We start from the raw sequence: 65,132 nt of genomic DNA on the forward strand, positions 1-65,132 counted from the left end.
CGTGATCAGAGAAACGCAACCCAGAATCAACAATGACTCCGAGATCTTTCATTACACTTACTCGAGACAAAGTCTCTCCTTGAATATTATATGCAAAAGAGATATTGTGAGTCTTCCGAGAGAGCGTCATGACCTTGGTTTTGGACGGGTTCAAGAAAAGGTCATTTTCAGAGCACCATCGGTAGAAAGAACATGCATCTTCCTGGAGCTTAGCACAATCACGTTCAGTAACTATTTCTCGATAAATTTTTATATCGTCAGCATATTGCAGGAATGAAGAATTTAAAACAGCAAAAGAGACGTCATTTACGAAAATTGTGAACAGAAGGGGTCCTAAAACAGATCCCTGAGGAACGCCAGAGCGAGTCCTGTACAACGAAGAGTTCATGTTAATAATAATAATAATAATAATAATAATAATAATAATAATAATAATAATAATAATAATAATAATAATACATACATACATACATACATACATACATACATACATTTTATTGACTCAGTGGGACTATTAAAGACATACGTTTGCGGGCACATCAAAGCCAGCGAAGGGCTTGTGGGATGACACCCTAAAAAAAAATTTAGAGAAGTCCACTTAAGTGATAAGGTAAAGGCATTGCCTTCAAAATGAGAACTGAAAGATAATAAAACTTTCCCCACCCCCTTACCCGCCCCAACCCCCTTTCCCCCCTCCCCCCTCCCCCTTTCCCGATTGTAGCACAGAGTACTAATTACAGAAAAAAAATACAGCATACGAAAGCAATGTACAAATGAATGTAACAACGTAAATAGAATGAACACTTACAGACGCGAGTCCCAAATAAAGTGTAACACAATGCACGGAGACCAAAAATAAAATAGAAAAAAAGAGGCAACATTTCGAATCTGCGGTAGCTATAGCAGCCAGCACATCAGGATCGTCATAAACGCACACGGAGCAGGCACTAAATACTATCAAGGTTAAGACACTTGAGTTCTTTTTTTAGAGTTTTCAGTGATGTGATATCATAAATATAGTCCGGGAGGGCGTTGAAGACACGTGGCACATAAGATTCGCGCGAGCATTTGCCATACCGGGTGCAACAACGTGGCACTACAATTCGAGGAGAGCTGCGTAATGTGCGGGACGAATGTAGCGGTGTCTTGTAATCACTGCTCCAAAAATTGCGAAGGAGGACGGTCTGAATAAAAAGTGAGCGAAAATTCGGCAGTTGAAGGCTTTCAAAAATGTCGGCAGTGGCAGAAAGAGGCGTATTGTAGAGGATGTTCTTCAGTATGCCTCTTAACAAAGTGTTAACTTTTGCCTGCCAGCGACCTGAACAGATACCAAACACTGTGATTCCGTACCGTAGCACACTGTAGGCAAGCGCGTGGACTAACAAAAACGAACATTGACGGGCATAAACATCCGTGTGTTATAGAGCATACAAGATATAGTTCGTAATTTACCGCATAAGTAGGACATATGAGTATTCCAGGACATGTCGAAATCAAAATGAACACCCAAATATTTCACGTTGTTAACAGATTTGATCGGGTCACAGTTACACGGATGGCAGCATGAGGAGTGGAGAATAAACCTGAGAGTAGCTTGGTGTCTTTTAAGGGGATTGCGGAAGCAAACAAGCTTTGTTTTGGAGCTGTTGATGTCAAGAAGGTTATCCGCAAACCAGTCCATTAGATGGGTGGCATTCGTCTGGAGAATGTTGACTGCAGAAGGGAAATTAATATGACGCGAAGTAAGGAGGGTGTCATCAGCGTACTGATAGATCTTGCAGCCATTGATAGCGCGAGACATATCATTGACAAAGATATTAAAGAGTAGAGGTGAAAGAACAGATCCTTGAGGTACCCCCGCTTTTAAAGAAAGGAGAGAGCTTCTAAATTTCCCCGTTAAGACAAATTGAGAACGATTAGTTAGAAAATTCTCTAATAAAGAATAAAACGGACCCCGAAAACCTAAGCGTTGTAATTTTTTTAGAAGTAATTGATGACTGACAGTGTCGAAGGCCTTAGATACATGCAGGAAGAGCGCACAAGCGAACATATTATTATCAAACGTTGAGTAGAGGTAATCTGAGAAATCGTCAAGAGCCGGTTGGGTGCCTCTCTCAGCCACGAAACCATATTGGGTGGGTGAAATAATGTCATGTTTATCTATAAAGCCGTTCATCGACTGAAGAAGGTGTTTTTCAAGCATTTGTCCTAAGATTGGTAAAATCGAAATAGGACGATAATTTTCAATTTTTGTTCGCGCACCCCCTTTGAAGAGAGGTCGTACAATGGCAACCTTAAGACCATCAGGTATTTTACCACTCGTAATGAAGTCATTCAACATAACTAGGAGAACCTTCTTAATCTTATTGAAATTCCGTTGAAGATCATTTGTGCGAATACCATCAGCACCGGGTGACTTGTTGGCTTTGAAACTAAACAAGAGAGAGTAAAGCTCGGCATCAGTTAACGGAGGAAGGAAAGCTGACGCTAGGGATGTATCAGCCAGAGTACATTGTTTGTCAACAGCGGCTCGAGTCACACCAGTATATTTACCAAAGAAGGCATTAAATTTATCTGCTAATGACGAGGTGAGTGAACCAAAATTATTTTCAAGAGTTTGGTCGATAGATTGTTTAGCCCCAGTACCTCGAAATTGGTTAATCAGTGACCATGTTTTGGCCGAGTTAAGCTTGTATTCTTCAAACTTTGATTGAAAATATCGTCGCTTTGCAGAACGAATGACAGCGTTGACGCAATTTCTGACCTGCCGAAATTCAATTTGCAAATTTGCATTATTAGGCGACTTCCGACATCGGCTCCACAAAACGTCTTTTTCTTTAATTTTCTTAAGGATATCGTAAGTCAACCACTCGTGATGGGGTCTGCGCTTTTTTAAGGTAACAGTTCGTTTGGCAGCTTCAGTGAAGGAGTTAAAAACCTGAACAAATTCTGCATACATTTCAACGCCACTAGCGGAGCCCAAAAAGCCATCCCAGTCATAAGAGGCAACAGCTTTGTCGAAAGAGACAATGCCAATAATCTGGACCTCTCTGATAATGTTAGACTGGGGTTCAGAGGTCGAAGTGTGTGTTATCCGACAGGAAACAAAGTAGTGGTCCGCCAACTTTTCAAGAATTACAGCGCTGTCAACACGATCGCTTGCTGCCCGTATGCAAATGTGGTCAATACAAGTAGAGACGAGGTTTGTTCCTAGAAATTCTTCTCGAGTGGGGGCGTCAATAACGCATTCCAAAACAAAGTTCGATAAAATATTTAAGTAGTCACATGCGATTGGTGCCGTTGTCTTCGATACGTCTATATTAAGGTCGCCTATAATGCAGAGGTGTTGCATAGAGGATAAAGAGGAGAGAGTTAATTCTAGCTCATCTAAAAACATTCTAGCATTTTCTGAAGGTGGCCTGTAGAAACAAAGAACAGATAGCGAAAAAGCGTTATTTTCAAGTTTGAGTGGAAGAGATTCAGTATGAGAAAAAACTAAATCAAGGGGAGAAACTTGCCACCTTTGATGGATAAAAGCAGCGATGCCACCACCACTGCGCTTAGGTCGAATTGAAAATAATTGGTTGTAATCTTTGAGGTTGTAATCTTAATGTAATTTAATAATTAATAATCTTAATGTAATAATAATAATAATAATAATAATAATAATTTTCATTTTTATTTTTTCATTTTCATTTCATTTTCATTTCATTTATTTAGATACCTTCATAACACTATAAGGTGACGGGTCGGTCGAAGCCAGTAGAGGCTTGAAGGACAGAACCCAGCAAATGAAATGTTACAGATAGCATAGACGAAGTCCGTAGAGCACACATTTAAAACATGTATCGCACTATGTGAGAAACAGAAAATAATCACTCACAATATCCCAGCAAACATATTAGATACAACCTATAACACAACAATACATTATTGAAATTGTACAATGAATTAAATCGTAAAACTGTTCAATAGATTTTTCAATTTTCTCCTATTTGTAGCTTCAAAGAAGTGGTCGGGGAGTCGGTTAAAAATGTATGGCACATAATAAGAGCGCTCTCGCTTACCATATCTTGTGAAACACCGGGGGATTATGAAGCGATCACAGGTACGCAAATCTCTGCGGGGCACAAAGGGATGTTTAAATTCGCTACACCAGAAATGAGAAAGAACAACACATTGCAGAAAAAGTGAATGGAAGTTAGGTAGTTGTAGAGCCTCAAAAATGTCAGCTTCTGGTGCAAGATCATAATGATAACCAACACTTCTTAACAAATTCCTAAGGATGCGGTCAATTTTAGTTTGCCATATTTCTGCACAGTTACCAAATAATGTGATGCCATACCTTAGTATACTATAAGCAAGAGCAGTAGCAATTGATTTTCTAACGGCAAATGGCATAAACACCCTATTATTGTAAAGTAAGCAGCACACACTGCGAAGCTTGCCAGAAACATGGGTTAAATGCGTTGACCACGACAAATCTGAATCAAAGAATATGCCTAAGTACTTAACAGTGTAAACATATTTCAGGGAGCTACATGTACAATCAAGGCAGCTGGATCTGTGTAACATAAATGATGAGTCCAATTCTACACTCTTCAGCGGATTCCTGAAGCAAACAAGTCTGGTTTTGGATGTGTTAATAGTAATATAATTGTCATAAAACCAGTCCATTAGACGTGCAGAATCATGTTGCAATAACTGCACAGCTTGGCGGTAATTAATGTGACTAGAGACAAGTAAAGTATCATCCGCATACTGAAAAATTTTGCAACTAGTGAGCCTTGTTGAGATATCATTAACAAAAAGATTAAATAACAATGGAGACAAAACCGATCCCTGGGGCACACCGGCTTTTAGCATCAGCCGAGCACTTTTGAAATTTCCTATAGATACGATTTGGGAGCGGTCAAGAAAGAAATTTTTAAGCAATGCAATAAATGGTCCACGGAAACCGTAATTCTGCAGTTTAAAAAGAAGCATCTTATGACTGACCGTGTCAAAGGCCTTGGCGACATCAAGAAAAATTGCACATGAACATAAGTTTCGATCAAAAGCACTGTGTAGTAGGTCAGAAAAATCTTCCAGCAGTGGTTGAGTGCCCTTTCCAGCAACAAAACCATACTGGTTAGGCGACAGGATGTTGTGAGTTTCAATGAAGCTGGACATTACAAGATACAATTGCTTTTCCAAAATTTCTCCAATGCAAGGTAATATAGAAATAGGGCGATAGCACTCAGGCTTGTTAGGCGATCCTCCCTTGAAAACAGGCTTCACAAGTGCTGTTTTGAGTTCAATTGGAATGACGCCAGAGACCAAGAACTGATTTATCATGGTGAGAAGTACGTGCTGAACATGTCCAAAGTTTCGGCAGAGATCATTAATACGAATTGTATCAACACCAGGAGATTTATTGCGTTTTAAAGAAAACAAAATGGAGTGTAATTCTTCTATTGTGAGAAGAGGAAGAAACGCCGAGTTTGATAAACTAATACTTGCGCTCGAGGCAAGCGGTTTGAAATCGCTGTCTCGCGCAAAGCCCGATGACGATGCAAAAAGTTTGTTAAAGTCGTTTACTACTGATTGCAGATCTGTGCCGAAGTGTTTTTGAAGGGAGTCAAGAAGCGAAGCCTTTTCACCGCGCCCTGTAAAAGAATTAATCAACTTCCATGTTTCACGTGGATTCGATCTTGCCTCAAAGAATCTTCGCTGAAAGTAGCATCGTTTGGCAGACCGTATAATTGCATTAGCTTTGTTCCGAGCGCTTCGATACTCTGCTTTTAACTGCAAATTGTTTGGTGAACGACGGGAACGTGACCACAACGTATCTTTTTCTTTGATTGCAGTCATAATATCAGAATTAAACCATGGCTTATAAGACCGTCGTTTGAAATTAACCTTTTTCTTGGCGGCACAATAAAAGGATTGAAATACCTCGACGAAAGCTTTATAAACATTGGAAGGTTCTATGGACCCCAGGAGTTCGTTCCAGTCAAAGGCAGCGACCAAAGCATCGAATTGTACCGTATCCGTTATTAAAATCCACGAACAATCGCGCCTGGTTCCTTGCTCTTCGGGTACCTGAGCGTCTAAACGACATCCAACAAAGTAATGATCGGATAGTTTCTGAGTAATTACGGCGGATTTTACAGACATATCCGGAGCACGAATATTGATATGGTCAATACAGGAAACTACTAATTTTTGAACCAAAAGTTCTTCTCTTGTGGGTAAGGTGATAATATTTTCAATGCCATATTTTGAGAGCAGAGTCAGATAATCAAAAACTATTGATTTATTAGGTTTAAGAGTATCGATATTTAAATCGCCAATGACGCAAAATTGTCCTTCCGTACGAAACTGGTTAAGCACAGCATCTAGTTCAGCAAGAAAGAGCGAAACATTTTCTGAGGGAGGCCTGTAAACCGCTAACAAAAATAAAGAAAAACCTGCCAAAGAAATTTCAACAGCCAGTGTTTCTGCATGGACAAGAGATATGCTCAGAGGCGATAGTAACCATTTATCTTTAACGTATATAGCAATCCCACCACCTCTACCATGATCACGGGTATAAAATGACTCCTTATATCCATCGAGAAATTGATTGCATTGCAAAGATGACACACCAATTTCAGTTAGAACGAAAACATCTATCGACGCGGTAAAGGTATTAATTACTGCACGAAACTCATCCCAGTGTTTACGCAAACTTCGAATATTTACATGAATAAGTGTTAAAGAGTTATTAGAAAGAGGGCCCAAAAGCTGAATAAATGAACTAATATCTGGAACAGAAAAACAAGTTGTCATGTTTTACACCAGTAGCAGAAGGTCGTTTTTTGTGTTGATTCGAATGGCTGGTGAGCCTTCGGCTTTCCTAGCAAAAATCTTAGAGTTCTTGGTCCACGCAAAACGGTATCCTTTTTCTTTAGCCCCCGTCCTCGTCAGCCAAAAAAGCTCCTTATTCGCAGATGTAAGGTTGTCGTTGAAGAATAGCTTTGGTTGGTTTTCTGATTGGCACAGCCTGTGAAGTCTACCACGTGCCGCCATCCAAGCGTCTTTTAGGGTGACAGAGGCGAAGCGAATCAAAATAACCGGAACTGAGTCCGGCTTTTTGGTCAGACGGTGAATTGCCAGGATATCTGACGACTGAGGTGTTGGAAGGTTAAGGGGCCTAGCGAGATCACTTATGACCTTCATTAGATCCTGACCGTGAGAGAGCGGAAAACCATGCAGTTCCATGTTGGAACGACGGCTGTATTGTTGCATGTCATTAAGCACGTCTTTCAGTCTCTCAATGGTCTCCGACTGCTCTGTCATTGTTGCCTTAACCGTGTTAACCTCCTTTTGAAGTTCTTTAACTGCCTCTTCGTTTGTCATAGCCAGAGCGAGCACGGAATCGTACTTCAAGCTAAAAGAGTCAACAGTCGTTTGTAATCCTTGGACCGTGTTGCGAAGCTCTTCGACAGCTGGTTTTAAGGCCAACAACTGATCAACCTTAGATGGAAGAGGCAACAGCGTCTCCACACTTGTCCTCAATGAAAGGAGCTGGTTAAGAGTGGCATTGATTGATGCCAGCTGACTGGTGAAGGGTGCATAATCTACAATCTCCTCCCTGCTGCCGTCGGTACGGGAGGATTCATCTACTGAAATGTCACCGCTAAGATCGGATGGTCTGAGGGTGGCGCCGGTACGGCAAGTGGAACACTTCCAAGTTTCTCGCCTGACAGCGCCCATCCCCGCGTACGTCCCATCTGCGACGCCGGAACAGGACTTACCAAGATGGTAACCCCTTCGGCAAGATGCACACGTCAGGGATCTGCCATCTGCCGGCAGAGCGCGAGCACATTTGGCACAATCCATTATTAGGAAAGGCGAGTACACAGCGGTAAGGCAACACAGACACCAGTCAATCCGCACTTCTCGAACAAGTGTAGAACGAGATGAGTCAAGGTTGTATACGAACACTCCACGTGGCAGTTTTGTGCTGAGCTCGAGCGCAGTTGCTCACCCGTGAAACTGCACGACACAGAGAATCAATAGGTGATACCTGAAGGAACGGGCTTGCGGTCCTCGTAGATCCTGCCAGCCGTAATCAGAACGGTTGTTGCCGTACTTCTCACCGCCATATATTCTTGTCACTCAGGTCGAACTCGGGCGCACGGTGCTCGGGCGTGAAGCTTCAACAAGAAGAGCTCCAGTCGGAGAGAACTGCCGTAGAGCGTGACGCCAAGGGATGTGGTGGAAGCTTGCCTGTGAAGTCGATAGTCAGATCAAGACGATAGGGGCCTTGGCGTGGGAAATGACTGACCCCGGAGTGACACGGCGCTTGATAAGCAGCATGAATAGCTTGCCCGTCGTAATGATGCTTTAGAAGTATTAATTACAGGGGAAAATATGAAGAGCTCTTGAAGTGAACGACCGCCCTGTTGGACTTCTTCTTCTTATTATTATTAATAATAATAATAATAATAATAATAATAATAATAATAATAATAATAATAATAATAATTTTTTTTTATTCGAACACGCATTTAACAAGGCAGATACACGGTCCTGTCAAAGCCAGAAGCGGCTTGTGGGACAACACCCTACAATTCACGCTTGAAAGAGTCCCCATAAACAAGAAGTTCAAATCGCAAACTCATCTACAGATGCAGAACAATGTAGGTGATGATGGTTATTCCAAAATATGCACACAGAAACATACAGTCACAAGTTCTCCCTAATACCTTGAAGTGATTCTTTCAACTTATTTAAAGAGTCCACAGCATAGATATTTATTTATTTATTTATTTATTTATTTGCATACTTTTAAGGCCCGGAGGCATTACAGAGAGGAGTGGTACTATACAGTAGAAAATCGTTGGCTACTTTCTTGAAGTCTGGGGCTTCAGTGATGGCAGCAATGGAGGCAGGGAGGTGGTTCCAATCGTTAGAAGTTCTTGGAATGAAGGAGTCAAAGTATATGTTTGTTCGACATGATGGAGTCCCCACCTTAAACTGATGGTCACTGCGAGACGATATATAGAATGCACGAAGATATAACTGGTCTCGAAGAAGCGGGTTATGATGATAAATTTTGTGAAATAGGCATAGGCAAAGATACTTGCGGCGAAGGGCAAGGACAGGTAGATCCAGGGTTAATTTCATTGCGCAAACACTTGCATTACGAGAATAATTAGAAAGAATAAAACGAGCAGCACGGTTTTGGATGGACTCGAGAATGTTTGATAATGAAGCCTGCCGAGGATCCCAAATTGTACAAGCATACTCAAGTTTAGGCCTAACTAGGGATTTATATAATTGTAGCTTCACGGGAACAGCAGCAGAAACAAAGTGTCGGCGTAAAAACCCTAGCATGCGGTTAGCATTATTACATACGTAGTTCACATGCATGTTCCAGGAAAGATTATGAGTTATGTGTATGCCTAGGTACTTGTGCGAACCGACACATGATAACGGAGTATTGTTAAGGACGTACACAGTAGGGTCGGCGATCCTCGAAAGGCGGGAAACGCGCATGCTTTGGCATTTGTTAACGTTAAGCTTCATTACCCAGCTGGAGCACCAAGAATAAATGATATCGAGATCAGACTGGAGCATTGTAGTATCACATGGGTTAGTAATCACGCGGTATAACACACAGTCATCGGCAAACAGTTTGATAGAGGATGCAATCTGGGCAGGAAGATCCTTGATGTAAATTAGGAACAATAGAGGGCCGAGGACAGATCCCTGAGGCACCCCGGAAGATACAGAAATAGTAGAGGAATTATGTTCGTTAGCAGTGACCTATTGTGATCGGTCAGATAAAAAGCATCTAATCCAGCTCAAAACGTTAGGGTCAATATTTAACTTACTAAGCTTAAAAAGAAGTAAATCGTGTGAGACAGTGTCGAAAGCCCTAGAGAAGTCTAAAAATATACAGGCAACAATATCGCCAGAATCAATAGAACGAAACAGGTCATTAGTGAATGATAATAGCTGCGTTTCACAGGAAAATGATTTGCGGAACCCATGCTGACAGTCAGCGAAAAGCGAGGTGGATTCAAGAAATGCGATAAGGAGGAAATCGATAAAACCTGTACATGCCTTCGCATTCAAAAATTTCGTTATCAGCAATGGCCAGCCGGCAATGGCCAGGCGGCGCCAGTAGGGTGAGAGCGCACGGTTATACCCTGTTTCGCTGTTACTTGGCAAGGGGTGAACGATAAGCCTCACATTGCGTCCCGAAGGCTTCAAAATGCGCGACGTACACGAGCGCAACGTACAGATATTGGAACATGACGCAGCGAAAAGACAGACTTCTTCGGAGTTGAGGCGCGCTCGGGTAATACGCAGTCACGTTCCGATTTGCCCGGCAGGGACGTAGCTTCCGCTCTACTGCCACGTTACGCGATCACGGCTTCCTGGGATACCCAGTATTTCTTGCTTCAGACACTAGGCTAAGCGGCGCCACCAGAGCAAAAGCTCACGTTTGAACAATGCAGCCGCCACTCTCAGGGTACCCAATATTTCTTGCTTCAGTCGCTGGATGGCGCCAAACCAAACAGCATTGCAGGTTGCCTATTTTGCTGGAGAGCCACGTCTCGGTAAGGGTTACAATATCAGCCGAGCATGTGTCGATGAGGGATGACAATGTATCACGTTTGTTAACAACACTTCGCACGTTAGAATAAAGGATAGAAATGGTTTTAGCCACCGGGCCTCTTGTTAGCTATGTTACAGGCGGTCTAGCAATGCTAGTGGTTGGGGTGGTTGTGTCGCTGATAGCTGCATGGGGCTCATTGGAATCTACTTCACAGACACTATCAGTTGCGGGGCAGTACACGTAGCTTTTGTTATTGACGTGGAACTTGTTGAGGCGAAGCGAAAACCTTTGGCCGCTGGCCTTGCCGAATTCAACCAGCTTCTTACGCGACAGTCGTGTAGCCCGACAAAAATCTTCACCCACTGAAATCCCCGATCCTCTGAACTTTGGCCGTTTAGAAAGAACACAGTCCTTAGACTTAGAGGAAGAAAATTTAACAATTATTGGGCGGCAATTATTAGTGATATACGAACCTAACCTATGAGCACGAGATATCGCTTTATCAGATAAATTCAAGTCTAATATCCTGGAAAGAGTATTACGGATGAGCGTCTCCGTTTGTGACCAATTTTCATTAGAGCTATCGGGGAGGCCATAAAATATTAAATTGTCACGGCGTGATCTATCTTCAAGCTCGTCAAGTCGTGAATTCAGTGCAACAGTCTCGCCCCGAAGAGCCTCACTTACGACGTTAGAAAGATCGGAAACTTCCTGGGGCACGTCTAGAGACTCGACAAGAGATTCGACTGCTGCGAGTCTTGTAGTTAGGTCACACACTTTTTGTTCCAGTTGACGTTGGTTAGTTGTGAGCTCTGTTAACATTTTCATCATTTCAGTATGCCGTGTGTCGGTTTTAGTCGATAGTGCAGCAATGGCAGCAAGAATTGCCTCACTCTGGTTTGGCCCGGGGTTTAATTCAACATCCCCAGACAATAGCAATAACTTCAGAACATTCACACACCCAAGAATAAAGCTAGAAAGCATAAGTGGGAATCGGAAGAGCGGCACACACACATTGCGAGAACGCCCAGAGTGTAAGGAGGGATATTTACAGATCTGCAAAACGAAGCAGAAAGGATTGTCAAGCGACCGCATAGCTGCCGCTCTTCCTTGCCCACTGAAGGAGTCCGGTGTAATCCAAGCGTTTAAATCCGGCGGGAGCTCTGTCGACGTCGACGAGGGTGCCGGTTTGGTGTTGGCGGGAAGCTCAACCATCACATCGAAGATAAAAGAGGCGTCGTCCCCAACAGGCAGCGCAAAAACGCTGCACAGTGACGGAGCGGTGAGGGTAGTTGGCTCGCCACGAGATATCGGAAACCACGTCCAAAGAAGGGCCGAAATCTGCCCAACGAAGCAGAAAGGATTGTCAAGTGACCGCATAGCTGCCGCTCTTCCTTGCCCACTCATCATCTGGCAAATTGTTGAAAATAAATGGAACGTAAAAATTTCGCGCTCTTTTTCCGTACTTTGTTTCTACGAAAGGCACTTCAAACCGCTCAACACGCCGGAGAGGTCTACATAGGACACGAGGTATCTTAAAAGTATCGCCCCAGAAGTATTTTAGAACAACCGTGTGTACAAGTCAAAGATAAAAAAAAGGCAAACCCAAGCATGTTAGCATTTCTTCTTCAGTTTGTGACACTGCACCATACATTATGCTTTTAAATATTCCTTTTAAAAGTGAGTCAATTTTTTTGCCCCAGAGTCCTGGGCTGTGACCAAAAATAGTTATCCCGTAGCGTAATACACTGTATGCTAAAGCGTGAGTTATTGTCTTTTTGGTTGAAATGGGTATTAGAGATTTGGTATTATACAGCAAACAGGATACTTTTCGCAGTTTTCTACAAAGTTGTGATAAACGGGCTTTCCACGACAAGTCACTCTCAAATTGTATTTTTAGATAGTTAACTTGATCCACATAAGACACGGGACGACAGTTGCAAGTGTACACCGAGATGTATGCATATAAAGTGGATAATCGGTAGTTATAAGTTTAAGTGGGTTATGAAAGCAAACAAGCTTAGTTTTATGTATACTGATCGTGAGACAATTAGCTCTAAACCAGTCATGTAGGTGACAAGCGTCGTCTTGGAGTAAAGTGATTCCTGCAACATAATCAAGGTGTTGTGATAGCAATACCGTGTCATCAGCATATTGAAATAATTTACATGAGGAAACTGCTCTGGACATATCGTTTACAAAGATGTTAAAAAGGATAGGTGACAAAACGGATCCCTGAGGAACCCCAGCTTTTAAGCTAACTTTGGAGCCTCGGCTATTAGCTATGGAAACTAGTTGTGGACTTCCCGACAAAAAGTTCTGAAGTAGTGGAAGGAATGGGCCGCGGAATCCAATGTTTTGCAATTTAGTTAGTAAAATATTATTATGACTCACGGTATCGAATGCCTCTGCCACATCAATAAAAAGTGCGCAAGCAACCAGATGCTTCTTAAAGGTACGATTCAATTCATCAGCAAAATCTTCTAGAAGTGGCTGGGTCCGACGTCCACTAACAAACCCATATTGAGTTGGCGATAGAATGTTAAAGCGATCAAGAAACTCCGTCATAGTTTGAAGGATATGTTTTTCTAAGATCTGGACTATACAGAGTAAAATAGAAATTGGGCGGTGATTGTCAAGCTTGTTGCGCTCTCCTCCTTTAAAGAAAGGCTTTACAATTGCAGTTTTTAAATCATCTGGGATAATCCAGGAAGAAATAAAACCATTTAGCATATAAAGAAAGAAGCACGTGCTTTATAGAATTATAATTGCGTTGCAGGTCTTCTGCACTGATGCCATCAATGCCAGGCGCCTTGTTTGTTTTCAAACTGAAAAGCCAAGTTCGCAGATGAAGCTCGGTCATTTGAGGAAGGAAAGCCGAAGAAACATTGGACTCTAGATATTCTGTAGAGAACGTCGCATCGTTAGGCGCTACTCCAGAGAATTTAGCAAAACACTTGGTGAAATCCTCAGCCACTGTCGTATTAAGATCAGATACTTTCTCAAGTGAATCATCAATGGATCTCTTAACACCAGAGTCACGTAACTAATTTATTAAACGCCAAGTTCCAGGAATATCTGAGCTTACCTTAAAAAAAAATCTCTCTAGGAAGTATTTTCTTTTAGCGCACCGAATAATCGCATTTACACGATTTCGCGTAGCGCGGAATTCCATTTTTAACTGAACATTTCTAGGAGAACGTTGGCATTTAGCACATAGAGCATCTTTATACTTAATGCATGACAAGATATCCCCTGTTAACCACACTTGTGCATTTTGACGCCGCCTCACAGTAATAATATCTTTGGATTGCTCCCTGAAAGAGCCGAATTGATTTCTAAATGTACTGTAAATTTCAACGAAGTCTTGAATGGACAACAAACTACCCCATTATAGGCCTTAACTAACTTATCCAACCTTACTTTATCAATATTATTTCAACTCTTTTTGTTGTTTCTGTTTGTTTTAACGCTAAGTCACGTAAGTTGACGCGCAACACAGTAATGGTCCGCTAGTTTTTGTTCTATTACAGCTGACTGCGCAACGACATTTGTAGCGCGTACGCTAATATGGTCAAGACATGAAGCAACAAGATGATCACCCAGAAGTTCCTCTCCAGTCGGAGCTAAAATCAGTTCCTCTAGACCAACTCCTCTAATAAATTCAGATAGTCACAAACAAGGAAGTTAATGGGTTGAAGGGTGTCAATATTAAAATCACCTATCGATGTCGGCGGACTGAAATTTACCAAGTGTATCTCTGAGTTCTTCCAAAAAGTTTAAAGCATTAGATGACGGAGGTCTGTAAAGTGCAAATAAAACAACGACTATTCAAAATTCCATAACCTTAAGGACAAAGACTCGCAATGAAAAACATCTACATCAAGGTTTTCAGTACACCATGAGTCTTTAACGAATATCGCAATTCCTCCTCCTCGACCAATTGGTCGTGTAAGAAAATATGATTTATATCCCAGTGTCCTGAAAGGCACTACGAAACTCTTTTTTAACATTGATCTCTGTTAGCAGAAAAACACCAATTATTGACATCACACTGTTTACAGTTATTACAAACTCGTCCCAATATTTACGAATACTCCTAATATTTACATGTAATTAGCCAAGAGCAGTATCGTTGACTGGGCTCAAGAGACGTTAAAAAGAAGAAAACTCTGACCATCGATGAAACTATACTTCCATTTTTCGAAGTGGTGGTTATCCCGTCTTATTTTGAAGCCATTAAGAAGCGAAGAAAATTAGACAATCTTTTCCAAGTCGGCTATCCGATAGACGCGCACTACAGGCGAGCTTTCTGACTTCTTCGCGAATAGCTTCCCAGTTTTCACCCAAGTGAACTTTTATTGCTTGGCCCTTGCCCTCTCACGCACCATCCAAAAGAGTTCCTTGTTCCTTCGCGTTAGATTCTCGTTCAGGTAGAGTTTTGGCAACGAACTGTCTGCCGCCAGGGTACGCAGCTTACCTCGTGTGGCAAGCCACTGCTCATTAGTGACACGGATGCCAATCTAACCAGGATAACTGGAGAGGGCCATCGCGTCGAGAAGGTAGGCGATGCACTGCCAGAATGTCACTTGGCTGAAAGTCACCAAGGCCTAGCTTATACGCCAACTCACCGACAACGGAGGCTAAATTTTCAGTTCGGGATTAAGGAAGTCCATGTATCTCGATGTTTGAGAGACGACTGTACTGTTCACTGTCATTGAGCTCTTCTTGCAGGTGCTCGATGATCTGAGATTGCTCCGTTACCACTGTTTTCAGTTATGTGGTTTCGCTGCGCAGTTCGTTTATAGCTGCTGCGTTGTTGGTGGCTGTCGACAGCACAGAGTCGTACTTAGCCGAGAGAAAGGCAATGGACTCCTGAACCTCCGTTACTGCAGATTTCAGGCTGTCGACTACCGGCTTCAGCGTTAGCAGTTGGTTCATTTGGGTTGGCCACTCGAGGAGGGTGTCAACGTTGGCCTTGAGTAAAGTAAGGCACTCCAGCCTAGCTTCAAGAGATTGAAAATGTTCCGTAGTGGCAGGAGACGGGCATTGCGACAAATCTGCCTCACTACGAGACTCATCTCCGCTTTGCTGTTGTCTGCACACACTGCAACGCCAGGCCTTTCGTTTTCCAGCGCCCATTGTCTTGAATGTACTGTCTGCAATACCGGAGCAAAGCTTCCCCAGATGGTATAATGCTCCACAGTCGGCGCAGGACATGTGCCGACCGTCGTTCATAATCTTCTCGTTACATTGCGTGCACTGGAGTGGAGGAGACATTGTAGGAGACGGTATGCAGTACAGCGCGCCCGTGTCACTTGAGTTGGACTGAGGCGTTGAGCAGGGCGGCGCGAGCTGCTCGCTCACCGTGCAGATCGTCGTTCCAGGCGAGCTCGCGCACGATGAGTGTTCCAGAAGGGAAGTCTGGTGAAGCCGTGAAGCCGCTTAGGCCTACTTAGTGTGAGCTGGCCAGTGAAGAGTTAGATGACTTGACTCTGAACAAGGCTTGTGCTTGCGGTAATGCCGGGGACTTCCTGTGTCACGGACAGCTCGCTGGCGCCTTATGTTTCAAAAGGAAGCGAGTACAGGTACAAATCAGCAGAGCTGTCGAAAAGGAACGACCGCTTTCGGGGACGATGATGATGATGATGATGATGATGATAATAATATATTATTATTATTATTGTTTTCTTTATGTGCCCCAAAACAATCACGTAGGTCTTCACAAAGCCGCCAAGATGATTACGGGCTTCCCCGCCTCACGCTACTCACCAAGCTAAGCGGGCACGCGACGCGTTTAGCCCCCATTCACACTGGGAGCGGATCCGCATTCGCGAAGCGGTTGCGAACGCGGTTGTATAAAGATCCAGTGCAATTGCACGCGCATTTGATGTCATCAAATGCGCGTGCAACTGCACTGAATCCTTATACAACCGCGTTCGCAACCGCTTTGCGAACGCGGATCCGCTTCCAGTGTGAATGAGCCCAGTGGCGATGCAACGATTTTTTGTACTTTGCACTTACACCGCTTAGAGCGGATCCTTGACGTTAATGATCTTTTTTTTTTTTTTTTTTGATGATCTCGTTTTAATGATCGTTTTTCACCACAGGTGGTCGAAGTCGCAGAAAAAATGAAAGAAAAACGAGCAGCGTTCATCCCCTCAACTCGCAGCCAGAACAAAGGGCCACAGATCTGGAGCTGATTATATGCCGTCAATGTTGATCACAGCCACGCGCTAAGGTTGGCAAGGCACAGGACACGCGTTGAGTTCCAGACATTGTTATGGTTCAGCTATTGTCGTCATTGCAGCGATTGGACACGAATCGACAGTGACATGTGCACACTAAGTGCACAAGCAACAATCGATTAAAAAAAAAAAAAGGAAATAAACATCGTTTTCACTCACTCCCCTACCCGAATGCTTCTCGAGCTACCGTTTATTACGAGTCCAAATCGAGTGCCCACGCCATTCTCGGGTCCAATCTATGAACTAAAATGACCTGACGGGCTAGTTGGTTATTTATGATACACACTGCAGCGCAAAAAACAAATTGGGTTAGGGGATATTTATACAGCGTGTAGTTGGTCAGCCATCAAAGTTGCGATGAGTCACACGCTGTAGATGAGCAATTTAGCCAGTGCAGCACAAACGCTAGACTGGGGTCTTTAACGTGCACCACGCAGTAGTGATACACGACCGCACGCCGGTACGAGGCTCATCCAGACCGAAACGGGCAGGGGTGGGGCTTCCCTGGGTTCTGCAGCGCGAGCTTTCGCTCCACGCGCGTCGAGCTGGGTATGCGCTTCAGCCCACTCGGCCGCGGGTACAGTCCGTGCTGCCGTCACAATGACACAGTACGTGCCGGGTGCTCGACTTCACATGTGAGAGCTGTACTTTGGTATTGTTTCTGGGTGCCTGTATGACAACTTATGTTTCGTAGAACGGTGTATGCAATAAAAAGTCAACACCACAAAACAAAATCAAGCATATATTTGTTTTGCCGTTCACGTTTCCGCGAAACGGATTTTCATGAACTTTTTTAAAATACAAATTCCGTCGAGTTGAATACACTTTTTTATGACTGGAAGGTGCGGTCTTTACTTTTTCATAACCCGTTTGAACCGTTTCGGAGTCGGCGGAATCGGTAACCAAACAGTTATATTGAATTCATCACTGAACCGGAACCAAACCGGAATGAAATGCGAAGCCACTCAACCCCCACGTGAACCGAACCGGAATAATAACCGGTTCGACTTCCTGGTCCTGGGCCATCTTTATGATCCATTTCTCTAAGCGTAAGGCGTAGATGGCCTTCTAGCCTGTTGGATGGCTCATGGTTGTGACCGATAATGCTTCCAAGCCTTCTACTCCACGCTTCACACCACTGTGTCAAAGTGCATCCCGTTTTTTTAATTTTTTATAACAAATTTAAAAATAAAAATGCAGCACTTCAATCTAGAATGAAATTATCTATGCTTGGGGGAATTTTGCGAACTGCAGAAATCCCATTTCAAAGTTGGTTTCCAGGAAAACGTATATATATATATATATATATATATAAACGAATATGTGCAGATGAATGAACCGTACTTAATCCAATTAATCAAAGAATCAAAGTTTTCAGGAACCCACCAAAAGCCAAAAAACGGCGGAGTCAGGATTTGAACTCTGGGCCTCCCAATGTGCGGCCGGGTGTGATAACATCTACACACATATATATATATACATATATATTGCCGCGCGCGCAGCCGGCCAAGTAGGCAGCGCGCGCGTGGCCTAACGGTTATCGCGCTTGCTTTCGACGCTGAAAGTCAGGGTTCGATTCCTAGCCGCGGAGGCGCATTTTTATTGACACTGTAATGTGATGTTCTCGTGAATTCGAGAACCGTCTTGCTGATTCGAGGTTAGAATGTTCCACCCGCCGAACCTTCTACGCCGAACGATCCAGAAAGCCACGAGGGGTACATAAGGGGATTCCGCAAGGCAAGCGCAGTCAGTCTCGCCCCAGCGTTCGACTCTGCTGCCACGCCGGCTTCGACGCCCGCGACGCTCTATTATTATTTTTTGTACTCTTTTATTTTTGGCACAAGTTCGCCACATTGAACGTTTATTTCTTCCTTTTTATTTCCTGTTTTTTTGGTCACCACCCGTGACATTTTGGTGGAGGTGCGGGGTACCGCATGTCCGTGCAGCGCAGCCCTCCAAGTTCCCGCGCTACAAGTCTGAACGCAAGCTCCCGAGGACCCAACGAAGACCAGATCGAGACTCGATCAAGTCGCCGCACCCAAGGGCTACACCCGGAATACGGACTTTTACCACCCAGGACCAGGCAGCCGACGATGGCCAACCAGTCGCAGACCCCCGCCGCTCCTGCCGTCGTCTACCTACCCGTCGCTCCTCGAACACCGGCTCCATTCCACGGCGAACAGTACGAAGACGTCGAAGACTGGATTCACCAGTATGAACGCGTTGCCCGCCACAATTGCTGGACAGACGAGCAGCGCCTGCACAATGCCTATTTTTCGCTTGAGGGGACCGCCAAGCACTGGTACGAGAATCATGAGTCCTCCCTGACGTCGTGGGACATTTTCAAGACCGATCTCAAGGCTACCTTCATCAACCACCACCGCCGAGAGAGAGCCGAGGACCTGCTGCGAACCAGAACCCAGGGCCCCAACGAGAGCGTCACCGGCTTCGTAGAGGACGTTCTGCGCCTGAGTGCCCGCGCCGACCCTCGGGCTACCGAAGAGAAGAAACTACGAATTCTCATGCGCGGGGTGAGAGACGACATTTTCGGAGGCCTCGTCCGCAACCCGCCGGCAACCGTCGACGCCTTCGTCACCGAGGCAACAAACATCGAGCGCGCCCTCCAAGCGCGCGCTTCCCACTACCAGCGGCATCCAAGCGTCACTGCAACCACTCTGCTTAACGGCGAAAACGCTCCTGGTACGGACATCCGCGAAATCAACCGGGAGGTCGTCCGGGAGGAAATTCGCCGGTTACTGCCAGCTACAAACCGACCAGCGACGCTCTCCATCGCCGAGGTTGTGCGGGAAGAAGTTCAGAGAGCCATCCAACCAGAGGCTCCCGTCGCCGTGGCAGCCACCGAGGAGCCCACGTTGACTTACGCCGCAGTGGCCCGACGGCCACCGCCTCCTCCTCGACCCTATGTTGCGCCGCCCCGACGTCACTCTCCTACGCCGCAGCACGACCGACGCCGCGACGACCAGCTCCAGTACGCCAGTCAGGAGCCCCGTGCACCCCGGAAGACCGATGTGTGGCGAACGCCCGACCGACGCCCTCTGTGCTTCCACTGCGGGGAAGCAGACCACACCTACCGCCGATGCCCATACCGTCGACTCGGGTTGCGCGGGTTCCACCCGAACGACCCGCGACCCCGTTATGGTGAACGGCCTCGGGAAATCGACGAGTACCTGCGACGATTTCAGTCCCCCGAGCCTGCGTTCCGCCGAGAGTTCCGGTCAACTTCGCCACGACGTCCAGCTTCGCCGATGCACCGACCCCGACGTGAAAGCCTGTCGCCCCTCGCTCCACGCCGGGGAAACTAGGCGCGGCAACCCCTGGAGGTGGAGTTGCCGAAGACGACCGACGCCAAGATCCTCCACGAACGTCGGAGGGCCCCCACTCGAACGCTACCAGAGACCGAAACGACGCCCCTGCAGCGGTGTCCAATAACCTAAATGTCTTCATTGACGGCCACGACGCATCAGCACTCGTGGACACCGGAGCAGACTACTCGGTCTTGAGTGGAAGGCTCTCCCGCCGCCTTCGCAAAGTCATGACGCCGTGGGATAGACCCCAAATACGAACCGCAGGAGGACATCTCATCACGCCCGTCGGAAGGTGCACTGCTCGCGTCGAAATTCACGGCGAGACGTGTCCGGTAAAGTTCGTCGTTCTACAAGACTGTTCCAGAGATGTCATTCTTGGAATGGACTTTCTGTGTGAATGCGGCGCCATCATCGACCTGGGTAAGAACAGACTGACGCTGCGGAAGCCTGTTCCGCCTTCAGAGAAACGCCAAACAGGGTCAGCCGCTGTCCGAGTCGCCACCGACCACGTGAACCTGCCGCCGCGATCAAGTATTGTCGTACCCGTCGTGGCAGATACAGCTACCTGCGGCGAAGTTGTCCTAGAAGGCAACCTTCAATTGCTCCTGGGAAGAGGAATAGGCGTCGCAAGGGGGGTAGCAGAACTCCAGGATGGCCGCACTGTGGTCCTCCTGACGAACTTCCGAAACGAAGCGCAACACCTCACGAAAGGGGCAGCCGTTGGCCACGTCGTGGAACTCCGAAACTCCGCGGAAATCGCCACCATTGCTGACGAATCCTCGCCACCTCAGCAAGACAGTACGTCGCCAGCGCAGCTCGACATTGACCCTAAACTTCCGGGCCCGAAACGACGTCAGCTGATTAACCTCCTCACCGAATACCGCGACTGCTTTGCGACGTCGTCCAAGGTGCGTCAAACCGCCGTTGCGAAGCACCGCATCGTTACCGAGGACGACGCACGCCCTGTGCACCGATCTCCATACAGAGTGTCCGTCAAAGAAAGGCAGGTGATCCAGGAGCAAGTTCAAGAGATGCTGAACGACGACATAATTCAACCCTCAAGCAGTCCTTGGGCCTCCCCAGTCGTACTGGTTAAGAAGAAAGATGGGACGCTTAGGTTCTGCGTGGACTACCGGCAGCTGAACGCAGTGACGAAGAAAGACGTCTATCCACTCCCCCGCATCGACGACACGTTAGACCGGCTGCGCCATTCTCGATACTTTTCATCGATGGACCTGAAGAGCGGCTACTGGCAGATCGAAGTCGACGAACGGGACCGAGAGAAGACAGCCTTCGTCACACCGGATGGGCTGTACGAGTTTAAGGTGATGCCCTTCGGACTATGCACGGCGCCAGCAACTTTCCAGCGTGTCATGGACACCGTACTGGCAGGACTGAAGTGGCAGAGCTGTCTCGTCTACCTCGACGACGTCGTAGTGTTTTCCAGTGACTTCGACGAGCACTTGCGACGACTCCGAGCTGTTCTCCATGCCATACGGACCGCCGGACTCACCCTCAAGCCGTCGAAGTGTCGGTTCGCCTATGACGAGCTGAAGTTCCTAGGTCACGTGGTTAGTAACGAAGGCATTCGTCCAGACCCAGAGAAGACCCGCGCCGTCGCAGCATTTCCAGCGCCAAGAGACAAGAAGGCCGTGCGAAGGTTCCTTGGGCTATGTGCCTACTATCGGCGCTTCGTTCGAGATTTCGCAAAACTTTCCGCACCGCTCACAAACCTCACGAAGGACGCCGAGAAGTTCGAATGGGCCGAGCAGCAGCAGCAGGCATTCGACGAGCTGAAGCGACGACTGCAGACTCCTCCTGTCCTTGGACATTTCGACCAGGATGCGGAAACCGAGATTCACACGGACGCAAGTAACGCAGGACTTGGCGCGGTACTGGTTCAAGTACAAGAGGGCACCGAACGAGTCATCGCCTACGCAAGTCGGACATTGTCCAAGGCGGAGCGAAATTACTCCACGACTGAAAAAGAATGCCTTGCGGTCGTCTGGGCGATCACGAAGTTTCGTCCGTACTTATACGGAAGCCCGTTCCGCGTAGTCACGGACCACCATTCGCTCTGCTGGCTTGCGAACATCGCGGACCCGTCAGGACGCCTCGCTCGATGGAGTCTCCGACTACAAGAGTTCAACATGACCGTAGTCTACAAGTCAGGCCGCAAGCACAGCGACGCCGACTGCCTGTCCAAAGCTCCCATCGAAACACCTTCCGACAGCAGCGACGACGATAACAACGAGTGTTTCCTGGGCGCAGTGAACACCGACGACATGGCCCGACGTCAACGAGACGATCCTGAGCTGCGCGCACTAATAGAGCACCTGGAAGGGCGTGGGAGTGCCATACCACGTGTTTTTTCGCGAGCCCTGTCGACCTTCGCCATTAGACAAGGAGTTCTCTACAAAGAGAACTTCGGCAACTACAGCTCGACGTGGCTGCTGGTAATCCCGACCGACCTTCGAGAGGAGATCTTCCAAGCCTGCCACGACGACCCGACGTCCGGACACCTCGGTTACAGCCGGACACTGGCCCGTATTCGTGAAAAGTATTACTGGCCCAAGCTCCCCAAAACGGTCCACCTATACACACGATCATGCCATGAGTGCCAGCGACGAAAGAAACCTCCAACGAGGCCGGCCGGACTCCTGCAGTCAATTCCTTTGCCAACGGCACCCTTCCAACAGATCGGAATGGATCTACTTGGCCCTTTTCCACCGTCGACGTCGGGAAATCGCTGGATTATCGTCGCCACAGATTATCTCACGCGGTACGCCGAAACAAAAGCCCTTCCTTTCGGAACTGCTGTGGAAGTTGCCAAGTTTTTCATTGAATCCATCGTCCTCCGGCACGGCGCTCCCGAAGTCCTGATCTCAGACCGTGGATCCTCGTTCATGGCCCAGCTGACACAAGAAGTCCTTCGTCTCAGCCACACCAGCCATCGTCGCACCACGGCGTACCACCCTCAGACCAACGGGCTGACGGAAAGACTCAACAAGACTATCGCCGACATGATTTCCATGTACGTCGACGTGGAGCACAAGACATGGGACGAGGTGTTGCCGTACGTCACCTTTGCCTACAATACGGCCGTGCAGGAAACCACTGGGGTTACACCCTTTCAACTGGTTCATGGTCGCAAAGTGACGACAATGCTGGACGCAATGTTACCCCACGAACCGGCTGCCGACGGAAGCGACGACGCCCAGGTGGTTGCCCAACGGGCAGAAGAAGTCCGTCAGCTCGCCAGACTCCGGATTCAAGCCCAACAACGTATCGACACTGGCCGCTACAACCTTCGTCGCCGGGACGTCCACTTCCAGCCGGGAGACAGGGTGTTGGTCTGGACGCCGATCCGCCGCCGTGGTCTCAGCGAGAAACTCCTGAAGCGCTACTTTGGACCCTACAAAGTGCTTCGTCGACTCGGGGATCTGAACTACGAGGTGATGCCCGACGGAACACGGACTTCGTCACGCCGCCCTCCACGACCGGAAGTCGTCCACGTCGTGCGACTGAAGCCGTACTACGCTCGATAGGACTGTGGACCTTATGTGTTCCAAATGACTCTTTAGTTTACCGTTATTTTTATTTGTTTTGTTTTTGGGTTGCATCGGGTCGATGCACTTTTTAAAAGAGGGAGTAATGCCGCGCGCGCAGCTGGCCAAGTAGGCAGCGCGCGCGTGGCCTAACGGTTATCGCGCTTGCTTTCGACGCTGAAAGTCAGGGTTCGATTCCTAGCCGCGGAGGCGCATTTTTATTGACACTGTAATGTGATGTTCTCGTGAATTCGAGAACCGTCATGCTGATTCGAGGTTAGAATGTTCCACCCGCCGAACCTTCTACGCCGAACGATCCAGAAAGCCACGAGGGGTACATAAGGGGATTCCGCAAGGCAAGCGCAGTCAGTCTCGCCCCAGCGTTCGACTCTGCTGCCACGCCGACTTCGACGCCCGCGACGCTCTATTATTATCTTTTGTACTCTTTTATTTTTGGCACAAGTTCGCCACATTAAACGTTTATTTCTTCCTTTTTATTTCCTGTTTTTTTGGTCACCACCCGTGACAATATATATATATATATATATATATATATATATATATATATATATATATATATATATATATATATATATATATATATATATATATATATATATATATATATATATATATATATATATATATATATATATATACAACGCGGACACTTCACACCATCGTACGTGGTCTCCGAGAAGGATATAAACGAATATGTTTATATTCGTTTATATATTATATTAATTATTAATATTAATAATTATAATATATAATATAATATAATAATAATTATATTTATTTTTTATTATTAATTTTATATTTATTATATTTGGTTTTATTTTATACTTATTTATTTTAATTAATTAATTAATAATTAATTCTATTAATATTTATTTTATTTTATATTTATATGATAATAATTTTATATAATTACAATTATATAATAATAATATCTAATAATATAATAATAATAGTGCCACAGCTAACAAACACCTTGATTGTTCGCGCATGACAGCGCGCCTCGGTCCTTTTCGGTTCTGCACGAGGCTCGCGCCTGGCGCTCTCTCGTGCCCCGCGCAATCTCGAAAAGCTGCCACAGATCGACCGGACCTAGAGCCACTCTATATGGCAGCGTAGCTGCCAGAGTAGCGACACGACGCAAAATTATCTAGATACACGACGTCAGAAGCGCCTATAGTGATCTCCATTTTGGGCCTGGGAGGTTTCTATGGTAACCGTACTGCTAGCGACGCCGGGCGGCAACCTTTATCTAGTTGATATCTCCATTCGTTAATTGCAAAGTGGTAAAAGACCTAAGAGGCGCTTTGCATGGCGGTACGGCACGGGCCTCTGGAGGAGCGGCGCCTGTTTCTTCTGTGAAATGAGACGATTTGCAGCATGCGCGGACAAGGCGAGTGGTTTTCCGCGCCGCCGGGATGGCGGCGGCTTCGTGGGACGAACGTACCGTCCTTGCACTTTCGGACTTCGCTCCTATGGAACAAAATCCGATTACGCCGCTCACGACAGGATGATCGCCTTGGGACATGAGTGCTGCTCGACTGCCCCATAGTAAGAGAATGTACGCTTGGCACCATACTTCTTCAAGACCCAATCATTCATTCAAGATGAGATTATCTCACCGACTGGCGGGGACCGACGTCGACGACGGTATCACCCTCGTTTCGGGCCGATGAACAGTCGACGGGGTTAAACCAAGAAGGCCAGCACGGTGGTCTACAGAGGATTGTTAACGCCATCAAAAGAGACGGACGTCGGATATGAGGTGTTCTTGTCGACAAACCAAGTGGTCGTCCGGAAGTTTACCGGCATGCAAAATTTTTATCTGGTGTAGCACGTATACCCGTGTTAAAGGGGCCATGAAATGATTCTTTAACTTCTTCTTTCTTAGCTTTAATCCTCAACTCAAAAGAGAACTGTGGAACCATGCGGTCGTGACATGCTAGGGCACCGGTGGGATGACCCCAAGCTTCCACCGTGCTTTTTAAGCACACCATAGAACTTGTCGTTCGCAAGTGCACTCATGTGCACTCATTGGCCACGAACGCGAATTCAAATATTCATCGACAAATTGATTGTTGACGAGCGCATACGTCCGAGTGACGCAGTTTTCGTGTCAAATGCGTGAGCTGTGGTAGGCTGGCGTCATTTTGGCTTCTGTAGGCATTGCAAAGAGCATATTTAGAACCATACACAAGTGATGATAGCATCATGGCACACGGACATTAATGAGTACCAAACGGGCCCAGCTACAGAGAATAAATACTACACTCGCGAAAAATAATTGTCTGTAACTTGTTAATTACAAAGACGAACACACCTCTGAGCATACAAAATTAATAGTGTGTGATGATGCATTCTTATAGAGCAGGTCATTTCATATACGTCATTTGAGCAAACGCCTGCTTGTCACTTGAAAAAAAGAAAAGCAAAAAAAACACTGCGATCAAATGCAAGCTATTGCAAAGAAAGGACGTATATCAAAGCCTTCAGAACTGTCAATTTGTAAAATCTTCGATTAGTAAAAAAGGTAAAAGGTCGTAGGCGCTTCCTCGCTTAAAGTTGTGATTATTCGGCGACCCAGGGCTGAAACAACTTCCCCTAGGCCCTACGCACGACGTATACCTTTCGTTTCAATTCTCAGAAATTCCAACATTCAAAGGAAGCTAGAAAATGCGAAAATGTTATCCTAAAAGCTATATCGTAAGATCGTTGATTAGTACAAGACATAAAGATCGCAGGAGGTTCCTCGCTAAAAGTTTGTGATTATGCGGTTTCCTGGGGCTGAAACAACTTCCCCAAGGTCCAACATGCGACGCATACAATTCGCATTGATTCTCAGACATTCCAACGTTCAAACAAGGCTAGGAGTATGCGAAAATTGCATGCAAAATGTCTTATCGATCCTCGAACACATCCAGGAATACGAGCACCGCTACGGCGATATGACTGATGCTGTCGCACAGGTGCTAATATCCAGAGCGATCTTGCACAGAAAAGGTAGAAAGTCACATTCTTTTGAGATCTTCACGTTATACCTGCTTCAGAGAGCATGAAGAAGTTCGAAATCGTCGGCAAGCAGCGGCACATTACGACTACCGCGCACCGAACAAACTCGTATCCACCAGCTCTGGGCGCTGCCATCTTACCGGTGACATCGCGGCTCTTGCGAGGTCACGTGACGAGTAGTCACTCGGTTGCTAAGGGAACCGAGCCAGCTCAGCTCGTTGCTATGGTACCGCGTGTGACCAATCACGGTGAGAGGCGGCACAGGGAAAAGCGTGGCGCTACTCTGGCAGCTACGCTGCCATATCGAGTGGCTCTAACCGGACCGGCCTTTCGCCTTTTTTCTCTTTGATCCTGCTTTGGAGTACGCTCATTAAACCCTTCTTGGGTCCTACCACTGCCAACGTCTCCTTCACTTACGTGACATCTGGTGCCGCTGGGAAGGGCCTGTGTTTCGGCGAAGCCGGTTAGGTAGTCGGTAGCCACGATAATCCATTTGTTACCGGTAGCAGAAGTAGGAAAAGGACCCAGCAAATCCATTCCTACTTGTTGGAAGGGCTGCATGGGCGGCTCTATGGGCTTCAACAGTCCTGAAGGTCTTGTAGGCGGCGCTTTTCGGCGTTGGCATTCTCGGCAAGTGCGTACGTAGTGAGCGACGTTGGTAGCAAGGCGTGGCCAGAAGTAGCGTTCATGGATCCTGCCGAGGGTACGCGTAAATCCCAGATGTCCCGATGTTGGCTCGTCATGCGCCGCTTGAAGGATTTCGTCGCGGAGGGCTGTGGGGACCACGAGTAGGTACTGTGCCTTGTTAGGGGCGAAATTCTTCTTTACGAGCATGTCGTTTCGCAGACAAAATGTGGATACGCCGCGCTTGAAGACTCTTGGGACTATGGTGGTTTTGCCTTCGAGGTAGTCGATCAGCTTGTTTAGGTCTGGATCAGCTCGTTGTTGCTGAGCGAAGGTACTAGCACTAATCGCACATAGAAACGTGTCTTCGTCGTCCGTGTTTTCTGGTGGTGGGTCGACAGGTGCACGCGAAAGGCAGTCGGCGTCGGAGTGTTTGCGTCCCGACTTGTGTAGGACTATGAAGTCAAACTCCTGCAACCTCAAGCTCCAGCGTGCGAGGCGTCCGGAGGGGTCCTTTAAACTGGCGAGCCAACACAAAGAGTGGTGATCAGTGATTACCTTGAAAGGCTTGCCATATAGGTAGGGCCGAAATTTGGAAATCGCCCATACGATGGCGAGGCATTCCCTTTCAGTCGTGGAGTAGTTTTTTTCGGTTTTTGACAAAGCGCGGCTGGCGTAGGCGATAACTTGCTCAAGTCCGTTCTGGTGTTGAACAAGAACGGCGCCGAGGCCTACAGAGCTGGCGTCGGTATGAACTGCTGTTTCGGCGTTCTCGTCGTAGTGGGCCAGTAACGGGGGCGACTGTAGGCGCTGCTGAAGCTCCCGGAATGCGTCTGCTTGCTCTGACTCCCAGGTAAACGGTACATCATCGTGCGTCAAGCGCATGAGTGGCTCGGCAAGTTGAGAAAAGGCCTTGACAAACCGTCTGTAATAAGCGCAAATGCCTAGAAACCTACGAACAGCTTTTTTGTCGGCTGGCTGCGGGAAGCGTGCAATAGCTGCAGTTTTCTGGGGATCCGGATGAACTCCACTTCGCTTACGAGGAACTAAAATTTCTCGGACACATCGTTAGCGGAAGTGGAGTTCATCCGGATCCCCAGAAAACTGCAGCTATTGCACGCTTCCCGCAGCCAGCCGACAAAAAAGCTGTTCGTAGGTTTCTAGGCATTTGCGCTTATTACAGACGTTTTGTCAAGGGCTTTTCTCAACTTGCCGAGCCACTCATGCGCTTGACGCACGATGATGTACCGTTTACCTGGGAGTCAGAGCAAGCAGACGCATTCCGGGAGCTTCAGCAATGCCTACAGTCGCCCCCGTTACTGGCCCACTACGACGAGAACGCCGAAACAGCAGTTCATACCGACGCCAGCTCTGTAGGCCTCGGCGCCGTTCTTGTTCAACACCAGAACGGACTTGAGCAAGTTATCGCCTACGCCAGCCGCGCTTTGTCAAAAGCCGAAAAAAACTACTCCACGACTGAAAGGGAATGCCTCGCCATCGTATGGGCGATTTCCAAATTTCGGCCCTACCTATATGGCAAGCCTTTCAAGGTAATCACTGATCACCACTCTTTGTGTTGGCTCGCCAGTTTAAAGGACCCCTCCGGACGCCTCGCACGCTGGAGCTTGAGGTTGCAGGAGTTTGACTTCATAGTCCTACACAAGTCGGGACGCAAACACTCCGACGCCGACTGCCTTTCGCGTGCACCTGTCGACCCACCACCAGAAAACACGGACGACGAAGACACGTTTCTATGTGCGATTAGTGCTAGTACCTTCGCTCAGCAACAACGAGCTGATCCAGACCTAAACAAGCTGATCGACTACCTCGAAGGCAAAACCACCATAGTCCCAAGAGTCTTCAAGCGCGGCGTATCCACATTTTGTCTGCGAAACGACATGCTCGTAAAGAAGAATTTCGCCCCTAACAAGGCACAGTACCTACTCGTGGTCCCCACAGCCCTCCGCGACGAAATCCTTCAAGCGGCGCATGACGAGCCAACATCGGGACATCTGGGATTTACGCGTACCCTCGGCAGGATCCATGAACGCTACTTCTGGCCACGCCTTGCTACCAACGTCGCTCACTACGTACGCACTTGCCGAGAATGCCAACGCCGAAAAGCGCCGCCTACAAGACCTTCAGGACTGTTGAAGCCCATAGAGCCGCCCATGCAGCCCTTCCAACAAGTAGGAATGGACTTGCTGGGTCCTTTTCCTACTTCTGCTACCGGTAACAAATAGATTATCGTGGCTACCGACTACCTAACCCGCTTCGCCGAAACACAGGCCCTTCCCAGCGGCACCTGTATGGAGGTAGCACGATTCTTCGTGCATGCAAACCTCCTGCGACATGGTGCTCCCGAGGTCGTCATCACAGATCGAGGAACAGCCTTCACGGCCGAGCTCATGCAAGCCATTCTGCACTTCAGCCAAACCGCTCACCGCCGGACAACTGCCTACCACCCCCAAACAAATGGCTTGACTGAGCGCCTTAACGGGACCCTCGCAGACATGCTATCAATGTATGTGGACGTCGAACATACAACGTGAGACGAAATTTTACCTTATGTTACTTTCGCGTACAACACGGCAACGCAAGAGACGACAGGAATGACGCCATTTAGTCTCGTATACGGAAGAGCGGCCAAAAGTACACTAGACGCCATGTTACCGTACGTTCAAGACGACGTCCATCCCGACGACGTGGATGCGTTCCTCCAACGCGCAGAAGAGGCCCGTCAGCTAGCAAAGATCCGAATTCAAGACCAGCAACAACGCGACGCCCGACGCTACAACCTTCGACGAAATGACGCACAATACCAACCTGGCGACCAAGTTTGGGTATGGACCCCCATTCGCCAACGAGGTCGCAGCGAGAAACTCCTCCGTCGCTACTTCGGCCCGTACAAGGTCGTCCGCCGTCTTGGACAATTAACCTACGAGGTCATGCCCCAAGAAAACTCGCCATCACGGCGACGCCATTCACACCCAGAAGTTGTTCATGTAGTCCGCCTCAAACCATACTATGCCAGATAGACGTTGAAAGAACATATGTGCCCGTCTATTCCCGCGAAGATTTACCTTCAAGCATCGGGTCGCTGCTTCCTTTAAAGGGGGGATAATGCCACAGCTAACAAACACCTCGATTGTTTGCGCATGACAGCGCGCCTCGGTCCTTTTCGGTTCTGCACGAGGCTCGCGCCTGGCGCTCTCTCGTGCCCCGCGCAATCTCGAAGAGCTGCCACAGATCGACCGGACCGGCCTTTCGCCTTTTTTCTCTTTGATCCTGCTTTGCAGTACGCTCATTAAACCCTTCTTGGGTCCTACCACTGCCAACGTCTCCTTCACCTACGTGACAATATAATATAAAATATATAACATTAATATTATATATTAACAGTGGGAGGATTTCTGGAACACAAACGAGCACGTACCACGTGACACTAAGCGTCGTACCGCGTTCCACGCGGCGGCGTGTGTTTCCAGACCATCTCCGATTGGATACATTTCGTTTCTTGTGCATTAATAAGACAGGTAGGAAACGCCATGAAAGCCAAGGTGGAGTGGTGTAGAGGTTAGCACACCCGACCGGACATTGGGAGGCCCAGAGTTGAAATCCTGGCTCCGCCGTTTTTTGGCTTTCGGCGGGTTCCTGAAAACTTCAATTCTTTGATTCATTGGGTTCATTCATCTGCACATATTCGTTTATATATATATATATATATATATATATATATATATATATATATATATATATATATATATATTGGGCATGGTGGCATAAGAGCCAAGGGGCTAAGGCGTATATATAACGAAGTGAAAAACTCAAGCTTCCGCTGTTTGTTGTTTTTCACCTTGAGTTTTTCACTTCGTTATATATATAAATATATATATATATGGGTGATTTCATTTGAATTCGACCAAACTTGTCAGGGGGGGTCTTTAGATTTAATCGTAAAAAATATATATGATACCCGAATCCTTGTGATGAAAGAAACTGCCTTTGAAAAAAATTAGAATTGTATAGTTTGAGAGAAAAAAATTCTGAGGCGCTGCAGGGTAGAAAACGTCAAATTCCCAATTTGATTTTATCTCGACTTCAGCCGCCATTTACAAAATATCGAATTCTTGCAGAATTATTATATTTATTACGCAATATTTACGCAGACTTGGCTATTTTTAGACGTAAATTTCTGTCTTCTGTTATTTTAAATTAATTTTCTAAAAAATCTCAAACATGCAACCTAGAGCAAGTGTGACGCAACTTCGGACAGCTATATAAAACGAACGGTAGGGCGCAATGACGTGAGACAGATATCTGTGCGTAGCTATCAATGTAAGCTATCGATTGACATGTATTTTCTGGTTATTGTGTTTACCGTGTTGTTTTTATTCTGCCACAAATATAGACAAAAATGAAAAATATGCAAATTTTGAAGTCAATTTTCTCAAAAAAGCCATTTTTTATTTCGTTCATACTTTTTTAATTTATTGCCCAGATTCTGCTTAATAACCGGGTATAAATATTGCTTGACCTTTTTTTGTTGTAGTTTTAGGACAACCAGTTGAATAAGTCATTTTTATCGCGTAATACCAACCTCCGGCTCCGGTATGCGGGCTTCACCGCAACATTGATAATTGGCTCAGCAATATCAGATTTCACTGAAAACTACTTTACCCCGTTGAATTTTTACTAATATATTTTTTTAAAAAATCAGTAACGTCATAAAGAAATGAGAGATGGCTGAATTGACGAAGTGATGTCTGCGAAGTCACAGCTTGCATTTTCGAACGTCGCCACGACAACGTTTTACTACTGAGGTTGCACGAAACTTATATATTTAAATTATTTGTTTGAACATTGTGCCGTGATAAACAACAACAAAAGTAAATTTAGTTAACATCAATGTTAACTAGCCTAAGCGAGTGGAGAGATCCAAGACGTTTCATCCGTTTCGATCATGTCGGGTTGCATTCTACGGCACTATCCAGTCCAGAAAAACAATATCCCCGTTTATGCGTTTCGGACAATCTTTATTTTATACAAACATTATCGAAAAATCGGCTCGAATTTTTTAAATTTACCGCATGGCATTCTTTCGCCTATCCTTCATTGGCCCTTAGTATTCCGAGGTACGTGAAAAAAAAATTGACTACATTTTGTCCATCCTTTGGCTTTTGGACTACTTGTTGCATAGGTTTAAATTTTTTGGGCTACGCACAGCATATCGGAAGTTGCTTTTCAGCTTACAGTAATCATACTCTTTTGTTGGCAGTAGGCAATAAAACATTCATAGGTAACAGTTTAACAAAATCACTCTATTTATTGAGTAATTTATTTGGGTTAACAAGGCACACCTATAGAAACACATAATTTTTCACAGAAGCGCAAATGTACAAGAAGAGGCTTTAACAACAAAACAAAACCAAGCCGTAGATCATCTGAGAGTTCCGCACGTGCACCACAGAGGTTCATGCATTAAGACGAAGATAGAACAGTTCGATCAAGCTGCACTTCGCCCCTTTCGCGTCGCCACACGTGCGAAGCGCGGATGCCTTTCCGAGTCGGTACGCAACTCCACTCTGTTTTCTTGATTCTGCGGAAGTCACTCACCTCCTTCTCGGTTAAGTTCATGAGAGTTACGTTTTTGACACGCCTTCCAACCTTGTCCACAAAATCTACTGATGTTCGGACGAGCTGCTCCTCCGGTGAACGGAGGTTGTGCACCGTTGCGTGGTGTTTGAGAAGCCCTCCAACCCCGTCACAAGAGTTTTTACCATGCCCAGAAACAGAAAATATCCACTTCAATTGGGTATGGCCCACTCGTTCGAACTCACGCAGCTAAAATCTATTTTTAAAATGAGCAGGTGGCCCGTCGGATATGTACGTTAGTGAAGCATAAACTGGGATGTGCTCCTCCAGCCAGTCTTCTATAAGTCTCAGAGCCAGCAGCGCATGGGAAGTGTCATGACATAAGTCCTCACAGACAACGCCGAAGCATTTTGAGCCTTGCGACGTGGATGCCACACACGTGAACACAGAGAGCTGACGCTTGTGCCAGTGGTACTCCTGTATCTCGTGTGGCAAAATTACCGTCCAGTTCTCCGCAAAATCGAAGTGCATGACGATGTGTCTTGAGGTCACACTAGACTTCTCAATCCGCATGGCTTCCCGTTGTGTCCTACGAATAAAATCGTGCGTGGAAAACCTTGTGGCCCATTTCTGTAGCTCTTTCAAAAAGGCGCTGGAGTCGGCAGTCTTGCTTATCAAATTACCATTCTCCCATGTGAAAAATGTAATTTCCTCTTCAGGCACCATTTCCAATGATTCTAAGGAGAGTCTGTCAGTCGAGGGGCAGTCTTTGCATTCGCCTCTGAAACATTCAGACGAGGGTTCAGGGCAGAGGCACAAAGCGAGAATCTCCTCTTTTGTTATTTTTTCTTCTCGCATGCTGTTCAGGGTGGAAAAGCACAAATCGAAATTCGTACAGCACACACATGCACAGACAGTCTGTTCAGGGTTTAGCTTGACCCACTTTGGCCGCAGCGAGTAAAATTTAGTCAGACCTAATTTTGAGTCCGGGTTTGCTTCCTTAAACAGCCTGTACGTCTCTCGGACAGACCTTGTCATATACCGCTTCACGACCACATGTTCTTCGCCATCCTTCAGAAGCTTAACAGCATCTTTTTTGTTTGGGCTCTGCCGAGAACAGTCGAGATCGTCGTCGGTGTAATATTGCGTGGCTGCCCGTATGGTGTCCTCGCTTATGCTTCCACCGTGATAAGGCTCCGGACGCTCCCATACGCCGAACCGTTCACGAAGCTGCTTTGATTTCTTCAGAAGGTACTTCGATGCCTCAGGAATTAGCCGTTCTACCTCCCTAGTGGCTACGCCCTTGGGCACAAGCGTGAGGAGCTGACATCTCTCCTGGTAAGATGCCGCCTTCACAAAGGCCTCTCTGATGTTTGCCCACCACCCGTCGCAGCCGAGGCATGGTTGATCACTGCGAGAACTTGACCCACTTGGCTCCAAGGTATATGCAGTCGCCAACTTTTTTCGTACCTGTCGGCTGTGTGATCCTTCAATCTCCCGCTGTTTTCTTTCAGCATATGCCTGACGGCTTTTCGGGTTTACTGTAGAAGGCATGCGCAAAGGAGTTGTTTCAAGCCCAGCAGCAGAAATCTCTTCGTTAAGACCTTCCACTACTTCGTGCTCTTCGATGCAGCTTGCTGGAGAGCTCGAGCAAGGATCACTGACAGATGATGAAAGCTTCTCACCGGTGTACTGGAAGCAGTTCTGGCAGAGCACGTCATCCAACGCAAGAGCCGCGGCTTTCGATGGAGGCAGGATCATCTTCAAGGCGTCTACGTTGAGATCGGTGACATAACGAAAACGTCGGTTGCGGTATACCCTTCGCTTATGTCTCTCGAAGTAGTCCGCGCAACTCTTTCTTTTAAAGCTGAAAAGTGCAGCCATGACTGAGTTCAAAATAACGCGTTCATTCCTCGGGAGGTTCCGGCTTTCTGCTTTCGACGCAGTTCCGTAGTTCTCTTATACAAATTCATTGCTGCAAGCCCTCTTCTTATATTTTTTTTATTCTCTTATACTAGATGAGTTTGTCAAATATAGACACTGATTAGCGAATCAAACTAAGGACGCCAGAAATGCCATGGTGCGTGTTATTCGCTTACAAGTAAAAATAAATAATGGATAAGAGAAACAGACAGACCATAGCACCAGGGGCTCAAAGAGGACTACAAACATTAGTTCCGGAGAAAAGCGCTGCAACGAAGACACAAAATGATAAGCCAACCAAACCTTCCTTTTTGTTCTGATGCTCTTGCCGACACTGTGGCCATGTTTGTACTGGTGATAACTTGCCACCCTTGAAACAAATAAGTATCCGCAAAAGCTGTATGTATACAGTTACGACTCCATCGACCGGCGTGATAATGTCTAGTGTTTACTGCATTTGTTTTCTCCTTTTGACAAACTTGACCCAGCCGAGCTACAGAAACTTCGGGCACCAAAGAGTCTCAAGTTTCCGCCCATAAATTTATTGGGAGAAGGACAAGGACTGCTTCACACAGTTCCACTTCGCTGTGATGCATTGCGACAGCCTGTGACGACGCGAGTCCCACTCTAACAAGATTAGTATAACCCTCTTGCAACGGCGCACGCCGAGGTCAACTGAGAGTCGCATGGTAATCTTCATGATAAGAATCGCAGCCTTTTGCTGGCGCTCGCGAAGAGGTTACTGAACCTATACTTCGCCTAACAACTGGACCAGTTGCAACTGATGTAACGAACATGGCTCTTTCTTTTGATGTAAAATAAACATAAAGAAAAGCGCCAGAAAACGTGCATACCCAGCTGGTAAGCAACACACGGGAAATCAATTAAAAAAGTTTGAAAGAGAAAAAAAAATTTGCCTACGCCACTTGCCTTCTGTCATTTTTTTGTGACATTTCTTTTTTTGTAAAAAGTATATTACTAGGAATGCAACGAGGTAAAGTGGTTGTCAGTGAAATCTGATATTGCTGAGCCAATTATCAATGTTGCGGTGAAGCCCGCATACCGGAGCCGGAGGTTGGTATTACGCGATAAAAATGACTTATTCAACTGGTTGTCCTAAAACTACAACAAAAAAAGGTCAAGCAATATTTATACCCGGTTATTAAGCAGAATCTGGGCAATAAATTAAAAAAGTATGAACGAAATAAAAAATGGCTTTTTTGAGAAAATTGACTTCAAAATTTGCATATTTTTCATTTTTGTCTATATTTGTGGCAGAATAAAAACAACACGGTAAGCACAATAACCAGAAAATACACGTCAATCGATAGCTTACATTGATAGCTACACACAGATATCTGTCTCACGTCATTGCGCCCTACCGTTCGTTTTATATAGCTGTCCGAAGTTGCGTCACACTTGCTCTAGGTTGCATGTTTGAGATTTTTTAGAAAATTAATTTAAAATAACAGAAGACAGAAATTTTCCTCTAAAAATAGCCAAGTCTGCGTAAATATTGCGTAATAAATATAATAATTCTGCAAGAATTCGATATTTTGTAAATGGCGGCTAAAGTCGAGATAAAATCAAATTGGGAATTTGACGTGTTCTACCCTGCAGCGCCTCAGAATTTTTTTCTCTCAAACTATACAATTTTAATTTTTTTCAAAGGCAGTTTCTTTCATCACAAGGATTCGGATATCATATATATTTTTTACGATTAAATCTAAAGACCCCCCCCCCCCCCCCCGACAAGTTTGGTCGAATTCAAATGAAATCACCCATATATATATATATATATAAATGTAGAAGCCACCGAGGGTCAAACAAACTTGGAAGGTTTAATTCAACATGTATAAGTTATAGAGAAACCGCGACGTTTCGAAGGGGGGACCCTTCTTCCTCAATCGGGACTTGAAAAGTGAGACCTCAAATGTGATATATATATATATATATATATTTTTTTTTTTTTTCGTGGGACCATTTCATTTTACTTGCCGCTTGGAACCCTCTTTTTTCGGTGTGGCGTTTTCCGGGGCCATTTATTCCGTGCACATTTTAGCAGGTACATTTATCTCGGCAACCACTACACAGCCCTGGAAAAAAACGTATTGATCCGATTGTTCGCACGTAGCGTGTCTCGGATAGCTTCATGTGGCCGAAATTGAAAAGGCTTTACGACTGTGAAACGCTTAGCGACCACGAAAAGTGTTTGCCATTCCATCCAACCTCGTTAAGGAAGGCATTAGAAGGAGCGGACACGACAGCGCAACCTTTCCTAAGAAATCGACTCTCGGATTTTCATGGTCTTGAGACCCGCTCAGCACTTCCGCCTTCGGCCACGTCGCGAGGCTGTCTTCACTCCCTGAGCCATCAGACAAACACCAGACTACAGGGGGTCTTTGTCGCAAGACCATCTGCACCTCTTTCGCCCAGCTACGCCGAGATGTGAGGGCAAGACTCGGCGGAAGGCAGACGTGGACAACAGTGCCCCCAGAATATTCCATTGACAGGAAAGGCGAGTATGGCCGCGTTTAAAAAAAAAAATATGTGAATGCTTCTTTCAGATGTGATTTTGTCACTTGGGTTTTTTCAGTGACCCAGTTGCACAAGAGACAAGTCGCCTGGAGCCTTGAGAGTGCCTTAGAAGATAGCCGTCGCTTTAGAGGCTTAGCTTATAAACTTAGCTTACATGGTTAGGTTCGTGATAGTGCTCAGCGGCTGAGTGCAGAGGATTAGGTTAGATACTTCAAGTTAAAAGTCAAGTTTAATTACTGTCAAGAACATGTGAATGAAGTATTACATGATAAGTTAAAAAAGTTAATGAATTATCTTAGTGTACAATAAATGTTTGGATCGCAGCACTATGTAGCTAGTTAACAGTAAACATGAAAAACACGAGAGACATGGGAGCACAAGTTTTCCAAAAAATTCATTCATTTCCAAAAAATATTTTGCACTTAAACGACAAAAGAAGTGCGTCCTTAAAGGACCCATGAAACGAATTTTGGGTTGGAGTAAATCAATTTATATTGGGATTTTACTAATAGCACATCGTTCAGTGGGCCAAAAGAACAAAGGTAGAAAGTCAGAAGCCTGACTTTCGCTACAAAAATTTGCAAAACATAGCGGACTCTTTCGTACCTCCTTCCCTTCGTAAACTCTCCGCCTTTTCGCAGTGGTGCATCCGCGGACCCCGCAGCGCGTAACCGGGCTACTAGCCACCATAACCGGGACCCCGCAGCGCGTCACCAGGGCCCAAGCGCACGTCACGCGACACCGGACCTCACTTAATCCCTTTACCCCTAAGCTGACATTGCGGTGGAAGCTACGCGCTTGTCGGACCAATCAGCCGCCTCCCTTTCATCACCTGACCTCATTCTCTGCGGGTCGGTATGCGCGAGAGGCCGTGATCACATGGAAAATGTGTGGCTGGCCCAACGAGCACGTAGCTTCCACAGCACTGTCAGCTTCGGGGTGAATGGGGTGGGGAAAGCAACTAGTCGGAATTTTGAGCGACGGGCTAATCTTCTAGGGGGACAATGGCTGTGTCCGGGCTACACAAGCGAGATTCCGAGCAAGAGGGGACTCCCTTCTTTCCGACTTCTTGAACTGTTTGGTACAATGCGCGATTTATAAGTTGAGGAGGAAAGCTAAACAGAAAAAAGTTGAAAAAGCGTTTCATGACTCCTTTAAAGAGATACTTCAACGAAATTTGAAATATTCCCGTCGTGTTCAAAAATAGGTTGAATATGATCCACAATATCCGTAAATGACAATCGCGCGTTTGTATTTTGATCCTGGTGGTTGTATTTTTCGTTATAAACGGCCCACTCTGGCAAGCGCTCGGAGAAGGCCCAGCTTAGAGCACGTGACATCCAACGCAATCGTGACGTAGGTCGTCTCAAGACGAGCAAAGCTACGGCGAGGCTGATGTCGAGAGGATGGCCTAGTCGTTCCAGCCACCGAAGCGGCTGCTTTTGTACGAATTTTGAGTGACGGGTTAATCTTCTATAATCTTCTAGGGGGACAATAGCGACTTCTGCGACACACAAAAGGGATTCTCGGGAAGAGGGGAGTTCCTCCTTCCCCCCTTCTCTCATCGTGGCCGGAGACGAGACAACCTCCGTCACTAGCTGTCAAGGTTCCTAGACGAGCATTACAAACGAGGCGTTAGCGACATCCACCAGGTGCTCTTTGCTAATCGTTTAATTCGTTTTGAAAATCCTTTTCGATACTTTTTTAACAAGATATTGGTATGTTCCATGTGATACTGCCCTTTTGAATACATATAGACCAAAAAATGAGCGCAGAAATTTCGTTGTAGTATCCCTTTAACAGCTACGATGTTACTAGGATGTGAGTTCCAGTCTTTGATGCAGGGTGAAAACGGAGAAAATTTATGTCGATTAGTCCGTAATTCTAATAGTTCAATTTTGAGTACATAGTCACACCGTTGACATCTGTATAAGGAGGATAACCGTATATGGGAGTTTAGGTATGGCAGGTTCTAGTACATATTGCCGCGCGCGCAGCTGGCCAAGTAGGCAGCGCGCGCGTGGCCTAACGGTTATCACGCTTGCCTCCCACGCAGAAGGCCGGGGTTCGATTCCTGCCGCGGCTACACATTTTTGTTGACAGTGTAATTTGATGTTCTGGTGAATTCGAGAACCGTCTTGCTGATTCGAGGTCAGAATGTTCTACACGCCGAACCTTCTACGCCGATCTTTCCAGAAGCCCACACGTGTACATGGGGCTCCGCGTGACGATTTGCAGTCAGTTTTCGCCCAGCGTTCGACTCTGCTGCTACGCCGACTTCGACGCCCGCGACGCTCCGTTATTATCCTTTGCACCCTTTTATTTTTGGCACAAGTTCGCAACATTAAACGTTTATTTCTTCCTGTTTATTTCTTGTTTATTGGTCACCACCCGTGACAATATTATAAAGAAGCACTACCGAGGTAGTTTTTTTGTGTTGACAAAGGCGAAATATTAGATTCTGACTTGAGTTGTGAAACACTCGCCACGGGGGAGTATTCGGGATGGATGAATTGGGCCGACTAATTTTGTAGGTACTGTAGACTGTTGACTAACTGGTTTTGGTGAGGGATGCATATGATGCCTCCATATTCTAATCATGAGTGGTCGAGAAGTTTATATGTTATGAGTTTAGTTCAATAAAAACTTGGTGCTAAAAAAAAACAACAAATAAACACCTAGATATAGTTAAACGTGAGCGCGTTGGTTTTGATGACTTGTTACAGAAAGAAAAACAGAAAGGACGGACAAGGACGGACATCTTTCGACTTTCAACAACATGTAGCGTTCTTTATTAGAAGTGTGCATCGAGATCGGTGAACCTAGAGAAAAAAGGGGGGGAAGGAATTCTGTTTTTCTTTCTGTAACAAGGGGGGGAAGAAATTCTGTTTTTCTTTCTGTAACAAGTAAGTAAACACCTAGACTTTGGGCTGCATATTTTAGCACGGTTTCAATGTTCAAATTGTACGTTAGATCTTCGGCAATTGTAATTCCTATATTTTTTTAAGAAGCCACCTGTTCTATGCTGGATGAGTTCAATGTATACTTTGCCTGGGAAATTTAGTTTTATAATTAAACGTAATCACTTTTGTTTTAGAGCGCAGCTCTTAGGTGCCCGCTTCAGGCTTGAGCGGCGTCGCCGTCGCTGTTGCCGTCGGCGTAACCGCGCGTTGCGTTATGGGAAGTTTCCATAATGACGTCACACGTGACGTCCCATGGCGCCGATGTTTAGAGGGAATACTTCCCCGCTAAATGTGTCGAAAAAAAATTTCCCTGCTAAATTTAGTGGAAAAGAATCTTCGCTATATATAGCGAGAAAATTTTTCCGCAAAATTTAGCGAAAAATTTCCCTGCTAAATTTAACGGCAAAATTTGCCTGCTAAATTTAGCGTAAAAAATGACCGCTAAATTTAGCCGAAACATTTCCCCGTCAATATTAGCGGAAACATTCCCCCCCTAACCCTAGCACGAAAATTCCTCGCTATATTTAGCGGAACAATCATACCCGCTAAATTTAGCGGGATAATGTTCACGCTATATTTGACGGAAACATTTTCCCGCTAAATTCAGCTGGAAAAATTTCCGGCTAAGTTTTGCGAAAAAATTGCACTCTAAAATTTTCAGGAACATTAGCAGGAAAAAAGTCCCGCTAAATTTAGTGGAAAACCTTCCCTGGTAAATTTAGCGGGAAATGGAGCGAAAATGTCCCGCTAAATGGGATTGGACCAGAAAAGGAGAAAGGGCATACCCTACCCTCCGTACCCTCCCCTTCTCCTCCTCAAGAGCTGTGCTCTTATTCGGCATCACAGAGACTTGTAAACGTCTCTTTTTCTTTTTTTGAAGCGGCAATGTCTATTCGCCATGTTTTGCTTCAGCGAGAAACGTTATTAAGATCGAATTGAAACAGAGACATATTGTCAGAATTCATAACAGCGCGGCAGATGACGCAGTAATCCGCAAACCGGCGTATATATGAAGTAACAGAACATTGTAGATCGTTTACGTACATTAGAAAGAGCAAGGGATCTAGAACACTTCCCTGGTGGACCCCTGATTGAACTGGAAGAGGTGAAGAGTTAAACTGGTTAATATGTACAGATTGATCACGATTCAGGAGAAATGACGCGATCCATAATATTACTTTTTCTTCAATATTAAACGATGAGAGTTTCTGAAGTAAACGTTGGTGAGCAGCCCTATTGAAAGCCTCGGCGAAGTCTATAGAAATGGCATGAGTAGCAGTTGACATGTTGAAATTTTTCGTGGAGATAAGAGACGAAACCGAAAAGTTGAAATTCGCAGGAGAGGTGTTTGCAGAAACGAGGTAATTAATTATTTGAGAGTAGATTACGTGCTTCGTAAGTTTACAAGCTATGCTGGTGATTGACATGGGCTTGTAGTGTGAATCAAGATTTTGGCTACCAGATCTAAAGATTGAAATAATGTTAGCAATTTTTCAATAATGTGGAATGTCTGATGTTATTATCGAAGACTGAAACAAGCGTGCCAGGATTACCGTAATGGTATTTTTGGTGATGTCCTAAAAGTCGGGTGAAACGCCGACACTGTATAGGGCTGAATCATGACGTAAACGGTCAATAGCTTTGGGAACCCCGGAGGGAGTAAAGTCAATATCTTCCATTGTTGTATTCGCGGAGCGAGAGATTGAAGGAAGAGGAAATGTTTCGGTGTATAAACTGAACAAAAATACTCGTTCAAAATAAATGCTGCATTATCACAGGCTAGCTCCCTCCCACCATCATAAGATAGTTTTGGTAACTTCGATTAACTTTTGGGTGCTATAATCCGCCAAGCAATTTTGGGATTATCTCTTAATATATTGAAACGATGTTGCTAAAAAAAAGTTGCCTTACATTTGTTCATCTCACTTTTATATACCTTGGCACATTCACGATAATAATTCCATATTTCAGGTTAATGCTTGACCTCGAACGTGAATATTGCGTTTTAAAATTACCCTGTTGAATTCAACAGAGTTGTTGCCAAAATTGGCGAGAAAACTAGTTTCAAATGTGTGAGTCTGACAAAATGTTCTGTGAATCCGCCTTATGATAGTTCTAGTAGTTTTTTTTTAATCCTTATCCTTCGTGGCGATACCGCAATTCACACAAAAAAGTTTTATGATCACAAATCGGTTCCAGTGTATTGCATGAAACGATACAAGTAGAATCGCTTACAAAGAAAATATCAAGAATAGCATTGGATCGTGTTGGCTCAGACACAAACTGAGAAAGACCTGACCATTCTATTACAACTAGATATTTCCTGCAATTAGTGACATTGCGACGGGAAGAGCCGGTGGAACAGTCGGTGCAGTTGATACCTGGATAATTGAAGTCACCGCCAATTATCGTAAGACTATTAGGATGACGACCCTTCAGGAAATCTACACATTCTACAAACGTATCAGCAAAACCAGACTTGTACACGTTACTGAAAAATAGTAAGGAATTACAATTACAATTACACAAGGCTAAATTGTAATTTATTACAATTACAATTACCCTCCCATAAAAGTAACTGACCGTTACTCCAAAAAGTAATCCGTTACTTTCGTGGCGTTACTTTTAACATGATTTTAGGAAATACTCAAGTAGGAAATAAAGGCAAGAGAGTCTTTCAAGTTCTTATTGTTGCAACCTGTTCCATTTAATGAGCTTGAGTATTTTGAGCAACAGCTGGCTCTCGAAAGTCTCGTCAGACATTTTGCGTTATTTCTTACTCAATATGTCGACTGCTACGCTGAACACCGTTTGAACTGAGGCGCTGGATGGGAGTGCCACATTGTTCCTCACGAATGCTTCATGCTCTGCATTGAGCTTCTTCACCGAAGCAATGGAAATACCATTTACCTCGAATGTAAAGCAAATCTTCGTAGTTGCAGCCGTTGCCTGCTATTCGAGAGACTTAGTAGATCGTTCCGATACCTCCGATACCCGCGATAACGGTACCCGATAACGATATGATGCATGCGCAAAGACGGCGGCGAAGTATCGGATGTCGTTGTCGGAGCCATCAGACCGATCTAATAAACTTCTCCATTGTCTAAATCGCGAAGCTGCGGAAGTCATCATACATTTTTCCAAGAGTAGAATAAGAATTGATTTGTGTCCATCTTGCTATACCGACATTTATTGACAGACATTTCAAAACATAGTTCTAACAGTAAGGTGATAATTAAATAATAAATAAGGTTTGGCTCGATATTCTTGTTCCTTTGGGTCTGAACAGTTTAAGCCTCGGTTGAGACGTTGGTAAATAAAAAAAAAAGTTTCCAGTATACAAATATAAGTAATAAAAGAAAAATAAGGACACTCATATCAACAATTAATTAGAACTTCGGTTAAAACAAGGAAATGTAAACGCACGTTTGCCGTGTGTACCTTTCTTGGTGCCGTTCAAAAACGCACGGCGTACGAACCGATTGCAGTTTTCTCCGCTGTTCTCCAGATAGACGTCCGCTGATGCCGCGGGCAGCGAAGGGCAAAGTACTAAGTAAGCCGGGCTATGGCCCCATTCACGAGTTTCACTCTCTCCCCAAGCCCAGAATATCAAGTCTACGTCAGCCACCATCATGTTTTATTTGTGAAAATATCTGCCTGAGATAAGGTGCGTCCTGCTGGGGCAAAACAGGAAGAAAAAAGGAAAACTATTACCATTTTCCAAGTGCTCGCAAAAAGCTGACTCACAAAAAGAGTGACTGAGATGCAGACAACCTGGCTAGAATTCACAAATGAAGTGGTCCAACCACCTGTGTGTTTTTTCTGTTCTTCTGCTCTTCAAAAAAAACCCCAGTCTCAGGGTAAAGGACGAAATGGTTAACCATAGAAGTTGGACTACACAAAAGTAAGTAGCTTTTAAAACAGGGTCTAATAATGTGAAAGATGCAGAAAAAGAAATCCTGTTTTCTAAGAGAAGATGATTGATAAGTGTGCAGCAACGAACGAGGGTGTTTGTGGCAATAACACCTTCACATATTATCCCATCTTTTTTAGTGGATTTTAGGGTAGACCGAGCGTTGTCTCGTGTTGTGACATTATGAAAATGGTCGTAGTCACTATAACCGAGAAGGACATTGTTAATTATTTTTTGTGGGCTTACTGCCTCGAGGTTCTCGATGAGGCACACAATCACTTGGTGTCCTTCTCTCCCTGTCTTCGATTGCAAACAAAAACAAAGGGACTAAAAAAAGCGGATATAACTTGCCCTTCCCCCCTTTTTTTTGTAGAAATGTTTTTTTTTTTTAACATTGTTGCTAGGGTCTAAAAAAAACAAAAAAACAACAACAGGGGCTTGGTGTTGCAAAAACAGGCTTTGCGGAACTGAAGAGTGCCAAGCCTCCCTTTGGGCGCTGGTCAATTCGTGCGACAGTGTCACTGCGCTGGACTCTACCAAAAAAAAAAAACTAATTTAGAAAGGGGGAAAGGGGCGGGGGCGGTTCTGAAAAAAAAAGTAACGGATTACAAGAAATCCGTTACGTAAAAAATGTAAGGGAATTACTTTAAAATTACTCTAGAAAATATGTAATTATTCCGTTACTAAATTACTCATAAAAGTAAGGGATTACAAGTAATTTCGTTACTTGTAACGGATTACGTACAAGTCTGAGCAAAACCACTTGTAACGCACGGTGGTCGATGGTATACAGCTAGGATCAATGAGGAATACTCCAGTTGTACTCTAGCCCAAAGCATCTCTAGGCTACTTATAAAATCATGGATTTCTCGGTAAATTATGTTTTTGACTGCTCTCATCACACTGCCACCTTTGCAGTGGCATCCGTCTTTACGACAAATTGCGAGTCGATGAGGTCAAATTTGATCATAGTGCAGGCAGCTTTGACTCGGTCTAAGATTAGAATGTATAAAACGAAAAAGGGTAGACAGTTGGGCCAGTTGGTGCTAAATTATTGGATAAGTTAAGACAACGCATAAAAGCGAGCACAATAAAAAAAGTCTAGTCCTGGTTTATTTTCTTTTCCTCTTTTGTCCGTTTTTTTTAGCAAATTTTTACCAAACCGGTCAGTGTTAACTGTCTAATTTTAATAAGACAGATCTCTGTACTTCTAGTTCTACATTACTAGCTTAGGGTGATTGAAGATAGAGTGAGTAGGCAGGCGAGCTGGTTGATGATACACATTTTTGAAGAAGCGGAGACGGGACGGATGAAAAAGGGGACAACACACACACACACAAAAAAAGTTTTGTGTGTTGTCCCATTTTTCTTCCGTCGTTTTCGGTTTTATAGAAATAGTATAGACCTTTCCAGCGGCAGTCTCCAACGAAGCGATTTACAGCGCGCGTCCCTGGTTTTGAGAGTGTACGTCAGTGTTGCCTGACTACGCTGGGCTATGGCAGCCTGCGTAGGCGCAATCGCGGACGCTGGTGGCGGCAAAATTGCCTCGTTTGTTTTTGTTTTGTGTTCTAAAGTGAAGTGAATTTCTCGGAGTTTTTAGAAAGCATTGCACAATTTTTGGGGCCAAAAACAAACAAATGAAAGCTATTTTCGGCGAGTTTGTGCGCCGCAGAACAAACTCAACTGGAACGTCTATTCGATTTTATATTGATCTTTTTTAACGACACTATACACTCAGCCGTGTCAATATACAAAGGTCTTAACTGTCCAGTATATTTGACCACACCACAGGATAGCCGACCTGCGTGAGTATTCCCCGCGCTCACAACATGAAATTCAACGAGTCTCATCAATCGTACAACATATATTGTACCATGTACGTACCCGCTGGTCCAGGTTATCCAAACATGATTTGAGAAAGGTTCCAAATAACACAGCATATCTAATATACAGTGTCGACGATAGTCACTTCAAAACAATCGAACGGAATCCGGCTTGTCTTGGGGTACGTTTTGAAGAGTGATGCTTTTTTACACAGCACTAAAGCAAATGAAGGTACATGTAAATTGAGTCCACATACCCCGGACCCTATTAGCTACTCCTCGTCAAGACCGGAAACAAAACCGCGAAGGCTTTTTCGGAGATTATCTCAACGAAAATAATTTTCGAAAAACGTCGAAAGGCCCGCGTCACAGGCTGCTTGACGTTCGCTTTCTTCGTTCGTTTCCTGCGAAAGAGGAGCAGGCTAGGAGCCCTGGTAATCCCTTGTTCTCATGGTGGAAGATGACACAAACACGCAAGCATACTGAACAAGCAAACAAAGTAAAAACTTCCAAGGAAAGCCGGCGAAAGTCGAATCCAGAATGCAGGTGGGGAGCCGCGCTGACCGGGTTCCTTCAGCTCAGGCGGGTGGCATACATGCTTGGCTGATAGGGGTCACTCGAGTCGCAAAATGGCGACGGCCAGAGAGCTCTTTTTGCAAAGATCTATAGGGTGATTGAAATAACAAGGCTCTACATAAAATAGGCCGTAAAACTTGGCGCCTGCACGTAGCAATCTACACTTTTCGTCAAAGGTGTATTTCCCAGGTCCGTTTTGTTTTGTAAAATTACAAGGTGTAGCCCTCTCTTTATGTAAAAATATAGGGCCAAAAAACCTGCCATGGTCAACGGCGACGGGGACGACCGAGTCGATTGGCGTAGCGCGTTCGGCGCACATATTGATAAATTGCGCTACTTCTTACCGAGACTGCTCGCGACGACCGTGGCCTATTAAAATGAGCCTATTTTTTTGCGTAAAGTACATTTGGTTTAAACATAAATTTGAATAATAAAAAATAAACTAAAAAAAAAAAAAAACACGGTTGCATAACGACGGCGCTTTTGCTGCCGATGGATTTTGTCTGGGTGTCGTCTGCTTTCTTCCGCTGGTCGGCTACACCTCCCAACGCTGCTCCCGACGCCATCTATCGATTCGTGCGCCAATCACGCCAAGCCACCCGAGTCGGTCATCTGCGTTGAAGTCCGTTGCTGACTCTGGCTAGTCTTTTCAATACCATTTTTTACAGTAAAGAAGCTACGCTTTATTACTTTACAAGATAAAACCGACCTGTGAAATACGTCTTTGACGCAAAGTTAAGATTGCTACGCGCAAATGCCTATTTTTACGGCCCATTTTAGACCGAGCCTGGATGTTTCAGAGACCCTGTATATGAGTTTATCCAAGCGAGTCAAAGTTTTAGTATGCCGTACATGTGGAGCTTTTTTTTCTTGTGACCACATATTAACATTCTTCTATCTTTGCTCTCAACGTAATGTTCGTTTCAACTTATGATAAACTATAGAGCGGACGTTACAAGTCATCCCAGTCAATGGATCGCTGAATACAAATCACGTGACGGCACGCTACACGCCTGGCTGTTCTCCTTCCGAAGGTCACGGTTCACTGACACGGCTTTGGGTTGGCTTCGAAACTTCGTAGCATCCTCATCAGTCCACCGAATTGTGAAAGAGTATTTAGTGGAGATCTTCAGCTTCTGCCAGTCCCGAGTAGATCCAGCAAATAAAGTAGGCTTTAGAGTGACGACTTTCAGCTATCTTGGAGCCTAAATTTACTGCTACTACTTTCCTGAAACTTCACCTCAAATAGAAGGGAACTTTTTTTCCGCTTTCGCGAAACGTTAAAGTAGGTCGCGAATGAGGAAGACGATGTCGCCTTAGCTTCTTGGCACCACATCGAAAACTCACAATGTCGCATTTTCGAATCTGAACGTTTGACAATGGACCCTTAGCTTAAAGGGAAGTAGAACATTGTGCAACCTGTGTAAGGAACGAATCAGAAAGCATAAACTGTTAAAATAATGTGCCACTTTTTTATGATATCTGACATGGTCGAAAAGCATACAAGAAGAAACAGGAGAACGTCATAGGAAGAAGCGAAAGGGAAGAGGGAAAATAATGGTGTCGGCAGCTCCTGAGAGAAAGAATGTTCACAAGAAGCCCCGAGCAAGTTTACTGTGGGAAGCACAGTATCTTCGCACAGTCCATAATAACACCCCAACACGCAGATACCAGAAACGTGAGGAAGATGTGACACCTGTCCTCAACGAATACAAATACAAAGATTGGATATCAGCAAGCTGAAAAGGCGACGTGATATTGTCGGATATGCCTTAAATGTGGTTTTGCACATTATTGGAAACATTTGAACTAGTAACTGAAGTTACGCCTGGCAATACTTCTTTTTGTGAACTTTTTGAGCCATGACGTCAAATGTATTAATATGGGGCAGTACAACTCCCTAAGAATTGCTAGTATATACCAGTACCGTTTGCTATGTTTTTATTTTTTTTCAACTGATGAGTTTATTTCTTTTTTTGTCTAGTTTATCCCACCTGACAAAACGTGAATATTCTATCCGTATCCGACGGAGAAAGTTCTGGAATGTGCCTTATCTTTGTACCAATTGCGCACTGCACTCAGTTGCTCCTAGCCTACTTAGATTACTCAACAGCTTTATTATAGACCTCACTGATATTCACTGTTGAACAAACAAAGGTGTACGCACATGTTTTGTTGAGACAAATTATATTGTGTACTGTTATTTTATTACTATGCCCTGTAACTTATGGGGCACCAGACCCAGTCCAGCTATCTTTTGGAAGCTTTCTTTTTTGGTGCCCTCAGCACAATAGTTCTGAAATGAACAACTTCAAGTTCAGGTTAAAGTTACCGACTGCTCAGAATACGTTTGATGGCGTTGAATGAATGCTGAGGAAGCTCACGTCAGCGAAAAAATCAAACTGCGCAAAATACTCTTGTTTTATGCTGCCTGCTCGACTTGATAGTCGTACAACATGTGACGTCAACAGATTGAGAATCGCGGGGTTGCTGGTGAACTTGAACTTAAACTTGTTTATTTCAGCGCTATTGTGATGACGGCAACAGAAAAAAAGCTTCAACATGGTGGCTTGACTGGGTCTGGTGCCAGTGCAAAGCACTATACAACATAATCTGTCAGGACAAAACACGCGCGTACATATTTTTCTGTTAAACAGTGAATATCAATGCGGTTTATAATAAAATCGTTAACTTTATTATAGTGCGTAATTGGTACAAAAACGAGATACATTCCAAATTTCTGTGCGTCGGGTATGGATGGAAGATTCATGTTTTGTCCGTTGGGATAACTTGATTTAGGTATAACCTTAATTTGGCCATTTTCGTAATACCTATTCTGAATTAAAAGATAATAAATAGCGAGCTGCGAAAAGAGTACAAAGAGTAAAACGAAGGTATTTAAAATTCTGTTTAGTTGAGGTAACTAAAAGAAAAAAACGCCTTTCGCAGACATGGGATGTGCCCTAGTGATATTTACCATTTTTCTGGAATGCATTTTTTTATTTCTTTTGATACCTTTTTAACAAAAAGTGTTTCATTTTTTGAGTGTCGAATTTGTATGAGGTTTTTATCGTAAACCCAAGAATGACATCATACAGGTAACGCATTTCTGAGGCCGTTAATGGCTATGTAGAGAGGCACGTGTTCTTGCGTCCTATCACTTACCGTTTCCGATGCTACAGTTGCGGTTAGTTTGGCCAGTTGGCTGATAATTGTTAAAAAAAAAAGAAAATAAATAACGCTTCACCCATGTACATCTTATACTTGTATCCGTCATGAGTGTTGGTGTTGTTTCCTTATAAGTGCATTTGATTTATTCTGAATTTTTTTTTCCAGGACCCGCCACCTGCATTTTGCAAAAAGATCCAGGAATACTGAAGGGGAAAACCCAACAAGAGGCAAAGTTTAAATAACTTCATTGAGTGAAACAACTCTTTCATCGAAAGGCTTGGATAAAGGCAAAACATGTGCCTCGATAGCTTATATTTTGTATACCAAAGTGCTACTGAATTTCCGAGGCAAAAGCAACACTAACAATCTAACAACCATTGCCGAGGCTAACACAAAGGACAGCACGACCAACCAGTCAAGTGGACATCGATATTCTTCCCTGTGAAACGAGCTCCTGGATCGCTTTCTAAGAGACTGAGCTGCGGTTGGATGAGGTGTCTTCAAGTGTCATATGAAAGACCGCGCATATCCTGCCACGTTTTTTTCACGTTGGTGCTGATTTTCAGACAGGACAGTAAACGGCGCTAGGGGACCTGAGTGACGAAAAGCGCGTTGAGGAATATACTCTGCATCAAGAGGTGCTTTTCTCAGAAGCGCTTTCCATACAATACAGGACATAGATCTAAAGGCATTGGGGTGTACGCATGGACATTATAAGTAGAAATCTAGACTTCTGCCTCGAGCTCTTTCTATAGATGTGCAGAACAAACATTTTATGAAACCATACTGGCTAAATATATTTCAATCGTTGCTTGTTCGCCGCTCCCCCCATCTCCCTCCGCCCACCCCCCGCTCGTCCTTCCCCCCCTTGCCAAAGTTTGGGCGACCAGGGATATATGAACTGTGCGTGAATCCACGTAGGCGGCTAGATCACATCAGAGAATCGAACCCTTAGTTACGACACCTACGAAATCTAGCCAAAGCTTTTGGCTTTGTGTCCAAAGTTCGAGAACTCAAAACCGTGAAACCGCGCCAAGGTATTGTCGTCCTCATCTTTGTTTTTATTGGTTTTCTGAACGTCATTAGGCTATCATATGACATCAGTTCAGATGATTTTTCCCTGATTTTCCCGTAAAGTGCACCTTTACTGACACTATGATATCTGCTTGGTTCATACATGCTATAATGATGCTCGCGCATGCTCTCACATTCACGTGCGCTGGCGAATGCACTTTTTGGAAGAAAATCGTTGAAAATCCAGGATTCCGTCGCCACGTCTTGGCCACAGCAAGAATGGCTCGTCTGGATATTGGACTCCCACTCGAGTTTGGGTCTGAAGAAACCCATTTCCTAACTAACTTCTTGAAAAAAGCCCCGATCTCTGCCAGAATATTCAGCGAGAGACATGGCTTCTGCACTAAGCGCGGTTGCGAACGCGTGCGAAACGACCGTCGCGCTGTGCTCCTTATGTATTGCAGAACAACGGTCTGGACAGTGCATCGCCTTAGCCTTGCCAACCCCTACGTCATTTACTTGCACGCCATTTCTGCCAACGTGAGCGACGACGATAAACCGCCCGATGAACGCATTGTGGGAGGTAGTGGTGTTTACATCTTTACGGTTCGTGGTCGTTGAGTCGTGGTTACCGAGAATGACCAGGCACGTATATTAACCCACGAAGACGGGTCTCCAGATGGAGCTGCAACTTCTCTGATTAAAGACTTGCCGCTCAGAGGACGACACATTAGAGTGTTCTGTCTATATCCGTATTTCCGCAAATCCCCTTTGTTCGCAGCGCTCCCGGAAATATTTCTCGAAGCGAACGGATCATTCGAAGCCGTCCCAGTAAAAACTGACATGGAATTAAAATCTGGCTTCATGGAAGTTTTCAACGAGTCAACAACAATGTTACATTTTCATAGTTTTTTTACCGTCAACCTTTTGTTCCCGGCGACCACCGTTCCTTGCCATTATGATCGCTTACACTTCTACCACTACGTCAAAGGACTGGTGCCCATGGCGAAAGAAGCGGTGCTCTTGTTGCCTTTCGAAATGCATGTTTGGGTGGCCTTCTTGATTTCTTTTGTTCTGTGCGTTCTATGCAGTTTCCTTGTCACTATGTTTGAAAACCAAAGACCCGTACAAATCCCCACACTGACAGTCCTCTTAGGCGCATCGTTGCTGCGTCAGAGTTTCTCTATACCTAGGGCGTCGTCCCGTAGTCAATCCTTCAGGATAATTTTCGGCGTATGGTCTCTGACGGCGATGGTAATGTCAACAGCGTTTCAGGCTGTTCTGGTCTCCCTCTTATGGAAGGTTCCCCTTGATGGCGAGCTCCCAGACGTCGCTTTCGTTGCGTATCAAGATAGACATGATTTTAGGGTGTGCCTACTAACGTTCCTGCTTGATCAAACAGTGAAAGATTTGCCAAAGGTAAACAAGCCCTTCAAATCCCGCAGGGGTGGAGATATGACCTTGTGGTACTGCCTTGATCGTTCAGATAGAATACAGTACGAAAACGAGGCAAAAACTTTGTTCTTGATCTTCGGCTCCGGCTTTCCTAGACCGGAAAAACTGAAGAAGGAACTTGTTAATAGAGGATACGTATTCCTGGCGAAGGACGTTTCCCCTGTTGTAAGCGGTCCAGAGCTAAGGACCGCCTCATCGCACCGAAGAGCCATGACTAAACTTTTGAAGGCAGCCTTAGAGTCGGGCATGTTTGAACACGCTGCCCGTGTTGCTCGGTTAAAGGGTAGCGACTACCGCGGGCCCCCGCCTGATACCAATGCCTTGGGTTACGCAGCGATGAAGCTCAGCGACCTCCGTCCTTGCTTTGTTGTCTTACTCATCGGAACCACTTTCAGTTCCTTTGTGTTCACACTCACGGTTGTGATCTACCGGATTCAGCTGGGAAGGACTAGATTAACTCCTTCCTGAATGACGTAAAACGTCAACTTGAGGATCTCTGTACCTTATGTTCTCCAGAAGCAAATAAAACAACACCGTACAATCAGAGGCGCATGTAGAATAGAGTTACCTTTATTTCATCTATTCTAATGGTTCTGATGGCTTATAAGTAGCTACCATCTATACTTTTATTTCTCTCTGCGAAAGAGCACCAGGTACACTTGGTATTTTTAAAGCGAACTGCAGACAATGTCATTATCTCGGATGTCTTGGGAGGGTGGTTTTATTTGAAATGGTTTAAACCTATCTGGGGAGGGGGGTTTACTTTAGAATAAATGTTTTAACTCAGAATGTGGCTATGGACATAATTTTATAGAAACGTGGAGTGGATGGAGTGTGGGGGAAAAGCGTTACACTATGGCGATAGCACAAAAAGGATGCATAGACCGTAGCGGGCAATGCATACCCTTCGAAAGCATAGATAATGAATAACTACGCATAACAATTTATACATGCTAACAACTAGAAACAAGCAATCGAGACCAGAGTGTCCCCAAGAAGATAAGCGGGAATCGAACACCGGATCACGCAATTCGCAGTGGACATCTTTGCCAGGCGCCACAAGCAGGGGATGATGGTGAGCGCAACTGGACCAAGTATGACTTGCCAGCAACAGTCTATTGGGGTGACACGCGACTGTCTGTGTCCAGTGATACTTATTCTAGCATACTGAGAGTTCGTGACAGTTCGCTGAAAGTCATACTTAGTCAATCATACTTAAACTAACATAATTATACTTGAATCTTTGTGCAGCCAATGGAACACTTTTGAAAATAATACCTCAGCCCTGCTGTGTTTTTGGACCCTCTAATCCCATCAAACACCTCATCCTTTCACGCCTTCAACCTTCCAAACCCTTCATCCCTTTAAAGCCCTTCAGTACTTCAGACCCTTCGGCCTTCTAGACTCCCTCAGCCCTTTAACCGTTTAAACTAGAAATGACGGTGAACAATAAACAAACCTCGCAGTTTAAGACGTCATTGGAAGTTTATTTCAGATATTGCGTTTTACATGCAAGTTACAACTTAAAAAGACAATAAGAGCCATTATGTACTCAAAGCCGGACGCAGTTAGCTGTAGACAAGAGGGATCAAAACAAAAAGAGAGACCCAAGTTTTTTCTCTCAAAATATATCTATCGCGATACACACAAAGCCGGTGAGTAAAGTCCTGAGATGTAAGGTAGTTGAACTAATAAAACAAAACAGGGGCACCACACGCACACATACACTTTGAGTAGCACGTTTAGCGAAAACCACGAACGCGAAACCGACGTCGGCCGCCGTTGAGAAATTCTGAGCACGGTCACGGTGTCGTCCGTGGTGCCGTCGCGGTGGTGTACCCGGCGTTTTCTTGCTCGATGGATGAGCTTTTAAAGGTGGACGGACGAAGAGGCGAAAAATTCGAACGAAGAGCTCGTCGAGGGCTAATTTGTCAAATCCGTTTTCTTGGTAGCAAGTTCGGAGTGGGGGGGGGGGGGGGGGGGGGGGTATACTCGATGGGCACATGAAGGCTCCCTAGGCAGTACCGAAGCCTTTCCTTGTGCGTATTCTGGCTATTTTTCGAGCAGTTCTGCCAATTTTGACGCGCAAGTTTCTGGCAATGTCGTCTACAAAAAAAAAAAAAAAAACAGAAAAAAAAGTATTTGATCGGACAATTTAGTGTTGTCGTTAGCTGTTAAAAAAACAAAACAAAAAAAAAACGATTTAATTGGACGGGATAGTGTTGTCGTTAGCTGCTAAAAAAAAAAAAAAAAAAAAAAAAAAAAGAAAACAGAAAGCTTGTGTGGCAACAGCGTGCTCAGCCCATGCTGTACGGCAGCAGCATTGAGGCGGTGCCATGTTTCTGCTTCACCGGTTTCCCCTCGATCGAGGCCTTCGTCGGAAATAATCAGTGAATTTAATTCAAAACGACGTCTTGCCTGCAAGCTGCAGCCGCGTGCTTCCTGGGCATTTTAATCACGGCGAATGAACCGCGCAGAATCGGTGTCCATGGTACACCTTGAATACGCTCGTCATTAAAGTCACCTTATCTTACCGGTTCTATCAATGCATCTGTAATCGGCGCATCTCCCGTTTTTCTTTTTTCTTTTTGGAGGGGGGGGGGGGGGGGCGTTTTACGCCTAGGTGGTAATTACGAAACGACGAGTTCTTCGAAACCTTACCAGACCGCCGCAAACCAGACAGTTCATAACTTGAACTTATGGATTTCGTTTTCCCAATAACGGTTCCGCTTTCGCTGGTCCTACAAAAAGACCAGACAACCCGGCCAACATCGACGCGAAGATATCACCTTTAACTACCCAATCTCTTCAAGTATGCCCCCACCCTTTACAACCTAGCGCCGAAAAATGAAAGGGTCAAGGAAGTTCGAAATTATTTGCGCAGAGAGGGGTGAAGAACGCGCTCGAAGTTGCTTTATACGTGCTGTTTTGTCGCTGTGCTGTTTCGACGCAGTGCTGTTTTGGCACGTGCTCTTTTGTCGCTATGCCGTTTTGACGCCGTGCTGTTTTGACGCGTGCTGTTTTGACCATGGTGTTTTGTCGCGTGTTGTTTTGTCGTGTGCTGTTCTGTCGCGTTCCCGTGAAATCCTGGGGCCATTACTGTTTTTGACATAGGTTTATGGTATTGTTTTTGTTGTTGCCCAAAGTGTGAGCATCCGTTTATTCAATGATGGCTGTGCGTTGTTTGAAGAAGTAACGTGTCCAAGGGATCAATTGTACTGAATTTGAGCTTAAATTTTACACAGGATAGGTGCGACCATAGGAAGATGAGCCTGAATCTTGAGAAAACTATTTTTAGAATCACAAAAAACAACAATACTTTCCCTTTCAATGCAAAATAACGGATTATAACGTTTCTGAGGTAGATTATTATAAGTATCTTGGACTGACATTAAAGAAACATTTGAGCTGGTCTAAAGATGTAGACAACATAACATCTGCTGTTCTTAGGATGCTTGAATTGATTGAGCACAAACTACAGAATACGTCCTCTAATGTAAAATTACTGGCGTACAACTCACTTGCAAGACCTAAACTTGAATACGCCAACAATGTATGAAACCAATTTGCCAAAAAAGATATATAAAAAAAAAAAACTAGAATGAGGTCAAAGGCGGGCAGTCAGATATATTTACAATGAATCCAAACGATCCGACTCTCAATCCTTCCTCACTAATGCTGACGAGTGAAATTGACTTGTTACATAAAAAAGGAAAAAAACAAAACAGGCGCAAGTGTTTGGTTTTTCATGCAAATGATAGGATTTCTATTTAATCGCCACTCATATCTCCAATCCGGTACTACGAGACAGACCATACATTATCAGCCACATTTTCTTTCTTGAAACTAAACATTTGAGAGAAATCTCTCTGGTTGGGAAATACAATAATGAAAATGTGGCAACCAACCAATTCCTAAACATGTAGGAGCCCTACGTTTCAAACCGACTCGGTTCTTCGTCAGGGGCGACTGTGGCCGTTGAGGAGCGGCGTTTTTCGATCTTCTTTTTCTTCTCTCAGGGATGTGGCGCATTTCTCGATCATCTTCTTTCATGAATATGGCGAAGCCCGTTCACATACACTGTTGGTAAAGCACCAAGGCACCTATTTATATTGCCTCATCAAAGGAACAAGCGAGGCGCTTGAACGCGTGCTAGCCAAAGAAGGAATCAGCGTGGCCCACAAGCCGATGTCCACACTTGGATTACTCATGCCCCGCCCAAAAGGTCGCCCTCCGAAAGAAAAAACGCAGGGCGTGGTTTATAAGATCCCTTGTGCAGATTGTCCAGCCACATCGGCGAGACAAAGAATTTTAATGAAAGAATACGCCAACACAAAAACGACGTTCGCAAGCTCGACCACGAGCGCAGCGCAGTCGCTGAGCACTGCGAAGTCAAAGACCGCCGGATTGACTTCGACAACACCAGCATTATCGACGCAGAGACTAACAACCGACACAGGCTTTTCATCGAGTCCTGGCATATTCAAACGACGCCAGGCAACATAAATAGGTGCCTTGGTGCTTTACCAACAGTGTATGTGAACGGGCTTCGCCTTATTCATGAAAGAAGAAGATCGAGAAATGCGCCACATCCTTGAGAGAAGAAAAAGAAGATCGAAAAATGCCGCTCCTCAACAGCCACAGTCGCCCCTGACGAAGAACCGAGTCGGTTCAAAACGTAGGGCTCCTACATGTTTAGGAATTGGTTGGCTGCCATATTTTAATTATAACATTTTCTGACTCCTTTTTTTGCTCGCACCAATCGCTTTAATTTTTTTTTTCACAAAACAATCAGTGATTAGAGTTATCTTCGCACTAAGTTAGCCGTTTCCTCCCAGTTCATGACTGCATAAATTCTTACTGCTACCTTCTGCTGCTCGTAACTTTTATGCTCTGTATAAAAGTTCTTTATGTGCGTTTTCTGTCGAAGGTGTTGCTGGTATATTGTCGTGTACTGAGTGTGATTTACTCTCTCGTATTCACTTCTGGACCAACGCCTCAGTGATAAGCTTGGGAGGCGGGGGGGGGGGGGGGGGGGCAGCGAGCAGACTGCATGCTCGACATGGTTGACGAGGTGGAATGCTCTCCCATTTTTGACACATTTCGCTAGTACTACAATGCTGTAGCCGAAAAGTTGAGTCGTTCTGTGCAAGAAAATATTTCGGATGACCTGCAATATACCAACAAGTCATGTTGATATCAAGTGCAGATCGTTAACCCGCAAGTGAAAGCGGAACTGCCTCGAACCTTCGAGACGTATGAGCATTTGTTTGATCTCGTCGCGCAACCCGGTCATGGCTTTACTAAATGACTTGTGTTCTTATCAGGCCTACGCTGTGATGGAAATCGCTGAACCGCTAGAGTTCTAAAGAATGCATGCAAAAGAGTGGCCCATCATTTCACGCTGTGCATAGTATACAAACTGGGATTTTCCATATCCACTGCGAATGTGGAAAGAGCATCGGCCATGTTCCCGATCTGGTTGCATAAGTAGAGAGAAAAATGTTTATTTCTTTTTACTTTTTCGCTCTCACCCAAAAACTGAAACTGAATCTGTAAGTTGAAAAGAGCGTTTGTGAGTGAATGCAACAAAGGAAAATATGTCAATATTTACTACGAGAACTTGTAAAAAGTCACAAAAGCCACTGCAAATGTTGAAAATATTGACTACGTAATAAAAGTGTATCCGTCGTCATCTAGTATTTCTGTACTTCAACATTATCTTTATAACGGGTAAATGTCACGCCGAAATTTTGAAAAACTGAATTCTTTGTACAATAAAAAATTGATAAACAAACACTAAAAATAAGTCCGAATTTTTGTGCGCCATAAAGAAACGACCCGAAAAATCAAGAAATCACGAAAAAATATGAAGTCCGGAACACCCTTGGAATTTGTCCAGAAATAAACTCCGAAAACGCATTACCCTACCTTTAAATCATTAAATCCATTATAGAACCTTGAAGGTAGAAGTCGCTGTATTTTTTTTGTACTGTTGCTACAATTATATTCTAGAGAAGATACCTCCTTAATTTATTCTTTTTAATGCAGTGCTAAAGATAAAATGTCAAGGTGATTAGCCGAATGAATATAATAGAAGCACTTTATTTCGAAGACTTCTCATGCCATGAGAGCTTGCAAAGTTTCCAGCTTCTTGAGAAAATAGGACACATTAATTTGACCACAGAATTACTGCCGCAAAGGCCGAAGCGCGCAATACATATTATTTTTGCATGTTTATGCAGCTTGTTGAGTTTGAAAACACCTCTAGAGATGTACGTTCTGGTTAACTAAAATATATATCTAAAATATTCGAAACCTACTTTATCATACTGAACTTTATTTTCAAAAAAACTTCGTCAACACTAATTCGTCTTGTGTACATCTGTTTTCGCAAGAGCCAACTCGATTTTGGCGTCGCTTAATTTGCTGTTCTAAATTTTGTGTAGGTACATCACTTTTAGTTTTTATCAATTGTTGGGTAGTTCTGTTGTCGATTATAATAAATTGTTCGCCTCCGGTGCCAGCACACCGGAGACAGAAACCCTTGAGGTAAAATATGAGAAGCGTAAATTATAATTTTAGTGCGTTTTCAAGTCTGTCAAAGCTCCTTGCTTGTAATTTTCATGTGACCGGGTAATCAATTTATATTAAAACATGAGCAGATCAGTCGCTCGCAATATTTATGGCGCATTTGAAAACCAATTTATGAAGCACCTTTCGCTCCTCAAGCCTTTTTTTTTTAGAGGTTAGTTTGCTCGTGACTCTTTAGAGTAAGATTCGCAGGTCAACTTATGACTGTTTATGAAGAGAACACCTCTTAGACATAAACTAGTAGATCTGCCTCTTTTCGCGCAGAGTTGATTGTGCATGATATGCAGATTGAATCTGTCTTTTTTACGTACACTGTTATATTTGATTTCGGGATTCAGTGGCATTTCATGCTCACTCTTAGCATACACATATTTGCTCATCGTGTTGCTTACACACGAGATTTAAGTTAGCACACCACAATACTTTTAGAGCATGAAATGATTTTTTAACGCTGCTCCTAATCCCAAAAGTCTTTGTGCTTGTCCGTGCCTTTTCTGCTTAATTTAAAGGGAACATTGATATCATGAGGCTTATACACGAAATCAGTTTCTCAGTTAAATTTAGGGAGAAAATTGATGTCAAGTGACTTGACGTCACGAGATATACAGACCAATTTAGTTTCCCCGCTCAAGTTAGAAAAATAGTTGACGTTACGTGACCTGTACTATACACCCATCCAGTTTCCCCGCTACATTTGGCGGATAAGTGGTGTCACGTGACGTTCTCTGTCGTAACGTGACGTAACACATAGAGAAAATTGATGGCACTTGACCTATACATCCAGCTTAGTTTCCCAGATATACTTAGCGGGAAATTTCACGTCTCTAGGCCAAAGCATATATTCAGTCACCCCCTAAATTCTGCAGGAAATGGAAGTCACGTTACCTATACACCAATTCAGTTAGCCGCTAAATCTAGCGTGAAAATTCACGTCACGTGACACACCCATTCCCTCGGCAATAGACCATATGCAAAAAGAACCGCCATCTAGATTTATTGCACTCATGATCAATATCGAACTTCCTCCATATTGGAGGGTTCCCGTACCGATAGCTTCGCCCGCGAAACAATGGTCTCGGAAAAGCCGGAGTCGTGGAAGTGAAATCTGATCGCTTGATGCAAGACCTGTACGAACCCTTCCCAGAACGTTTTCGATAAAGTCCGGTCACTGACCTGGACGGCCCAGTTCACTGCTTCAGTGACGGGTCTTGCGACCTCGCTGCTGACATTTCCTTTTCTAAAATTTTGCTGCCGTCTTTCTTTTTTATTTGAACCGAAACTAAAGAGCAACCCGTCGAGTGCACAAGTAAATTGCCCCAGTGTCATGAACACCGACTTAAATGCAGATGCCGCTCGCCCACAACTTGAAGACGTGAAGAAGCAACAATATGGCGGCCCCTAATGGCTGGATGATGATAGCTGGCAAGCTTTTTGCACATGGTCTATTTCCTATAATGCATTGCGTCATAATAGGACTTGGAAGGTAAAGGTCGCTGCCAATTATTTGTTTGCACTGTTTCCAACAGCTTTTTCACAAAAAATCTGTGGGAGCAAAAGTGTGCAAATGATGCTTTTACACTTGCGGATTTACGGGGGGATTATTGTTGCCGGCGAGCGGTTTCTGGAGCCGGGGGGCGAAACCCCCTCATCGCTGGCTAAAAATCTACATCAGTCCGAGACCCATATCCAGATTTTCCCCCAGCAACGAGTGGATTTCAACACCGGGCACCAAAATCTTCTCACCTCCGGCGCGGATCCGGCCGCGAATCCGCAAAAATAAGCTCACCATGACTGCACTATTCACGATACTAACTGATTACTTAACTCAAGATGTTGATCGGGTAACTTAATCTTAATCGCATAGCGTGGTTTGATTTATCCACGTTACCAACTCCTTATATGTCTGCGAAGGGTCCGAAACACAAACGACCGTTGTCAATCTGCTATTAACACATTCAAACATGGTCATCAAGAGTCATAATAATTGTTTGTTGTTTATAACATCCTTCGCACGTTTGAAGACGTTGTATTACATCAGCAGAGAGATTCCGTCTATTAGGAATATAGCAGAAGTCATAATTTTTTACTTATTTCGCCTTCATCACGGTGTGCCGGGTTACCAGAGAAAGGACCCCCATGTTGCCTGAATTTGTTTTCCGATCATGCTTCTTGTACATATATATTATGTGCATGTCTAGATCTTTATTACACTTCTTGCAGTTCTAGTTTGCACAGGAAGAATAAAAAACACTGAAATGAACGAAGAACAAAAATGCACTGTTTTTTCAACCAGCAACGGCACATTTGTAGGATGCCCATCGCACTACGAATACCCTTTTGTTCACAAAGGAATTAAAGGAACATTAGATAATAGAAAAATATACCACAAAAGATAAAGATAAAATTGCTAAATTTATCTCCCTGAAAAAGAAGAGCCAAATTAAAGGATGCCTTTTTTGGAATAACTCTGTCGCAAGGAATTCCAGCTCTTTTGTCGATATCTGCTAAGAAGGCTCTGAAACATGGTCTGAAGCATTCTCCATCTTAAATGCTTTAATAATTTCCCGCCCATACTTATCCTTCTGTGAGCCAAGCACTGTAGTGTTTGTATAGCTAGGCGTGCGATCATGATAGGTGCGGGCGTGCACAACCATTGGATGGTAAGAGTCAGATGGACGCCCTGTTGACTACTAGAAACTTTTCCCTAAGGTGATTGTTCAGGCATCGTCCTTTGTGACCGATGTATTGGCCGCCACAGAAAATTTTACATATTTATTAAAGTGCTTGATCCTGCATTCTGGTAGGCGACTATCATTACTCACTTTTTGCCACATTCGTTTTAACTTCATCCTCGTGTGAAGACCACTTTCGGGTTCAACCGAGCAGCGAAACTCTTCAGGCGGTAGGCGGTGTTATGTACGTACGGACTGCAGGCCGGACGTGTGTGTCTGTGTCCTTTGTTGTTAGATTAAAGACGGTTGGAGGCTGTGATGAGACGCTGAAGGGTAGTACAGAGGAGGTCCGCTGGGTACCCGAGTTGGAGCAGTCGGTCATGCTGACGTTTGGCGCTTGCTGATGAAAGGTGGGGACAGGATTTTGAACGAGAAGAGGCAAACCGGGATCGGATAATCCCAAGCTTTAACGACTCAGAGTGGCTGCTGCAGAAAAGGAGAACCGGTTTCTTGCATCGTTGTTGGAAACTTCAGCACAGATCTTGAGTTTGAAGATGAAGTCTTAGATCCAGATATTTTAGTCCCACAACTTTTGGCTTTTTGCTAGTAAACTCAAAACCCGACGAGAGTCCTTGTCCTTGTGTGAGGCTCACACGAGAAGAAGTATGGGCGAGACATTATTGACGCATTTAAGATCAAGAATGCTACATTATTATAGAGCCCTTGTTGTCGTTATCTACAAAAGAGCTAAAATTCCTCGCCCCAGAGTTATCCCAGAAAAAGCATACTTTGATTCGCTTTGTCTTTTTCAGATAGTTAAATTTAGCAATCTATAATGTTTATATTATTTTCGCTTTTCTTTACTTCATCCGTGACCAAATCGGTGTGCCTAGTGCGATGGTCGTCACATAAATGTCTGTCTGTGGTTGGAATGACTTTCCTTAAAGTGTGACAGGCCTTGCTGCACATGATTGTTTCGATAGAGCTATAGACGCTTGTGTAGATAAGTAAACATCCACGAAGGAATCGACATTTGCGTATAATTTAGTATGCGACATTTTGTGCTCTATATATTTACAATGTCTCTCCGGCAACTGTACATGCAGCCATGCCTTGGCCCACAGGAGTGGGCCGCAAGTACTCCTGAAATAAAGAAATAAATAGATACAAATGTGTCGTTATTAATTGTAAGAATTGTGGAATTCTGTTAGTTGTCAATATCAGTGTTTTCCATTCTTTCTGCATGAACATAGCTTACCCAAAGCGATCTGGTACGTGTACTTAATTTTCAATTTTATTCCGAATTCCTTCCAAGGCCTGTGTACAGCCAGGGTACTTGCACACCCAAATACTCTAAAAAACAACAACAACAACAACAACAACAACAACAACAACAACAACAGATGGTTATTTATTAAATCCGTCTGTCGTCAAGTGTTTCATAGATTCGAGTGATTAACGCCTCCATTGAGAATTTAAAAAAAAATTCCAATATCCAGAAGCACCAAACAGTCTAGAAAATGTTCTAATCGAGATTTTTATGGTGCCTCCGGGCTTGGCTCGTTGAGGAGCTTCCGCAATAGTTTTCCCGGTGACGCAGGGGAGACACGCTTTCTCGGCGGGGTCGTGACACTGGGGACGCTGAACGTCGTGGCGATGGGGAGCGGGCTTCACGGCGAGGAGACGACACTGGGGAGGGCGAGCGTCGGAGGTACTCCTCGATGTCGCGAGGGCGTTCGCCGTACCTTGGGCGTGGATCGTTCGGGTGGAACCCACGCAGGCCCATTAGCCGGTAAAGACAACGACGGTAGATATGGTCGGCCTCTCCGAAGTGGTAGCAGATGGGTCGTCGATCCGCTGTCCTCCACACGTTGGTTTTTCCTTGGCGCCGGCTGTTCTCGGCGGTCGTACTGACGTACTTCGTCGTTGAATCGGGGGTACGCCTGCGTTGGTGGGTCTCGTCGTGGCGCCACCGGGTAATGTTGAGCAGTTGGCGGCGGTCGTCGGGCCACCGCGGCGTAGGTCACTGTCGGTTCATCGGCTGCGGCCACGCTGGCAGGAGTCTCCGGTTGAATTGCCCGCTGAACTTCTTTGCGTACCACTTCGGCTATCGACAGCGAAGCCGGCTGGTTGGTAGCAGGCAGCAACTTCCTGAGCTCTTCCCCGACGATGTCGCGGACAATTGCACGAAGAGTGTCAGCGCTGATGTCGCCCTCGTCGAATCGGGAAGACGTCAGCGTCGAAGCAGCAGGCGTGCCGGCGAGTCGGTTGTAGTGGGTGGCTCGGATTGACAGGGCCCGCTCGATTTTAGATGCCTCGGCGACAAATTCATCGACAGTAGTTGGTGGGTTGCGAACAAGGCCACCGAAGATGTCACTCCTCACTCCTCTCATCAGGACGCGCAGCTTCTTCTCCTCGGTGGACTGAGGGTCGGCGCGGCTGCTCAGGCGGAGGACGTCTTCAACGAAGCTGGTGACCGTTTCGTTGGGCCCTTGAGTTCGTACTTGAAGGAGGTCTTCCGCTCGCTGTCGTCGTGTCTGGTTCGTGAATGTCTCCTTCAGGCCAGCGATACAGGTGTCCCACGACGTAAGGGACGCCTCGCGGTTCTCGAACCACTGCCTCGCGGTACCCTCCAAGGAGAAGTAGAGGTTTTGGAGGCGCTGCTCAGTGGTCCATCCATTATGGCGTGCTACACGTTCGTAGTGCAGGAGTCAGTCCTCTACGTCTTCGTGGGTCTCGCCATGAAAGGTCGTCGGGGTTCGCTGGGCAACAGGCAGGTAGACGACGGCGGCGGCGGTCGGGGACTGCGATTGCTGGTCGTCCATCGTCGGCCTCGTTGGCTGCCTGGTCCTCCAGGTGGCAGAAGTCCGTATTCCGGGTGTAGACCTTGGGTGCGGCGACTGGTCCGAATTTCAGGTTCCGCGTTGAGTGGTCTTCTCACAGGGCTTGGAATCGGGCTTGCACTGCGGGCCCTGGGAGGGGAACGCTGCACGGGCATGCGGTACCCCGCACCTCCACCAAAATGTCACGGGTGGTGACCAAAAAACAATAAATAAACAGGAATAAATAAACGTTTAATGTGGCGAACTTGTGCCAAAAATAAAAGGGTACAAAAGATAATAACAGAGCGTCGCGGGCGTCGAAGTCGGCGTAACAACAGAGTCGACCACTGGGGCGAGACTGACTCCGCTCGCCTTGCGGAATCCCTTACCCTCGTGGGTTTCTGGATCGTTCGGCGTAGAAGGTTCGGCGCGTAGAACATTCTGACTTCGAACAAGCCCAACATGATTCTCGAATTTACCAGAACATCACTTTACAGAGTCAACAAAAATGCGCCTCCGTGGCCAGGAATCGAACCCTGGCTTTCAGCGAGGAAAGCACGCGCGATAACCATTAGACCACGAGCGCTTTTTTTTTTTATTATTGCCGGACTTGGACAGTACACAGTAACTAAAGTCACAGACAGTACGCATACAAGAGGTAATGCTAAAATGGGCAGCCGGCTTGCGGCTAGCAGTGCGGGGT

At 45.1% G+C, this 65,132-nt stretch overlaps 2 protein-coding genes across 2 annotated transcripts; both read right to left on the bottom strand.

The window, feature by feature from the left end:
- Window positions 1-3,398: 3,398 nt before the first annotated feature.
- Window positions 3,399-8,132, bottom strand: LOC115329296. The gene is made up of 3 exons (XM_042289021.1): window positions 8,054-8,132; window positions 6,973-7,922; window positions 3,399-3,419 (listed from the first exon to the last, which is right to left on the bottom strand). The coding sequence occupies exons 1-3, from the start codon at window positions 8,130-8,132 to the stop codon at window positions 3,399-3,401; spliced, it is 1,050 nt and encodes a 349-aa protein (XP_042144955.1).
- Window positions 8,133-10,723: 2,591 nt separating this feature from the next.
- Window positions 10,724-11,692, bottom strand: LOC121045804. Its single transcript, XM_040499092.1, has one exon. It carries the CDS (start codon window positions 11,690-11,692, stop codon window positions 10,724-10,726), a length of 969 nt encoding a protein of 322 aa, XP_040355026.1.
- Window positions 11,693-65,132: the final 53,440 nt, after the last annotated feature.

Source organism: Ixodes scapularis, unplaced genomic scaffold (genome assembly GCF_016920785.2).
Source record: "Ixodes scapularis isolate PalLabHiFi unplaced genomic scaffold, ASM1692078v2 PGA_scaffold11__112_contigs__length_91849675, whole genome shotgun sequence".
NCBI classification, from domain to species: domain Eukaryota; kingdom Metazoa; phylum Arthropoda; class Arachnida; order Ixodida; family Ixodidae; genus Ixodes; species Ixodes scapularis.

Excerpts from the sequence above, each read along its gene's own strand:
- LOC115329296 (XM_042289021.1), bottom strand. The coding sequence starts at position 8,132 with ATGGCGGTGAGAAGTACGGCAACAACCGTTCTGATTACGGCTGGCAGG. Across the intron at positions 7,923-8,053 it reads CCGCAAGCCCGTTCCTTCAG|TGCGGATTGACTGGTGTCTG; the intron begins GTATCACCTATT and ends TTGTTCGAGAAG. Across the intron at positions 3,420-6,972 it reads TCAACGACAACCTTACATCT|GCCACCTTCAGAAAATGCTA; the intron begins GCGAATAAGGAG and ends TTGTTTCTACAG.
- LOC121045804 (XM_040499092.1), bottom strand. The coding sequence starts at position 11,692 with ATGCGGTCGCTTGACAATCCTTTCTGCTTCGTTTTGCAGATCTGTAAA.